The sequence below is a fragment of the Conger conger genome, chromosome 15 (assembly GCF_963514075.1).
Source record: "Conger conger chromosome 15, fConCon1.1, whole genome shotgun sequence".
Classification (NCBI taxonomy): Eukaryota; Metazoa; Chordata; class Actinopteri; order Anguilliformes; family Congridae; genus Conger; species Conger conger.
In genome coordinates, this window is record NC_083774.1 from 34,932,539 (window position 1) to 35,004,627 (window position 72,089).

Consider the following 72,089-nt stretch of genomic DNA (forward strand, 5'->3'; position numbering starts at 1 on the left):
TTAGAATGTGTTCACTTTGTTTAATGAGTTATAAAACTGTGTCTCAGAAGTCAGTAGACGGAAGTGGTTGGTATTTGAATGTTGGCCTCTTTACTGTATAAATCACAGCTCCACACACAATGACAACCACAACCAGGAGAGAGGCAGCAATGAAAACCAGGTTCATGTTCAAGCCCATGTTGGAAACTGTAAGGAAAGAAAAAGAAACAATAAAAAAGAATTAGAACATCCCTCCAACAAATATGACATACTGCAATGATATTCATCATATGTGTTTACATCACATAGCTTTAATGGGTCAGGCTTGAGGATATTAGTGTTGTGCAAATTTACACACCAATTCACTGATCTTTATACCATACAGATTTGAGTAGTAAATGGAATGAGCCGTCCACATTATTACAGCTGCACAGGATTTCGTACAACGCAATAACCTCAGACTTAACCAGGGTCATAGTACCTGTGGTTTCTGTGGCCTTCTTTAGACGCAAAGGCCCCTGGGAAATGGAGTGTCTCCCAGTCTGTGTGGCAGCATCCCTCCTGTGGTGGTGATGTAGAACAGGGGCGGGTGTGGGTGTGGGAGTGGTGCAGCCCTGAGAACATCTGGTGCCGGGCTCCCCTGCCACACACAGGATGACTGAGCAGCATATGAAGACCTAGAATTCATCAGAAGACAAGGAGAGCTCTGAATCAGAAAATGAGGTACAATTACATACAACTGGTTGGGTACAAATTACCACCATGGTCCAAATAACCATGGTCCCCAATTACCTGCTCATGTTGTCCAATGAACTGGAAAGCCTCCATTCCAAATCTGTATTCCGTGGAGTTACTTGGATAGACCACCACTGTCCCATCCAATATGCAGCTGGGGAAATAAAAGAGCTGAATTCACAGGTCTTTCCTGGGCTGAAACAATTCTAAAAACATTTTATTTTACACCATCCAGACCTAAATGTTCATATTCCCTATCCCACAGTTGGATTTAGATAGATGTTGCTATTCCTCATACATAAGGCCTCCTATTCCAATCAATGCTTGGTTACGCACATGGGCTATTTGATATTTTACCCCAGAAACACCACCATAAACAAAATGTTTGCCTTCCTTACACCAGTTGTCTTACCCATTTGAAATTATGTCATAGGAAATGTGATAGTCGGGATCATCAACGGGGGTTGCTCTGCAGGACTCCACGAAGAGCACAGTGTCGGCAACAGAGGAAGTAGCTTTGATTTGCATGTAGAGCACGTCTTTCAGTGCCACATCTACAGGGTAGTGATCTGTGTCTATTGCAGTGTTGAACAGCTCACTGTGGAAGAACTCAAACTGGTAGGTGAACTTTCCAAATGCTTTTTCTGTGAACACGTAAGGAATCTTGTGTGCCTGGAAATCCAGATACACACGGCTCTTCTTGGGGTAACAGCATACGAAGTCAATCTCCACCTGGTGTTTCCTGGTAATGACATCACCAACGTTGTCGAACGACAATTTCATTTTTGAAGATCAGGTTCTCAGCGTCATCCTACAAAGACAATCAGAGACATCAAAGGAGATTTATTTGTGGCAACATCACAGCTTTTATTGACTGTGTCGTTTGAGTGGATCAAAGGGACTGACCTCCAGTACTGTCCCACAGGAGCCGAGGGACACGGTGGCGATCACATGGGTTTGGTTGGAGGTGGGAGTGCAGGATGGATCATTGAGACGCAGGTGATCTTCATGAAGTCCAATTATTGAGGCCTTCTCCACTTCCACTGTCATTGTGGTCTCCGTACAAATCACACTGGCATTGCCTATTCATGAATTGACGGGAGGAAATCTTTGGTGAGGCAAAAATTGCATGATTAAGCACCAATGATTTAATTTTGTGTCCAGTGTGTAAAATTAATATTGATTTCTTTACCAATACTAAAGAACAATGAACTACTAATCACTTAAAGGTACAATAGGTAATTTTGGATGTCTAACGGTCAAGAGAGGAATTGCAGCAACAAACACGCTCAGACCACAACACTGTTTATCCCACCCCTTCTCTGTGAACAGACTGAAGTTGAAACGCCATTGGCTGTGGCAGTTATAACCACTTTTCAACCAATGAGCTTGAATTATGGCACAGCTATAGGATGTTTTGGCCCATCAACTGTATATTTTGAAACCCGAATTTAAAGAAACGCAGGTAGAGGGTGAGTCAACATGTCAATGCCCCCTTTTCAATGATAGAAAGGGATTTACGATGGTCTTGTAACCATGGTAATGTTGTAACGCAAAAAGCTTACCTATTCCACCTTTAACAGTATGTATTACAGAATTTCAAGCTTAGGGACAAGTCAATAACCAAACATATCGAACTGAGTACTAACCAGATTTGTGTTTAACAATGACAATGATGCATCTCATGTCAGAGTGAAAGATTCTGTACCTGAAACATTGAACATGATTATGAGACAAGTATAGGGCAAAGTCAAATGGAAAGTCATTATAGATAATATTGAAAATGACGAATATGCAGTAAATACCTTTTTGTAGCTCAGTTTCACTGATTTCATTCATTTACACTTAGTCTGTTTCTATCAGTATACTACTTGTTAGAATAAAAATGCTATTCATAGTGCTTGGTGCTGGACAATAAATTAAGCCAAGACTGGGAGTTTTATTTTGACTCAGCAAACATCATTCAAGGGCCAATAACTGCATTTTCAACCTTCCGGAATAACCCGATCAACAACTTTGAAACTTACCCTTGTTGACTCTCTGCAATGAAGCAAATGGGAACATGATCACCAAAGTCATTTTTAGTTGGTGTCCACCTGATTCGAGATTCTCCAACTGCTCCTCTGATAGTGTTGTACTTTGTGATGTTCAGAGGTCCACTGATGATGAAGTTCTTTACCCTATTGAAGGCACAGTGTGATCAATATCAGAAATTAGTGTGCTTTTTTGTTAGGTTGAGGCTGGGCGGAGAGCCAGATGCGACCGAGGATAAAACCCTCTAAAACGAACACACGAACAGGTTCGTCACTAGATCCCAGGGAACAGCGGGAATGGGATATAAACACAGAACTGAACCAAAGAAGGAAAAGAGAAAAGCCCCAAAAAACGGCTATAAGAAAACAAATCAACCCTTAAAAACAGGGCGAACCTCACCACTGGCTTAGGTGCCTCAAATGACTGTGGACCAAAATAAAATACAACCTAGCCGGGGAAAAAGGCTAGGCACGAAAATAAAAACCTTGAGACGCAGCTCGGGACCAAAACGCATACCAAAAATACATACCAGGGGACAACGTCCCCCAACCTCAGACTCACACGAGTCAAAAAGAAAACCAAAACCTTAGAGGAAGGCGCCAGCGAACACAACACAGCTGAACGCCTTCCTTACCTTTTAATCTTTTTTGTTTCTTAACAGTGAAACACATTCCGTGCATTTACCGGCTTTGTGTCAGAGCGCACAGTGAACACAAAAGCATTGGTAGACTGCTGGCACTGGCCTTAAATACTCTTTAGGAGGGGGAAAAATCCTCTGCCAATAATGACAGCCAGGTGAAGCCAATGAGCACCAGCCCTCTGGTGGACACCATAGATATTACCTCACCATGACAGGACCCCCCTACTAAGGATCGACCCCAGGCGATCCTTCAGCCCCCCGCCTGCGAAACTCGCGAATTAGTTCTGGGTCCAGAATGTCCCTCGTGGGGACCCAACAGCGTTCTTCCGGGCCGAACCCCTCCCAGTTTACCTCTGCCTACGCGGTGCTCCGCCAGGATGCGCCGCACGGTGTAGACCGGACCCCCGTCAATTAATCGTGGGGGTCGTGGAGGAACTTCCGCAGGGGCCAGTACGCTTGTCAATACGGGTTTAAGGCGGGAAACGTGGAACGTGGGGTGAATTCTCATGGAGTGGGGCAGCTGGAGACGCATCGTGACGGGGTTGATTTTTCTAATGATTTTAAACGGCCCCACGTATCGAGGGGCGAGCTTACGCGACTCCACTCGCAAGGGCAAATCACGCGTGGACAACCAGACCCGTTGCCCCACCCTATAGCAGGGCGCCGACTGACGGCGCCTGTCGGCCAGCCTCTTCTGGTTGACAGTAGCCCTCAAAAGAGCCGTACGGACCCTCCTCCAAGTGGCCCGGCATCGCCGAACAAAGGCCTCAGCAGAGGGCACTTCACCCCCTTTCTCCAGGTCCGGGAACAATGGCGGAGGATATCCAAACTGCACCTCGAACGGCGAGAGCCCCGTGGATGCATTCTGTAGTGTGTTATGGGCGTACTCCGCCCACGTGAGTTGGCGGCTCCACGAAGTGGGGTTGTCAACAGCCAGGCACCAGAGTGTGTTCTCCAGCGTTTGGTTGGTGCGTTCCGTCTGCCTGGTCTGTGGGTGGAAGCCAGATGAAAGGCTCATCGAGGCGCCCAACAGGGAACAGAACGCCCGCCAGAACCGGGACGCGAACTGAGGGGCCACGATCAGACACCACGTCCTGGGGCAGCCCGTGAATTCTGAACACGAGGTCAACCACCAACCGGTCTCCACTGCTGAGGGTAGTTTAGGTAGCGCCACAAAATGAGCCGCCTTAGAAAAACGATCCACTACCACTAAAATGACCGTTTTACCCCCTGAGGGTGGCAATCCTGTGATAAAATCCAATGCGATGTGGCTCCAGGGACGCCTAGGAATAGGTAGCGGACGTAGCTGCCCTGATGGTGGGCGGTGGGAGCCCTTGCTGCGCGCGCAGACAGGGCACGCGGCCACAAACTCACAGACATCCTCCTCCATCCCGGGCCACCAGAACCGTCGGGACAATAAATCTTTCGTACGGTGAACCCCGGGATGCCCCGCCAGCCGTGAGGCGTGTCCCCACAGTAACACTTGGGGCCGGACCCCAGTGGGCACAAAGAGGCAGTTTGGCGGACCCCCTCCTGGATCCGGCTCTCGGCGTAATGCTCTACGCACTGCTGATTCCACCTCCCAAATAATCGGCGCCACTATTCTAACCCCCGAGAGAATAGGTTCAGGATCGCGTTCCCCATCTGTCTTGTCGAAAACCCTAGAGAGGGCATCTGGTTTGGTGTTTTTGGACCCAGGGCGGTATGTCACCGTAAAAGAAAAACGTGCAAAAAACAGTGCCCAGCGGGCTTGACGTGCGTTGCGTGTCTTGGCGATCTGAATATATTCTAGGTTTTTATGATCCGTCCACACAGTGAACGGATGCTCCGCCCCCTCCAGCCAGTGCCGCCACTCCTCTAAGGCTAACTTGACTGCTAGCAGTTCCCTGTCCCCCACGTCGTAATTTCTCTCGGCCTGTGACAGTGACCGAGAGAAAAACGCACAGGGATGCACTTTTTGGTCTTGGGGCGACCGTTGTGACAGAATAGCCCCTACCCCCAGCTCGGAAGCATCAACCTCTACAATGAACGCCAGAGATGGGTTCGGAGTTATCAGAATCGGCTCAGAACAGAACCTTTTCTTTAACTCGACGAACGCCGCTTCTGCACGAGGTGTCCACACAAAGCGCGCCAGGGCATTCTTTTTCGTGAGCGCAGTGATAGGTGCGACTACCGTGCTAAAATTACGAATAAAACGACGGTAAAAATTGGCGAACCCTCGGAATCTCTGCACCTGTTTCACAGATTCCGGGGTGGGCCAATTCTTCACGGCAGAGATTTTTTTCGGGTCCATCTCCGTTTTACCTGCTGAAACGATAAAACCCAGGAAGGATACCGAATTTGCATGGAGCACGCATTTTTCAGCCTTAACAAAAAGGCGAGCCTCCAAAAGGCGCGTCAGTACCAGTTTCACGTGGCGAATGTGCTCAGAGAGGGTAGCGGAGAAAATCAAAATATCGTCTAAATAGACGAACACAAATTTCTCCAACATCTCCCTGAGCACATCGTTAACGAGTGCTTGAAATACAGCAGGGGCGTTGGTGAGGCCGAAGGGCATAACCAAATATTCATAATGGCCCGAATGCGTATTGAACGCTGTTTTCCACTCGTCTCCCTCCCGTATGCGTACCAGGTTGTATGCGTTACGGAGGTCTAATTTCGTAAACACTGACGCCGTTTGCAATCGCTCAAACGCAGAGTTCATAAGCGGCAGGGGGTATCTATTTTTTACCGTAATAGTGTTCAGCCCCCTGTAATCTATGCATGGCCTTAAACTCCCGTCTTTCTTTTTAACAAAGAAAAACCCTGCTCCTGCCGGTGATGAGGACGGTCTAATGAACCCATTAGCTAAGGCTTCACGGATGTATTCTGTCATGGCCCGGCTCTCAGGGACCGACAGAGAATAGAGTGCACCCCGGGGTGGAACTGTACCTGGGTGTATATCTATTGCACAATCGTAAGACCGATGCGGGGGTAACGTGGTCGCGCGTTGTTTGCTGAATACTTCAGCTAACTCGCAATATACTCTAGGAACATTGGTTGGCAGCGGGAACCCCATAGCCCCTACCATCCGATCCTCGCACCCACTGGCTGCGGTAGGGAACATACTCTCGGTGTCCCAGTCTGTGCCCTCACTGCCCTCACCCTCGTCAATGGGACGATTCCAATCATACAGTGAATCCCACTCCAGACTCCCCTCCTGCTCCTCCGGCCCCCGGACATTAGGACCAAGAGGCTCCCTAGCCTCCTCCTCGTCCCATTCAGACCCTATGTCAGTCTCTATGGGAGGGGCCGAGGGAATATACACACGATTGGAGTGAGTAGCACATTTTGGTCCCCACCGAGACACCGGATTGCTCCGGTTGCCCCAGTTTATTTGGGGTTGATGTTTAATTAACCAGACATGGCCTAAAACTATGGGGTACGCTGGGGACTCTACCAAATAAAAATATATACGTTCCTGGTGTCCCCCAAACGGAATTCGCATAACCACCCGCTCTGTCTTGTGGCGAACCACCCCCGACCCCAACGGGCGGCCATCAAGCGCCGTAATAGATTGCGGCTGCGGCATAGGTCGAACCGGTAGGTTTTCTTGTTTAGCCCACTGGCGGTCAATAAAGTTATCTACTGCCCCAGAGTCAATAAAGGCGTCTGTCCTCACTACGACCCCCTTCCACGTCAATTCAATGGGAATAACTGTGCGAAAGCTAATACCTTCACTAGGTCCCACTAGCGACTTTCGCTCCATTAGTGGGACTGATCTTTTACTGGAAGGTCGGGACAGTTTCTTATCCGATGCCCGGATCGTTTACAGAAGAAACAGAGCCCTTCTCTCCTAGGACGCGCCAGGGTAGTACCATATAACTGCATTGGTTCCTCCGTTCTGTGTGCCCCCTGTCTCCCCTCCTCCTCTGTACTCCTGCCTAGAGAAGGTGGAACCGGCCAATTAAACCCGCCGACTCTGCCGGCTCTTTCTCGCTCACGTTCCCGAATCCGGTTGTCTACACGAATCGCAGTAGAGATCAGCGAACCCAGATCCCCCAGTGGTTCTAATGTGGCCAGCGCGTCTCTGACCGGGTCTGACAAAGCGGCAGTAAATAATGTTATAAGCGGTTCGTCCGCCCACCCAGTCTCCCCTGCCAACGCCTGAAACACCACAGAGAACTCTGCCACGCTCTGGGTCCCCTGCCTCATCCACGTTAACCGGGCCGCCGCCTCTTTGCCCATGATGTTGTGGTCAAATACTCGGGTCATCCCCTGTATGAGAAGCTGGGAATCGTTCGTTAATGGTGATTGTGCCCGGATCAGCGGATCCGCCCAAGTCAGAGCAGTCCCGGTCAGTAATGATAAAATGAACGCCACTCGGGAATCTTCAGTCGAGAAACGTGAGGGCTGGGCTTTAAAAAAAATCAAGCACTGGGAGAGGAACCCCCTACATTTACCCGCATCTCCCCCGTACCGCAGCGGCAGCTGTAATTTGGGCTCCCTCACCCCGGGTGTAATGGACTGGAGAGCGGATCCAGGTGGGGAAGAAGGGAGTGATTGGGGGTTGTCAGGAGCTAGCGCCTGTGCCCGTGATGAGCGGAACTCGTTGGCTAGTTGCTGAAAGCTATCGGCGAGCCCCATCAGCACATCTTGCTGCCTACCTAGCCTGGCCAGGATCTCATCCTGACGATGGAAAATTACCGTCTGCTGCTCTGTCGTAGCAGCCTGCTGTTCATGCAACCTACGCAGTGCCTGCTCCTGAGTCGCTAGAGCAGCCTGCTGGGCGGCTACCACCGCTTCAAGCGGTGAACCCCCCACCTCGTTCCCTGAACTGGTCGCTGGTCTCTCCATAGTGGCTTTTGTGTTCTGTTAGGTTGAGGCTGGGCGGAGAGCCAGATGCGACCGAGGATAAAACCCTCTAAAACGAACACGCGAACGGGTTCGTCACTAGATCCCAGGGAACAGCGGGAATGGGATATAAACACAGAACTGAACCAAAGAAGGAAAAGAGAAAATCCCCAAAAAACGGCTATAAGAAAACAAATCAACCCTTAAAAACAGGGCGAACCTCACCACTGGCTTAGGTGCCTCAAATTACTGTGGACCAAAATAAAATACAACCTAGCCGGGGAAAAAGGCTAGGCACGAAAATAAAAACCTCGAGACGCAGCTCGGGACCAAAACGCAAACCAAAAAAACTTCCCCCAACCTCCGTCTCACACGAGTCAAAAAGAAAAACAAAACCTTAGAGGAAGGCGCCAGCGAACACAACACAGCTGAACGCCTTCCTTACCTTTTAATCTTTTTTGTTTCTTAACAGTGAAACACACACCAGCACAGTACCGGACTCTTGAGTCTCACAGAGTCTACCAAGTGCATTTACCGGCTTTGTGTCAGAGCGCACAGTGAACACAAAAGCATTGGTAGACTGCCGGCACTGGCCTTAAATACTCTTTAGGAGGGGGAAAAATCCTCTGCCAATAATGACAGCCAGGTGAAGCCAATGAGCACCAGCCCTCTGGTGGACACCATAGATATTACCTCACCATGACATTTTTTGCAGTTATGAAGTATTATATATGTACTAAAAAAAGAAAAATAGAAATGTTGCTCAATTATTTCATGTCTTTTTTTTTACCCATTTCGTACCCACATTATATTGACAATAATACTCTTTTAAATCAAATGGACAGGAATTAACATGTTTAAACATGAGTTTAACTTCTATCTTACCATGATTGTGTTGCTGTAGCCTTCAGCTTAATTTCCAGTTCCTGACCAACAGCAGCAATGAGTTTTTCTCCATTTTTTGGAGTTGGGAACAGAAACTTGGGCAGAATATTTCCCTCGGTACAGTCATGAACAGATGGATCAACTGAAATTCAGTGGCAGAAAAATAGCAAAATATCAGTAAGATTAACTGGATAGGAATATGTAAGTCTCTGAATAATTGACTTCTCTGGTATTTAATTTTAAAAAATACATTTGGCGTGTACCTATTTATGATGTTAAATACCTGTTTTAAACCTCATTTATGTATACATTTAGAACGGGATATCGTCAATGAAGCACATATCTTCCACCTGCCTATGAAGCAAATATCCCATCTGGGACAATGGAGGCATTGAACAGAAATTAATTGCTGCTAGGAAAGAAACATCATTTCTATTCTCCTTTAATTAGAAATAAAAATTTACACTATGTTAGAAAGCAAAGTAGCTATTCAGAACATTGCCTTACAGTACATTGCAATTTCAGTTTGACAGGTCAGACATTTGAAATAGATATTTTATGAGAAGTGCTGTTATTTATGCTAAATCAGATAAAACACTGAATGGGCTGCCTCACCCTGAACGATCCATCGTCATTCTTTCCTTTCGGAGTGAAAGTCATGACTCCGGCATAGTGGTGGGAGGCTAGAGCCCCACAACATGAGGCCAGGAGCAGCAGCAGTGTATAGGAAGCCATGGTGCTCTGAATCAAACTTGCTGAATCAATACAGCCAACCCACAGACACCATCATTTATATACTGACAGAAACATAAACCAGTTTGGTTAGTCATGATAAGGAACAATACAGATGACCACAGGAATGAGGAAATCAATTCCTTTGAAAGTTATTTTAATCTTTCATTTTCTCAAATGCATTTGATTTGCACATGAGCAAACTGCACGTAAGCAATCATTGTGGAATACCCAGCATGTCAATCAGGTCAGTTTAATGTGTCATTAAAGTTGTTAATGGCCAGTATCCTTGTGGATGCGATACACAAGGAGAACTGTACAATAATGCTCTGTGCTATGGGGCATTGTATATATTTAAACAAAGCATTGTTCATTTTTACATGTGAGCATGTTGGAAACAGCAGAGGGTTCTATAGCACTGAAGTACTACAGGAATGATTGCATGAACAAATGATGTGAAGTATAAAACAATGACAGTTGTTGATCTGCAAGAGGAGTCAAAGCCATCACAAGCCTTCTATTTTGTTAAGACTTTATGACTGCTCTTATGTCATTATAGAGACCAGAATCATCCACAATGAAATCTGAGATAATAATAATAATAATAATAATAATAATAATAATAATAATAATAATGTTGTATATTTTCTGCCGTTTTATACAGAGTGACAATAATCCCAAAATAATTAATTATACCTTCTTTGGTGGTCTTCTTATGTTCAATATATTGAGCTAGGAAGGAACCACTTCATGTCATATGTGTATACAGCTTAACTTTCTATTGCCTTGTTGGTGTTGGTGTCGTTCGAGATGTCAATGTTTTAATAAAGAACATCAAAGGCAGGTGCATGGAGATGACAGTGAATTTATGACTCATGTTTTGTCTAATTGTGTTCTGAAGGCATGTACAGTATATACTGAAATCAGGATCCCACTGGAAGGGTGGATCCAGGATGGATTCAAGGTTGATGTGCGGATATGGGGGACACATATTTAATAAATTGTTTTATCCAATGATTGCACAATACTAGGAACACAAACCCTTCCAAAACAATATCCATTCTAAATAAAATATTTTCAAGAAGAACCCCTCAAAGTGATTTCAAGGTAGCTGCAAACCTTAAAAATTATTAAGTGCCTTGAGATCTATTCTAAAATCATGACCTTATGGGTAGCTGCAAAAATTCACAGTTGTTCCTCAGATAACGCTACGCCAACATCCAGATGGACCAGTCCATTGTCAATAAGACGCCTTGTAAACCTTTATTTTAATCAATAAAAACATGATGCTGACAAAACGGCCGTGTTAGGAATTATTTTTATTTTCAGGCGAGAAATTGTTTCTGACATTAGAATGCCTTTGGCCTATGTCTTTCAGCTGAATGAAATGTTGTATGTCTAAACTCATAATGTCACACGGAATATTTTTCTTTTTTCTTTCCTCAATTCTCAACATTTTGTTCCCTTCTACCAATTGTATGTGATGACCATGTGAATATTTCTAAAAGTGTTTACTGGTAGTCAAACACACCCAGCAAAGCTATTTTGCATATGAGAAATTACGCAGATACAATACAAAAAGCAGGGCGGTGGAGCTGGCTTGGTTCGTCTGCACTGGGGCCTACACCTCAGCTATTACTTTAAAAGTACAAATACAATAATAGCAATGATAGCTGGAGGATCTGTCATGTGTTCCTATTCAGACCGATGACACACGCAGAATTTTTGTCACACTAGTGACCTATATACTATCTATTGAAGGTGTTCACCAGAATATAATTAACTAGGTGTTGGCTCATACCTGTATACTGATCAGGAGGAAAACATGCAGATTAGCTGAACGCCATTGTCTTTCACGTTTTTGTGACGCATGAGTTCGGTCATTAAACCAACTTGCAAAATTTTCCTGGAAGATTATATTTCCTTTCAATTTTGACATCTAACCATTTTTTTTATCTTGATACTAAATGATTTTTCTAATTTGGTGGGATTAAACAGTAGACATGACATACGCTCAGTGACCACTTTATTAGGTAGACCGCACTGCCTCCCCTAAGCTAGCCTCTCAGCCCCTCATCGACCCCTCTGCTGTCCAACTTTTGGACAGTGCTTTTTTTGACTGCTGTGAAGGAGGCGTCCACCTGAATGTTGGTTAAATGTTTTTTGAGGTCAGGCATGGTCAGGACGGGGGCAAATGTGAAACGGCATTTGAGGCTTCCTCAGCTGTAGGCGACCAGCAAAATGCCTCTTGAAGTAAGGGCCATAAAGTCTGTAGGGAAGTCTGTGCTGAAAATCAGATAAAACAGGACGAAGTTGTCGCATTCAAGAGCATCGAAATCCTAGAATGCAGTCCCCCATTCACACATGCAACTTTGGAGTGTTCTGTGGGAAAGTTGGAGGGCTGTCGGTCAAAGATCAGGGGGCAGTGGGACCGGAAAGACCGACAGGATCCGGCGCTCACCAGCGTAACGTTCTGGGGGTGGAAGGGAAGGTTTGGTTCGGGTTTGGGGTGTTTCAGGAACAATGACGACCGGGTGTCCAGTGGCCTGGGCTCTGGAGAGGGAGTTGCAGATGCCACAGATCCTGATGGAGAGAGCAGACCCAATCTCCTGGAGTCGGAGGGCCTCTTGGGTCCTGGACAAGGTTGCTGGTTCCATCGTTGGCTAGATTGTTCTGTCAGACACCAGGGCTGAAGAACTCGCAACCAGAGAATGCATGGAATAGAAGTCTTTGTAACCAGCAGACAGATGCAATAAATGTATTCGAAAACAGAGTCAATATCACAAGTGAAAGATCATACAAGAATAGGCAGTCCAACTAGGCAGAGGGACAAAGGGAAATGCAGAAAACAAGCACATAATCTGGCAGAGAACTGACGAAAGCATACGGGTATAAATACTCAGGTGATTGAACTGAAATGACAAACAGGGGCGGGGTGATGGCTCAGGCAGTAAGAGCAGTCGTCTGGCAGTCGGAGGGTTGCCGGTTCGATCCCACGCCCGGGCTGTGTTGAAGTGTCCCTGAGAAAGACACCCAACCCCCAAATGCTCCTGATGAGCTGGTTGGCGCCTTGCATGGCAGCCAATCGCCGTTGGCATGTGAGTGTGTGTATGGGTCAATGAGAAGCATCAATTGTACAGCGCTTTGGATAAAGACGCTATATAAATGCCAACCATTTACAAACAGGTGTGAGTGTGAAGAACAGGTAAACAAGGCACAGGTGAAAAGAATGAGCGAGTGAATGAATAACACAGCCGGACACAAAACATGGTCATGAGACACAGAACGGACCATGCAAAAACAGAACAGACACGGAGTCAGACAATACTAAGGACATGTATGTTATCTTTTTACTGACGCTGTTCCACAACGTCATGCCATGTGTGGACATCCTATATGCTGAGCTCCAGAAAAGGACTCGAGTCTCCATGGGAGCATCCAGCAGTTTACAGAGGACATAGAAAAGGTCAGGTAATTATATTGCATCCTCTCTTTCAGTTTCTATGTTCTACTATGATATATTATATAACATACTTAAATTCCATACAATGATCATTTCTGTCCATGATCAGACCAGCAAGCAAAATGTTCAATCATTAACAGTTCATAAACCTAGGAAATTTCTTTATTCTTTTTCCTTTGCAGAGATTGTCTCCCTACCCTGTGTGCGCAACACTATACTAGTGGCTCCCAACAACCGGGGAAGAAGCTTTGGTCATTGGATTCAGGGGAACATAAAAGGCTGGCTGCAGAGGTGAGGTTTCATATTGACATACCAGCTTTTATGGTTGTTATGAATGATATAGCCAAAATTGACATTTTGCCATTGTATGCACCATTCACAAATGTATTATTATTATTTTTCATAATACGTATGTGATATGAAACTGGGAAGGAAGGAAGGCTTTTCCTTCACAAAGTACCTTGTTGTTGTTACTCTGCTGCATGGAGAGATGTTCCAGCACGTAATCTGAGAGGTGCTTCTAAAACCTGGAACACTTTCTTGTGGAACAACATGACACGGGAAAAACTGAATAGTTGGGCCACACTCTCCATGATGAAGAGGATTGTGAATGACATGGTTGAAAAAGTAACTGAAAAATGTCCAGAAAGAGAGAAGAGCGAAATGTATGTTCAAGTAAGCCTAAATGTGCACATTTTGGCCAGAAGGGCCCTTTGAATACACAGGCGGCAGTGAATTAACACATTACGTTGATCATCAAAGACCCAACACATATTTCAGTATATATTTAATCTTGTAGTTTACTGGCCTCCAATGTTAACTAATGCTGATGAATTGGAGTAATATATTACTGGAGTAATTATTTTGTTCACATGTTCACCTTGCTGTTTGTCAAAAAGCTGTTCATGAACAGATAGAAGCATATCCAAAGACTGCAAATCTAGATTCTGTAATCCTGATCTTTTAATCTTTTTTAATCTTTTAATTACAATTATTTGAAAGACCGGGCTAAAACCTCAAGATCAATTTGATCGGCAATAGCAAAAAAGCGATATGAAATCCTGATCTAGATGAAAAGATAAATCATTATTTGGCCCAGAAATAAAAAAGAATGAATCCAAATTTAGTTGAGAGTGGACAACCGTGTCCTTTTCAAAACTACAGTCTCCTCCAACAGTATTGGAACAGTATGGCCAATTCCTTTATTTTTGCAATACACTAAAATTTGGGGTTGAGATAAAACGATGAACACAAAACAAGAGTTCAGTATTTCAGCTTTTATTTCCTGGTGGGTTAACGACTGGTGATATCAATCATTTCAGGAGGCCTATAAATATGCTGCAGCAACTAGGTACAATGAAATGTCTTACCTGTTGGGGTTCTTGTACTTCCATGCTTGTGTGCAGGTTCCGGTCTGGCTTCAAGGTCACCATAGACGAAGTGGTGGAGCTTGAGACTGTGCACGTGCATAGCATATTGAAGTATTTCTTTTAATCTTTATATCTTGTTAATGGTATGAGTAGGAAAGCATTTAGCTTCCGAGGTAATGACATGGTTAAAAAATTGCGTTTACAGGAACGCCACGCTGCATGTGCACTAACAAATATTTTCTGCCATTGTAGAACATAGCTGTTTTGCCGACATTTGTATTTCGCGTTTATCTCTCAGTGTCACGTTTCATGTTTGTCATGTTTTATGTTTAGCTATTGTCTTGGTTATGTTATTGTCATGTCACATATTATGTTAGTCTAGTATCACCACGTTTTTAGGTTTCATGTCATGTTATGTTTCATGTTTAGTTATTGTTACGATTGAATTGTTAGTCTTGCCATGTCATGTTATATAGTTTATTGTCATTGTTTTGCAAACTTATGTCACAATTTATGTTCCATGTTATGTTGTACTGTTCATTGATTTAGCATACACTTTTTCATGTCTTTCTGCAAACTTTGCATTCCTGCTTTCTCTCTCTCCCTTTCTGTCACTCACACCCTAATTGTTTCAATTTCCCTTGTCTATTTACTAAATCTACTAATGCTAGATCAGGATTGGGTAATACGAACATACTAACCATGTGTTCATGTTACCTTACGTTTCTTGTGCATGTCATTTACTAATTTACGAATGCTAGGGCAGGATAGGTTTATTACTAACGATTACTAATTACCTCGTTAACTTGTCAATCCTCCACACCTGATTTCCATTCTCTTGCTGCTCTCAAGCGAATTGTCTTCACCTGTCTACACCTGCATATAAGCTCAGTTTCATGTTATGTCTGTGGGAAATTGTTTGCCTCCTGTTCGTCAGTGCATTCTCTTGAGCGGTTACACCAAGCCATTGTCTACCTGTTACGATCCAAGCCTGTTTATTGACCATTGTTTATTGACTTCTGTTTCGTTGGCCATCGGCTGCCTGTACCACGACTATGCCTGCTGTTTTTGTGCTTTTGCCCCGAGGAGCATATTTCGGTCTTGACTCTTGCACCGTCATTGACCCTGAGCCTGCCTACGCCTGTACGCCTGCCCCGCTGACAGCTTTCCCGGCTACCGGACTTCCCGCATGGTGTACCGACTATGAGACTGCCTTCTCCCTCGGTACTGCGCTTTGGTTTTCTGGCTGGATATTTACGTGTATGAACATTGCTTGTTTTTGACTACGCTCCCTGGATATTCCCCAAATAAAGCCCTGACGGGACTTTACTACACTACTGTTTCTGAGTCGTGCATTTTGGGCCCAAACCCCCCACGCACCCGTCTCACAGTCTCCTTAAAGAGCTAAGGAACGTGGATCCCGGGGCTCCAGTTATATTTCTACGCCGGTAACTGCCTACATGAAGCTCCAGCCGTTTGTGTTTTAAACTGTATTAAACATATTTATTTATATTTTTAGTATTCCTACTATTGACAAACCAACTGTTGATTTAGAACTACCATCCGGTATCTCTCCTTCCTTTTCTATGCAAATCCATTGTACAAGCCACCTCCAACCAACTCTCTTCCTTCCTCTCCCCCACCAGTCCGGCTTGAGACCTGGCCACTCGACGGAGACTGCACTCCTCTCTGTCAACGAGTCCCTTCAGGCTGCACGAGCAACCTCTCTCTCCTCTGTCCTGATCCTCTTTGACCTCTCTGCAGCCGTCGACACGGTCAACCACTCCATCCTCCTATCCTCCCTGACATCTACAGGGATCTGTGGCACAGCCTTAGACTGGATTAAATCTTATCTCACTGGCCAGTCCTCCCAGGTGACCTTGGCTGGAAGTGTCAACCCCTCGCCCCCTTGTTACAGGAGTCCCCCAGGGCTCAGTCCTTGGCCCCCTCCTCTTCTCCATTTACACAAGATCCCTTGGCCGTGTTATCTCTGCTCATGGCATCTCATATCATTGTTATGCCGATGACACCCAACTCTTCCTCTCCTTCCCCCCATCGGACACAGAGGTCTCTACCCGTATCTCCGCCTGCCTGAGAGACATCCAGAGCTGGATGGGTAACCACCATCTAAAGCTCAACCCAGGTAAGACAAAACGAATCTTCCATCTCACAAGGGGATACCACAGTGACCTCATCCCCTAGTGCACAGGTGTCAAACTCCAGTCCTGGAGGGCCGTAGTGTCTGCTGGTTTTTGGGGTGTTCTGGTTCATTCAAGTCATTGATTGGTTAAAGTATCCACACGCCTTGTTCTCAAGGCCTTAATTGGCAGCTGATTGAAAGGAAACCACAAAAACCCGCAGACACTGCAGCCCCCTGGGGATTCAGTTTGACACCTCTGCCCTAGTCCAAGAAACCTTGGAGTGGTGATAGACAACAGGCTGTCCTTCTCCGAGAACATCACTACGGTGACCTGGGCATGCAGCTTCTTCCTGTACAACATTCAGAGAATCCGACCCTTCCTCACCACCTACTCCACTCACCTCCTTGTCCAAGCAATGGTCCTGTCCCGCCTGGACTATTGCAATTCTCTGCTGGCTGGCCTTCCAGCATCTGCCATCACACCCCTACAACTGATCCAGAATGCTGCAGCCTGTCTGGTATTCAATCTTCCCAGACATTCACATCTCACCCTGCTCAGCAACCTCCACTGGCTGCCTGTTATGGCTCGCTTCAAATTTAAAACTTTGGTGCTCGCATACCAGGCAGTTAAGGGATCAGCCTCTGTATATATTCAATCGCTTATCAAGACATATACACCAACAAGACCCCTCCGTTCCACCACATCGCGCCATCTGGCACCTCCCCCTCACCACACCTGCACTTCTCGCTCACGACTGCTGTCTGTCCTGGCCCCACAGTGGTAGAATGACCTCCCTGTGGATGTCAGAACGGCAGTCTCTTTCCTCTTTCAAATGCAGACTAAAGACTCATCTCTTCAGGCTGCACCTTTCCCTCCCTACCTCACCACCATGATTAGCCTTGTATATGCCAGACTATAATGGCACTTTCATCGTTATACAGTGGGAGCAATAATTATTTGATCCCTTGCTGATTTTATAGGTTTGCCCACTTTTATAGGTTTGACAGAATATCACAAAATAATCCACAATAACATCATATAAATTTTATAAATTTATTATCGTATTTTTGCATGAAATAAGTATTTGATCCCCTACCAATCAGCAATAATTCTGGCCTTCATTAGTGCCAGGGGAGCTTACCTCTTACCAAATACAGGCCTTTTTAACAAGTGTCAAAGCCAACAACCAAATACAAAACACAATGCCAGAGAGAGGAAGGAGCATTCGCAATGCAGCCATGAGCTAACGTGGACTAACTCCAGAATGGTGAAGCTGTGCTTTTAAACCCCCAGCTTCCAGCTGCGTCAAATCCAACAATCAGCGCTGGCTCAGTTCTCAGCTCTCCTTAGCTCCGCCCACCTTTCCGTTCCTGCAATCAGAACACGAGCAGAGAGAAAAACCCAGAGCGGATCGCGAACCTGGGTCGTAACACTCCCCCTGTTCCGGGAGTAGTCCCTATTGTATTTGTGTTCTCCCTTATCTTCCGCGATTTCGTGGCGAACACGTTAGCATGTTATAAGGGTTCACCCTTAGTCGCTACTGGCTCTCCGCCTATCCCCGACCTTACACTAATTTGTTCATTCTAATATGATGTAAATGCAGCAGTAGGCTTCGTTTCTATGGCTTTACATTACATTTACAGCTTTATTAGAAGATTTGAAGCATGGCCACATAATTACTTTGTTTGAGGCTTTTGACACCTCCTTCTGGCTCTCTGCAAGTACAGGGAAAACATAGCTATAGGCTATTGCTGTCACACTGGTAGGGTTCCGTATAAGGACGTCTCCTATTATTTCCCAATGCGTTCCTCCGGCCAAATGTGTACTCCTTCAGTGAAGCCTGGAAGGCAGCAGCCTGTCGAGATAGTAAACTAATCGCAACGGGTTTAGCAAACTACCTAGCTCAGTAACATAAATACAATATTGTGTCGAAGTGTCCCTGAGCAAGACACCTAACCCCCCAAATGCTCCCGACGAGCTGGTCGGTGCCTTGCATGGCAGCCAATCGCCGTCGGTGTGTGAGTGTGTGTCTGAATGGGTGAATGAGAATCAATTCAATCAATTGTACAGCGCTTTGGATAAAGGCGCTATATAAATGCCAACCATTTACCATAATCTATGGTTGGCGGAGCTGAAACGGCTGCCTTGCAGACATCACTGTGGGAAGGAAAGTGCCAAATGTGAAACCGTTTTCTTTGCATAGTGCATATTACTTGAGAAAGTGTTTACAACAGCTGGGCGGTATGGCCAGGCTTTAGTCTACCACAGCTCTGACAAGTCACTGCTTACAATCCGGAAATAAAATACACTGATCGGCCAACCACCTGCTTAAACCAGTTTTTCATGATTAAAAATGCTTTAAACTGTAGACACTTGTCTATAAACACTTAATATTTCATTATATGATATGCATATTTATATCAGAAGATAATCATAAGTGAATTGCATTTAAAAGTTTAATTTTTAAATTGAAATGGAAGTCTTGTTATTTGGCGGGGGGGAGGTTAGATAAACCGTCCACACCACGCCCCTTGGTGGTCCGAGGAAGAGCAACACGCCTTCTTCAAGACGTCTCGTCTCTCATAATCGTGGCCATGACGGCATCAGGCATCCGGGGTGTTTTTTTAAATTCAAAAACAAATATATATACATTGGTCATTTAGAGAGAGAGAGAGAGAGAGAGAGAGAGAGAAAAAACAGGATGAAGCATTTGAGGGGAAGGTAAAACAAAACAGACAGAGTCCCAAAAAATAACAATGCATGAAAAAAAAGAATAAAGTGTAGAAAGAGTGACTTGTGTACACATATGGACACGCAGACCAACGGGCAGATAGACAGGGGGATGAACAGACAAACAGACAGGTGGACAAGTGGGTGGACAGGATTGTTAATTGGAGCCTTGAATGGACAGTATGGAAAAAGGGAGAGAAGAGGGAAAAAAATGATAATAAGAAAAGTAACGATGGGGAATAAATGAAATCAAATAAAAAGAACATGACTGAATAATACATTCTTAAATTTAAAAAAATTTAAAAATTTAAAAAAGAACAGTAAAAGGAAAATATGCATGATTATCGATGGGCTGGATTGGGATATGGTATTACATGGATAGTGTTTCTGGAGTATGTGAGTATACGTTGGTTAGGGTGGGGTTGGGGGATTAGTCCACAGGCAACTTGAATGATTTTATGAAAGGACCCCAAATGTTTGCCAAGTGTGAGCTTTGGTGCTGGTGTGAGATTGGTTCCATGGATACGTGTTCTTTGAGAAGATTTAAACATTGTGTTATGTTTATTTTGTGTCTTGTTTTCCAGTTTAAGAGGATGGTTTTCTTGGCGATAGCTAGGGCAATGAGTATAGGTTTGGTATTTTGATTTGGTGGGTTGATTGTTGAGAGGTCTCCTAGTTGACAGAGGGATGGACAGAGTGGAATGCTACAGCTCTTAATGAGAGATATTTGGTCTGTGACTTGTTTCCAGAAACGATGAGTTGGTGGGCAGAGCCAGGTCGAGTGGTAATAATTATCTGGGGTATTCAAAGAGCAGTGAGTGCAAGTGTCTGAGTTCACAAATCCAATTGTATACATCTTTTGGTGGGTGATATGAGTTCTGTGAATTACCTTGTCTTGTATTAGTTGCAGGTTAGTATTGGTGGTCACCATGAAGGTGTTCCTACAGATTTGAGTCCATAAGTCTGAATTGTAGCAGAGTGATAAGTCTTTTTTCCCAGGCTTGGATGGGGAGGGATATTGTTCGTTCTGTGGTTGATATTAGTTTGTATAATTTGGAGAGAATTTTTTTGATGTTGATTATTTTATTAATTTCTTCCATTAGCGGAGGTGGTTGTAAGTAGTGGTTGTAAGTAGTTTCATTGAAAGTACTGGAGGTATTGCTCTTTCCCAATATTATACTTATGGACCAAATCCTGGAAGGTGATGAAGATGCCATCCTGAAAGATGTGTTGAAGATGTGTGATACCTTTTTGTTTCCATGAGGTGAAGGAGAGTGATGTTTTGTTAATCAAGAAGTCAGGATTGTGCCTTATTGGAATGTATTTGCATGGGGTCATTGTGCATGAAAGATTTTGTTAATTTTCCACCAGGCATTCAGAGTTGTTGAAATGACAATGTTTTTGAAGCAGTTGTGGCATTTTATAGAGGCACTGAGGAATGGTAGATCAGTTTGTCCAACGGTTTAAATCATTTTCAATTGTATTTATTAACGGAATGAAATTAAGGAGGAACAACTCTGAGACGGACCCAAAATGCACGACTCAGAAACAATAGTAATATAAAGACCCCTCAGGGCTTTATTCGGGACGAATCCCAGGAGAGTAGTCAACACAAGCAAAGTCCATACACGTAGATCCAGCCAAACAAAAAGTAAACAAACAAAAAGCACGGTGCCGAGGGAAGAGGCAAACTCGTAGTCGGTAGACGTGCAGGGAGGTCCGGTAGCGGGAGATCTGTCAGCGGGGCAGATGAACAGACGGACGGCAGGCAGAGGCGTAGTCGTGGGCGAAGCGGGAGTCGAAACCATGAAACAATCAGCGAAGCAAAAGTACAAAAACGGTAGGCGAGGACGTAGTCAAAAACAAGCGGTGGTCAACAAAACAGAAATCAATAAACGATGGTCGGTAAACAGGCTTGGATCGTAACGTGTAATCAAAACAGTAAATGCTCAAGAGTTGCGTGGAAAACAGAGGCAGACAATTTCGCAGTGAACAGTTGTGCGACTGGGCTATAAATGCAGGTGTAGACAGGTGTAGACAATTAGTTAGAGCGTAGCAAGGAAATGGAAAACAGGTGCGATGGATGACAAGTTTAACAAGGAGATTAGTAATCGTTAGTAATAAACCTATCCTGCCCTAGCATTAGTAAATTAGTAAATGACATGCACGAGAAACGTAAGGTAACAAGAACACATGATTAGTTTGTTAGTCTCTACCCAATCCTGATCTAGCGTTAGTAGTTTTAGTAAATAGACAAATAGAAACAATAGGAAGTGAATGACAGAAGGAGAGAGAGAGAAAAGGCGGAACGCAAGGTTTGCGGAAAAACATGTAAAAGTGTATGCATAAACCGTGACCAGTTAACGTAACAATAAACATAAATCAAAACATGACACAACGCGAAAACTAAGACGATAATCACTCAACATAACCAGGTAATAAAATCGTACGAAAACATAACTAGACATGACAAGAAAATAAATCGTAACGAGACATAACTAAACAACATGACGAACCTAGACAACATAATACATGACGAGACAGACCTGAAACGTGACAAACTCTGACAGCTTGGTGCAAAAATTTATACCCAGATATTTAATATTGCTATTGCTAGTGGAGGTGAGGGGTGAGTTCTGAGATGTAGCATTCCAGTCTTATTGTGCGGTGATCAGCTAACCCTGCCGAGACCCTCCCTCTGAAGCAGCGAGCCAATTATGCCTCTCCACGTGAGCTGGCCAAACTTGGCTTTTGGCGGGACCGGGAATTGAACCTCGGTCCTCGGTGTGCAACTGCAACCGCAATATGACGTCTATCTTAACAGATGCTCCAAGACATGTAGAATTTCTCATATTTAACAAGAAATAAAGACCTACCATATTTAAAAATGCATGGCATCTAATCGTAAATCACTTTCTGAAATATCCAGAGATGCTCTTCTGCATACCACTGTTGTAATGAGGGGGTATTTGCATCACTGTCAGCTTCAGCCAGTCTAGCCTTTGACCAGTCTTCATGTTTTTAGGCATGTAGTTGCTGCCACATGATTGGCTGATTAAATATTTGCATTAACAAGCTGGTGTACCTAATAAAATGCTCACTGAGTCTATATGCATAATGAATGAATACTAAATAAATAAATACATAAATAAGCTCAACATCATATAAGAAACACAGAATGATTAATAAGTTAAATAATATAGGCAAGAAACAAACCCAAACACCTGTCCAACAGATCAGAAACACTCTCAGTCAGGTGTGAAGGTGTCCATGACTACTCTCCACCGAAGACTTCATGAACAGATCTAAAGAGGCTACACTGCAAGATGCATACCACTAGTTAGCTGCAAAAACAGGATGGCCAGGTTACAGTCTGCTATGTACTTGCAGTGTTCTGGAAGAAAGGTCCTGTAAAATGGAGGGACTTTATATGAAAGGAGATGGAATTTCTACATTAATTGCCCAATATGTCTGACAGTCTGCAATTTAGCCTCATACTCATTGTTTAGTTTCAAATCCATGGAGGACAGAGCCAAAAGAACACAGGTTGTACCACTGCCCAAATGCTTACAGACTGTACTGTATATATCTCTTGATGAAAAATGTTCATGGTTAGATCTGTGGTTAGTACAAACAAATGTGGCCTTATTATAACACAGTATGTGACAGAAAACAAAAACATTTATAAATGTACGACACACTACTATTATTTACATAACTTTTATTCATGAATTACCATGAATTAGAGACAGTACAACATTACATTTCACATAAGTTTGAAAATACAATACTACACCCAGTCAATTTACAGTACAGTAATATTGTGGTATGACAAACAATAATTTTAACAAAAATTAGTCACAGGGGAATTATTCAAGGGTTGTGATGTACAAAGCTAATAAAATTTGAATATATGACGGTTTGCAAAGATTTTTAAGATTTTAGGCCATTCCTCATTCATAAAAGGTACATTTTGCATTAATGTGATTGGTTAGAATGTGTTCACTTTGTTTAATGAGTTATAAAACTGTGTCTCAGAAGTCAGTAGACGGAAGTGGTTGGTATTTGAATGTTGGCCTCTTTACTGTATAAATCACAGCTCCACACACAATGACAACCACAACCAGGAGAAAGGCAGCAATGAAAACCAGGTTCATGTTCAAGCCCATGTTGGAAACTGTAAGGAAAGAAAAAGAAACAATAAAAAAGAATTAGAACATCCCTCCAACAAATATGACATACTGCAATGATATTCATCATATGTGTTTACATCACATAGCTTTAATGGGTCAGGCTTGAGGATATTAGTGTTGTGCAAATTTACACACCAATTCACTGATCTTTATACCATACAGATTTGAGTAGTAAATGGAATGAGCCGTCCACATTATTACAGCTGCATAGGATTTCGTACAACGCAATAACCTCAGACTTAACCAGGGTCATAGTACCTGTGGTTTCTGTGGCCTTCTTTAGACGCAAAGGCCCCTGGGAAATGGAGTGTCTCCCAGTCTGTGTGGCAGCATCCCTCCTGTGGAGGTGATGTAGAACAGGGGCGGGTGTGGGTGTGGGAGTGGTGCAGCCCTGAGAACATCTGGTGCCGGGCTCCCCTGCCACACACAGGATGACTGAGCAGCATATGAAGACCTAGAATTCATCAGAAGACAAGGAGAGCTCTGAATCAGAAAATGAGGTACAATTACATACAACTGGTTGGGTACAAATTACCACCATGGTCCAAATAACCATGGTCCCCAATTACCTGCTCATGTTGTCCAATGAACTGGAAAGCCTCCATTCCAAATCTGTATTCCGTGGAGTTACTTGGATAGACCACCACTGTCCCATCCAATATGCAGCTGGGGAAATAAAAGAGCTGAATTCACAGGTCTTTCCTGGGCTGAAACAATTCTAAAAACATTTTATTTTACACCATCCAGACCTAAATGTTCATATTCCCTATCCCACAGTTGGATTTAGATAGATGTTGCCATTCCTCATACATAAGGCCTCCTATTCCAGTCAATGCTTGGTTACGCACATGGGCTATTTGATATTTTACCCCAGAAACACCACCATAAACAAAATGTTTGCCTTCCATACACCAGTTGTCTTACCCATTTGAAATTATGTCATAGGAAATGTGATAGTCGGGATCATCAACGGGGGTTGCTCTGCAGGACTCCACGAAGAGCACAGTGTTGGCAACAGAGGAAGTAGCTTTGATTTGCATGTAGAGCACGTCTTTCAGTGCCACATCTACAGGGTAGTGATCTGTGTCTATTGCAGTGTTGAACAGCTCACTGTGGAAGAACTCAAACTGGTAGGTGAACTTTCCAAATGCTTTTTCTGTGAACACGTAAGGAATCTTGTGTGCCTGGAAATCCAGATACACACGGCTCTTCTTGGGGTAACAGCATACAAAGTCAATCTCCACCTGGTGTTTCCTGGTAATGACATCACCAACGTTGTCGAACGACATAATTTCATTTTTGAAGATCAGGTTGTCAGCGTCCTCCTACAAAGACAATCAGAGACATCAAAGGAGATTTATTTGTGGCAACATCACAGCTTTTATTGACTGTGTCGTTTGAGTGGATCAAAGGGACTGACCTCCAGTACTGTCCCACAGGAGCCGAGGGACACGGTGGCGATCACATGGGTTTGGTTGGAGGTGGGAGTGCAGGATGGATCATTGAGACGCAGGTGATCTTCATGAAGTCCAATTATTGAGGCCTTCTCCACTTCCACTGTCATTGTGGTCTCCGTACAAATCACACTGGCATTGCCTATTCATGAATTAACGGGAGGAAATCTTTGGTGAGGCAAAAATTGCGTGATTAAGCACCAAGAATTTAATTTTGTGTCCAGTGTGTAAAATTAATATTGATTTCTTTACCAATAATAAAGAACAATGAACTACTAATCACTTAAAGGTACAATAGGTAATTTTGGATGTCTAACGGTCAAGAGAGGAATTGGAGCAACAAACACGCTCAGACCACAACACTGTTTATCCCACCCCTTCTCTGTGAACACACTGAAGTTGAAACGCCATTGGCTGTGGCAGTTATAACCACTTTTCAACCAATGAGCTTGAATTATGGCACAGCTATAGGATGTTTTGGCCCATCAACTGTATATTTTGAAACCCGAATTTAAAGAAACGCAGGTAGAGGGTGAGTCAACATGTCAATGCCCCCTTTTCAATGATAGAAAGGGATTTACGATGGTCTTGTAACCATGGTAATGTTGTAACGCAAAAAGCTTACCTATTCCACCTTTAACAGTATGTATTACAGAATTTCAAGCTTAGGGACAAGTCAATAACCAAACATATCGAACTGAGTACTAACCAGATTTGTGTTTAACAATGACAATGATGCATCTCATGTCAGAGTGAAAGATTCTGTACCTGAAACATTGAACATGATTATGAGACAAGTATAGGGCAAAGTCAAATGGAAAGTCATTATAGATAATATTGAAAATGACGAATATGCAGTAAATACCTTTTTGTAGCTCAGTTACACTGATTTCATTAATTTACACTTAGTCTGTTTCTATCAGTATACTACTTGTTAGAATAAAAATGCTATTCATAGTGCTTGGTGCTGGACAATAAATTAAGCCAAGACTGGGAGTTTTATTTTGACTCAGCAAACATCATTCAAGGGCCAATAACTGCATTTTCAACCTTCCGGAATAACCCGATCAACAACTTTGAAACTTACCCTTGTTGACTCTCTGCAATGAAGCAAATGGGAACATGATCACCAAAGTCATTTTTAGTTGGTGTCCACCTGATTCGAGATTCTCCAACTGCTCCTCTGATAGTGTTGTACTTTGTGATGTTCAGAGGTCCACTGATGATGAAGTTCTTTACCCTATTGAAGGCACAGTGTGATCAATATCAGAAATTAGTGTGCTTTTTTGCAGTTATGAAGTATTATATATGTACTAAAAAAAGAAAAATAGAAATGTTGCTCAATTATTTCATGTCTTTTTTTTGACCCATTTCGTACCCACATTATATTGACAATAATACTCTTTTAAATCAAATGGACAGGAATGAACATGTTTAAACATGAGTTTAACTTCTATCTTACCATGATTGTGTTGCTGTAGCCTTCAGCTTAATTTCCAGTTCCTGACCAACAGCAGCAATGAGTTTTTCTCCATTTTGTGGAGTTGGGAACAGAAACTTGGGCAGAATATTTCCCTCGGTACAGTCATGAACAGATGGATCAACTGAAATTCAGTGGCAGAAAAATAGCAAAATATCAGTAAGATTAACTAGATAGGAATATGTAAGTCTCTGAGTCCCTGACAGCTGTAGATCAGTTGAATTATCGGGTAAATTTACCTTGGATTGAAAACTGCAGAGGGATTTTACACAGACCCATCATTGGCATCATTGGAGTGGTTGTTGTAGTTGTAGTGGTTGTTGTACTTGTAGGGGGCATTGTAGTTGTAGGGGGTGCTGTAGTTGTGGCTGCTGTTGTAGTTGTAGGGGCGGCTGTTGTAGTTGTAGGGGCTGCTGTAGTTGTTGGGGCCGTTGTAGTTGTTGGGGCTGTTGTAGTTGTAGGGGGTGTTGTAGTTGTTGGGGCTGTTGTAGTTGTAGGGGGTGTTGTAGTTGTAGGGGCTGTTGTAGTTGTTGGGGCTGCTGTTGTAGTTGTAGGGGGTGGTGTAGTTGTAGGGTTGTAGTAGTGGTAGTAGTAGTGGTGGGGAGGTGCTTTAGTTGTAGTGGCTGTTGTAGTTGTAGGGGCTGTTGTAGTTGTTGGGGCTGTTGTTGTTGTTGTAGGGTTGTAGTAGTGGTAGAAGTTGTAGTGGTGAGGTGCTTTAGTCGTAGTGGCTGTTGTAGTTGGTAGTATGGGTGCAGTAGCGTAGTAGTAGTAGGAGTGGACTGCTCGCTTGTCTCTATAAGCTAGTGGGGACTTGGTGGACAATGTGCCATCGGTGTATTTCAGAGTGATTACTTGTGTGGGGTAATCCTCCAGGACAATCTCAAAGGCATTAACCTTTGTTATGAAGGCATCCCAGTAAGTCAAGGTGCAGGAATTCTGAAAAAAAGTTAATTAGCCGTATTGTCAAGAAAGAACAGGTGATATGAGGTGAAATGTTAAGCACAGTTGTTTCCTACAGCCTTCTCCGTTTAAAGGCCATTCTTGAAGACCATTCAATTTTCTAGTGGTGCATATTTATTTTTTCATTTTGTCAGCTTAATCAAAGAAAATGAGTGGAGATCCACAAATAGCAGAGTAAGATGGTGCCAGTTAATAGAAAAGTATTAACACTGATTGGAGAATACATTCTGACTGCTTTCAGGTCATTACCACAGGCATCTGAGTCTGAATGTTTCTACCAATCACCATCAGCATCGTTCTGTTGGTCGTCACCATGATTGGTATTACTCCCTTCCCATATTTTGATATTATAACATCCATGTTCTTTGTATGTATTTTAGCGTCTTACTTCATCCAAGGCGAAGCCAGAATGCTGTCTACATGTATGGCACTCATTGGAACCAAGTCTTCCATATCTGCATCTGACTTGGTCATTATCAGGGTCATGAGCCAGCAGATTAAATGTTCTTGGACAATTCCGTGGTATCCTGTGAATGCAAAAAAATATTTTCTAATATACTATACCTGATATTTGTTTTAATTCTCATTATTATTTTGTATTATGGCATGGGGATATCAATCTGTTGCCATATTTTATCATGAGAGACTGCTGTGCAGTGTCTCTCGTATCCATCTTCTTATTGTCTACGCTTGTGACTTGAAAAAATGTACATGTAATTTTAACTGGCCCTAGTAATTCAAATGAGTGATTATTTGAGGTAATTTGGCTGCTCAGGTCATGTCTTTTATTTGAATCTGAATTCTTGAATCTGGATTAAAATCTTTGAGTCTTAATTTGGCTCTACAAGATGCTTTTGAGGTAATTTGAGTGAATCTTTGCTCCAGAGCGTAAGCCTCAAAATGCATTATGCCTACTAATGCCATTTAAAAACCACATCATCAAAAATATCCAATCTAATCGCACACAAAAACTGTTTGAGCCAGGAGCAAATACCAAAAGTGGAATAATGAACAAAACCAAAGATATAACGGGCAACAGTGTGTGAGATGCTATGACTTTACCGGATGAAAGGTATAATTGTTGTGACTGGAGATCTGTTGGGTTCATTAGTGTCGGATCTGATCCCAAGGTCCACATGTGTCAATAGGCTCCATGATCCAAGGCTATCTGAAGGTATCCAGCAACACCCTGTTTTCCTACAATAGTAACAGATCACACACTTAAAACATTGCACAGATAATTGAATTACCTTCTCCACCTTCTGATCCTGAAATACTTACCACATTTCAAAAGGTGTGTTGCTTGGAATATTTCTCGTCATTAACGCTTCCGACTGACACCAGGTGTTCCCTTGAGTATTAGCTCCATTGGAATTGCTATCCACTTGACCGATTTCAAATCGATCTATGGTCCCGCAGTTTCCACTGAGACAGAACCAGGAGTTAGTTGTATAGCAGGTATGGTAAGTCTCCTTGTAGCGGAAGTCCACCTGCAATTGCAACAAAATGATTGTCGTTCATTACAAAACATGAAAGTGAACTGCACTAGTGGCTTCTTGCAAACAGTACATTTGAATTTCATATTCCAGTAATACATTTATTGAATAATTGACTTCTCTGGTATTTAATTTAAAAAATACATTTAGCGTGGACCTATTTATGATGTTAAATACTTGTTTTAAACCTCATTTATGTATACATTTAGAATGGGATATTGTCTATGAAACACATATCTTCCACCTGCCTGTGAAGTCAAATATCCCATCTGGGACAAAGGAGGCATTGAACAGAAATTAATTGCTGCTAGGAAAGAAACATCATTTCTATTCTCCTTTAATTAGAAATATAAATGTACACTATGTTAGAAAGCAAAGTAGCTATTCAGAACATTGCCTTACAGCACATTGCAATTTCAGTGTGACAGGTCAGACATTTGAAATAGATATTTTATGAGAAGTGCTGTTATTTATGCTAAATCAGATAAAAGACTGAATGGGCTGCCTCACCCTGAACGATCCATCGGCATTCTTTCCTTTCGGAGTGAAGGTCATGACTCCGGCATAGTGGTGGGAGGCCAGAGCCCCACAACATGAGGCCAGGAGCAGCAGCAGTGTATAGGAAGCCATGGTGCTCTGAATCAGACTTGCTGAATCAATACAGCCAACCCACGGACACCATCATTTATATACTGACAGAAACATAAACAAGTTTGGTTAGTCATGATAAGGAACAATACAGATGACCACAGGAATGAGGAAATCAATTCCTTTGAAAGCTGCCAAGTTATTTTAATCTTTCATTTTCTCAAATGCATTTGATTTGCACCTGAGCAAACTGCACGTAAGCAATCATTGTGGAATACCCAGCATGTCAATCAGGTCAGTTTAATGTGTCATTAAAGTTGTTAATGGCCAGTGTCCTTGTGGATGCGATACACAAGGAGAACTGTACAATAATGCTCTGTGCTATGGGGCATTGTATATATTTATACAAAGCATTGTTCATTTTTACATGTGAGCATGTTGGAAACAGCAGAGGGTTCTATAGTACTGAAGTACTACAGGAATGACTGCATGAACAAATGATGTGAAGTATAAAACAATGACAGTTGTTGATCTGCAAGAGGAGTCAAAGCCATCACAACCCTTCTATTTTGTTAAGACTTTATGACATTATGTCATTATAGAGACCAGAATCATCCACAATGAAATCTGAGATAATAATAATAATAATAATAATAATAATAATAATAATAATAATAAAATAATAATAATAATAAAAATAATAATGTTGTATATTTTCTGCCGTTTTATACAGTGACAATAATCCCAAAATAATTAATTATACCTTCTTTGGTGATCTTCTTATGTTCAATATATTGAGCTAGGAAGGAACCACTTCATGTCATATGTGTATACAGTTTAACTTTCTATTGCCTTGTTGGTGTTGGTGTCGTTCGAGATGTCAATGTTTTAATAAAGAACATCAAAGGCAGGTGCATGGAGATGACAGTGAATTTATGACTCATGTTTTGTCTAATTGTGTTCTGAAGGCATGTATAGTATATACTGAAATCAGGATCCCACTGGAAGGGTGGATCCAGGATGGATTCAAGGTTGATGTGCGGATATGGGGGACACATCTTTAATAAATTGTTTTATCCAATGATTGCACAATACTAGGAACACAAACCCTTCCAAAACAATATCCATTCTAAATAAAATATTTTCAAGAAGAACCCCTCAAAGTGATTTCAAGGTAGCTGCAAACCTTAAAAATTATTAAGTGCCTTGAGATCTATTCTAAAATCATGACCTTATGGGTAGCTGCAAGAATTCACAGTTGTTCCTCAGATAACGCTACGCCAACATCCAGATGGACCAGTCCATGGTCAATAAGACGCCTTGTAAACCTTTATTTTAATCAATAAAAACATGATGCTGACAAAACGGCCGTGTTAGGAATTATTTTTATTTTCAGGCGAGAAATTGTTTCTGACATTAGAATGCCTTTGACCTATGTCTTTCAGCTGAATGAAATGTTGTATGTCTAAACTCATACTGTCACACGGAATATTTTTCTTTTTTCTTTCCTCAATTCTCAACATTTTGTTCCCTTCTACCAATTGTATGTGATGACCATGTGAATATTTCTAAAAGTGTTGTGACTGGTAGTCAAACACACCCAGCAAACCTATTTTGCATATGAGAAATTACGCAGATACAATACAAAAACAGGGTGGTGGAGCTGGCTTGGTTCGTCTGCACTTGGGCCTACACCTCAGCTATTACTTTAAAAGTACAAATACAATAATAGCAATGATAGCTGGAGGATCTATCATGTGTTCCTATTCAGACCGATGACACGCGCAGAATTTGTGTCACACTACTGACCTATATACTATCTATTGAAGGTGTTCACCAGAGTATAATTAACTAGGTGTTGGCTCATACCTGTATACTGATCAGGAGGAAAACATGCAGATTAGCTGAACGCCATTGTCTTTCACGTTTTTGTGACGCATGAGTTCGGTCATTAAATCAACTTGCAAAATTTTCCTGGAAGATTATATTTCCTTTCAATTTTGACATCTAACCATTTTTTATCTTGATACTATATGATTTTTCTAATTTGTTAGGATTAAACAGTAGACATGACATACGCTCAGTGACCACTTTATTAGGTAGACCACACTGCCTCCCCTAAGCTAGCCTCTCAGCCCCTCATCGACCCCTCTGCTGTCCAACTTTTGGACAGTGCTTTTTTTGACTGGTGTGTCGGAGGCATCCACCTGAATGTTGGTGAAATGTTTTTTGAGGTCAGTCATAGTCAGGACGGGGGCAAATGTGAAACGGCATTTGAGGCTTCCTCAGCTGTAGGCGACCAGCAAAATGCGACTTGAAGTGAGGGCCATGAAGTCTGTAGGGAAGTCTGTGCTGAAAATCAGATAAAAACAGGACAAAGTTGTCGCATTCAAGAGCATCAAAATCCTAGAAGGCGGCCCCCCTTTCACAAGGCTGATCACACATGCGACTTTGGAGTGTTCTGTGGGAAAGTTGGAGGGCTGTAGGTCAAAAATCAGGGGGCAGTGGGACCGGAAAGACCTACAAGATCCGGCGCTCACCGGCGTAACGTTCTGGGGGTGGAAGGGAAGGTTGGGTTTGGGGTGTTTCAGGAACAATGACAACCGGTTGTCTAGTGGCCTGGGCTCTGGAGCTGGAGATGCCGGTCATCAGGGCGTGCAGATTCCACAGATCCTGATGGAGAGAGCAGACCTCAGATTCATGATGACCCAATCTCCTGGAGTCGGAGGGCCTCTTGGGTCCTGGACAAGGTTGCTGGTTCCATCGTTGGCTAGATTGTTCTGTCAGACACCAGGGCTGAAGAACTCGCAACCAGAGAATGCATGGAATAGAAGTCTTTGTAACCAGCAGACAGATGCAATAAATGTATTCGAAAACAGAGTCAATATCACAAGTGAAAGATCATACAAGAATAGGCAGTCCAACTAGGCAGAGGGACAAAGGGAAATGCAGAAAACAAGCACATAATCTGGCAGAGAACTGACGAAAGCATACGGGTATAAATACTCAGGTGATTGAACTGAAATGACAAACAGGGGCGGGGTGACGGCTCAGGCAGTAAGAGCAGTCGTCTGGCAGTCGGAGGGTTGCCGGTTCGATCCCACGCCCGGGCTGTGTTGAAGTGTCCCTGAGAAAGACACCCAACCCCCAAATGCTCCTGATGAGCTGGTTGGCGCCTTGCATGGCAGCCAATCGCCGTTGGCATGTGAGTGTGTGTATGGGTCAATGAGAAGCATCAATTGTACAGCGCTTTGGATAAAGACGCTATATAAATGCCAACCATTTACAAACAGGTGTGAGTGTGAAGAACAGGTAAACAAGGCACAGGTGAAAAGAATGAGCGAGTGAATGAATAACACAGCCGGACACAAAAACATGGTCATGAGACACAGAACGGACCATGCAAAATCGCGTGTTTATTGACCATTGTTTATTGACTTCTGTTTCGTTGACCATCGGCTGCCTGTACCACGACTATGCCTGCTGTTTTTGTGCTTTTGCCCCGAGGAGCATATTTCGGTCTTGACTCTTGCACCGTCATTGACCCTGAGCCTGCCTACGCCTGTACGCCTGCCCCGCTGACAGCTTTCCCGGCTACCGGACTTCCCGCATGGTGTACCGACTATGAGACTGCCTTCTCCCTCGGTACTGCGCTTTGGTTTTCTGGCTGGATATTTACGTGTATGAACATTGCTTGTTTTTGACTACGCTCCCTGGATATTCCCCAAATAAAGCCCTGACGGGACTTTACTACACTACTGTTTCTGAGTCGTGCATTTTGGGCCCAAACCCCCCACGCACCCGTCTCACAGTCTCCTTAAAGAGCTAAGGAACGTGGATCCCGGGGCTCCAGTTATATTTCTACGCCGGTAACTGCCTACATGAAGCTCCAGCCGTTTGTGTTTTAAACTGTATTAAACATATTTATTTATATTTTTAGTATTCCTACTATTGACAAACCAACTGTTGATTTAGAACTACCATCCGGTATCTCTCCTTCCTTTTCTATGCAAATCCATTGTACAAGCCACCTCCAACCAACTCTCTTCCTTCCTCTCCCCCACCAGTCCGGCTTGAGACCTGGCCACTCGACGGAGACTGCACTCCTCTCTGTCAACGAGTCCCTTCAGGCTGCACGAGCAACCTCTCTCTCCTCTGTCCTGATCCTCTTTGACCTCTCTGCAGCCGTCGACACGGTCAACCACTCCATCCTCCTATCCTCCCTGACATCTACAGGGATCTGTGGCACAGCCTTAGACTGGATTAAATCTTATCTCACTGGCCAGTCCTCCCAGGTGACCTTGGCTGGAAGTGTCAACCCCTCGCCCCCTTGTTACAGGAGTCCCCCAGGGCTCAGTCCTTGGCCCCCTCCTCTTCTCCATTTACACAAGATCCCTTGGCCGTGTTATCTCTGCTCATGGCATCTCATATCATTGTTATGCCGATGACACCCAACTCTTCCTCTCCTTCCCCCCATCGGACACAGAGGTCTCTACCCGTATCTCCGCCTGCCTGAGAGACATCCAGAGCTGGATGGGTAACCACCATCTAAAGCTCAACCCAGGTAAGACAAAACGAATCTTCCATCTCACAAGGGGATACCACAGTGACCTCATCCCCTAGTGCACAGGTGTCAAACTCCAGTCCTGGAGGGCCGTAGTGTCTGCTGGTTTTTGGGGTGTTCTGGTTCATTCAAGTCATTGATTGGTTAAAGTATCCACACGCCTTGTTCTCAAGGCCTTAATTGGCAGCTGATTGAAAGGAAACCACAAAAACCCGCAGACACTGCAGCCCCCTGGGGATTCAGTTTGACACCTCTGCCCTAGTCCAAGAAACCTTGGAGTGGTGATAGACAACAGGCTGTCCTTCTCCGAGAACATCACTACGGTGACCTGGGCATGCAGCTTCTTCCTGTACAACATTCAGAGAATCCGACCCTTCCTCACCACCTACTCCACTCACCTCCTTGTCCAAGCAATGGTCCTGTCCCGCCTGGACTATTGCAATTCTCTGCTGGCTGGCCTTCCAGCATCTGCCATCACACCCCTACAACTGATCCAGAATGCTGCAGCCTGTCTGGTATTCAATCTTCCCAGACATTCACATCTCACCCTGCTCAGCAACCTCCACTGGCTGCCTGTTATGGCTCGCTTCAAATTTAAAACTTTGGTGCTCGCATACCAGGCAGTTAAGGGATCAGCCTCTGTATATATTCAATCGCTTATCAAGACATATACACCAACAAGACCCCTCCGTTCCACCACATCGCGCCATCTGGCACCTCCCCCTCACCACACCTGCACTTCTCGCTCACGACTGCTGTCTGTCCTGGCCCCACAGTGGTAGAATGACCTCCCTGTGGATGTCAGAACGGCAGTCTCTTTCCTCTTTCAAATGCAGACTAAAGACTCATCTCTTCAGGCTGCACCTTTCCCTCCCTACCTCACCACCATGATTAGCCTTGTATATGCCAGACTATAATGGCACTTTCATCGTTATACAGTGGGAGCAATAATTATTTGATCCCTTGCTGATTTTATAGGTTTGCCCACTTTTATAGGTTTGACAGAATATCACAAAATAATCCACAATAACATCATATAAATTTTATAAATTTATTATCGTATTTTTGCATGAAATAAGTATTTGATCCCCTACCAATCAGCAATAATTCTGGCCTTCATTAGTGCCAGGGGAGCTTACCTCTTACCAAATACAGGCCTTTTTAACAAGTGTCAAAGCCAACAACCAAATACAAAACACAATGCCAGAGAGAGGAAGGAGCATTCGCAATGCAGCCATGAGCTAACGTGGACTAACTCCAGAATGGTGAAGCTGTGCTTTTAAACCCCCAGCTTCCAGCTGCGTCAAATCCAACAATCAGCGCTGGCTCAGTTCTCAGCTCTCCTTAGCTCCGCCCACCTTTCCGTTCCTGCAATCAGAACACGAGCAGAGAGAAAAACCCAGAGCGGATCGCGAACCTGGGTCGTAACACTCCCCCTGTTCCGGGAGTAGTCCCTATTGTATTTGTGTTCTCCCTTATCTTCCGCGATTTCGTGGCGAACACGTTAGCATGTTATAAGGGTTCACCCTTAGTCGCTACTGGCTCTCCGCCTATCCCCGACCTTACACTAATTTGTTCATTCTAATATGATGTAAATGCAGCAGTAGGCTTCGTTTCTATGGCTTTACATTACATTTACAGCTTTATTAGAAGATTTGAAGCATGGCCACATAATTACTTTGTTTGAGGCTTTTGACACCTCCTTCTGGCTCTCTGCAAGTACAGGGAAAACATAGCTATAGGCTATTGCTGTCACACTGGTAGGGTTCCGTATAAGGACGTCTCCTATTATTTCCCAATGCGTTCCTCCGGCCAAATGTGTACTCCTTCAGTGAAGCCTGGAAGGCAGCAGCCTGTCGAGATAGTAAACTAATCGCAACGGGTTTAGCAAACTACCTAGCTCAGTAACATAAATACAATATTGTGTCGAAGTGTCCCTGAGCAAGACACCTAACCCCCCAAATGCTCCCGACGAGCTGGTCGGTGCCTTGCATGGCAGCCAATCGCCGTCGGTGTGTGAGTGTGTGTCTGAATGGGTGAATGAGAATCAATTCAATCAATTGTACAGCGCTTTGGATAAAGGCGCTATATAAATGCCAACCATTTACCATAATCTATGGTTGGCGGAGCTGAAACGGCTGCCTTGCAGACATCACTGTGGGAAGGAAAGTGCCAAATGTGAAACCGTTTTCTTTGCATAGTGCATATTACTTGAGAAAGTGTTTACAACAGCTGGGCGGTATGGCCAGGCTTTAGTCTACCACAGCTCTGACAAGTCACTGCTTACAATCCGGAAATAAAATACACTGATCGGCCAACCACCTGCTTAAACCAGTTTTTCATGATTAAAAATGCTTTAAACTGTAGACACTTGTCTATAAACACTTAATATTTCATTATATGATATGCATATTTATATCAGAAGATAATCATAAGTGAATTGCATTTAAAAGTTTAATTTTTAAATTGAAATGGAAGTCTTGTTATTTGGCGGGGGGGAGGTTAGATAAACCGTCCACACCACGCCCCTTGGTGGTCCGAGGAAGAGCAACACGCCTTCTTCAAGACGTCTCGTCTCTCATAATCGTGGCCATGACGGCATCAGGCATCCGGGGTGTTTTTTTAAATTCAAAAACAAATATATATACATTGGTCATTTAGAGAGAGAGAGAGAGAGAGAGAGAGAGAGAGAGAAAAAACAGGATGAAGCATTTGAGGGGAAGGTAAAACAAAACAGACAGAGTCCCAAAAAATAACAATGCATGAAAAAAAAGAATAAAGTGTAGAAAGAGTGACTTGTGTACACATATGGACACGCAGACCAACGGGCAGATAGACAGGGGGATGAACAGACAAACAGACAGGTGGACAAGTGGGTGGACAGGATTGTTAATTGGAGCCTTGAATGGACAGTATGGAAAAAGGGAGAGAAGAGGGAAAAAAATGATAATAAGAAAAGTAACGATGGGGAATAAATGAAATCAAATAAAAAGAACATGACTGAATAATACATTCTTAAATTTAAAAAAATTTAAAAATTTAAAAAAGAACAGTAAAAGGAAAATATGCATGATTATCGATGGGCTGGATTGGGATATGGTATTACATGGATAGTGTTTCTGGAGTATGTGAGTATACGTTGGTTAGGGTGGGGTTGGGGGATTAGTCCACAGGCAACTTGAATGATTTTATGAAAGGACCCCAAATGTTTGCCAAGTGTGAGCTTTGGTGCTGGTGTGAGATTGGTTCCATGGATACGTGTTCTTTGAGAAGATTTAAACATTGTGTTATGTTTATTTTGTGTCTTGTTTTCCAGTTTAAGAGGATGGTTTTCTTGGCGATAGCTAGGGCAATGAGTATAGGTTTGGTATTTTGATTTGGTGGGTTGATTGTTGAGAGGTCTCCTAGTTGACAGAGGGATGGACAGAGTGGAATGCTACAGCTCTTAATGAGAGATATTTGGTCTGTGACTTGTTTCCAGAAACGATGAGTTGGTGGGCAGAGCCAGGTCGAGTGGTAATAATTATCTGGGGTATTCAAAGAGCAGTGAGTGCAAGTGTCTGAGTTCACAAATCCAATTGTATACATCTTTTGGTGGGTGATATGAGTTCTGTGAATTACCTTGTCTTGTATTAGTTGCAGGTTAGTATTGGTGGTCACCATGAAGGTGTTCCTACAGATTTGAGTCCATAAGTCTGAATTGTAGCAGAGTGATAAGTCTTTTTTCCCAGGCTTGGATGGGGAGGGATATTGTTCGTTCTGTGGTTGATATTAGTTTGTATAATTTGGAGAGAATTTTTTTGATGTTGATTATTTTATTAATTTCTTCCATTAGCGGAGGTGGTTGTAAGTAGTGGTTGTAAGTAGTTTCATTGAAAGTACTGGAGGTATTGCTCTTTCCCAATATTATACTTATGGACCAAATCCTGGAAGGTGATGAAGATGCCATCCTGAAAGATGTGTTGAAGATGTGTGATACCTTTTTGTTTCCATGAGGTGAAGGAGAGTGATGTTTTGTTAATCAAGAAGTCAGGATTGTGCCTTATTGGAATGTATTTGCATGGGGTCATTGTGCATGAAAGATTTTGTTAATTTTCCACCAGGCATTCAGAGTTGTTGAAATGACAATGTTTTTGAAGCAGTTGTGGCATTTTATAGAGGCACTGAGGAATGGTAGATCAGTTTGTCCAACGGTTTAAATCATTTTCAATTGTATTTATTAACGGAATGAAATTAAGGAGGAACAACTCTGAGACGGGTGCGTGGGGGTTGGACCCAAAATGCACGACTCAGAAACAATAGTAATATAAAGACCCCTCAGGGCTTTATTCGGGACGAATCCCAGGAGAGTAGTCAACACAAGCAAAGTCCATACACGTAGATCCAGCCAAACAAAAAGTAAACAAACAAAAAGCACGGTGCCGAGGGAAGAGGCAAACTCGTAGTCGGTAGACGTGCAGGGAGGTCCGGTAGCGGGAGAGCTGTCAGCGGGGCAGATGAACAGACGGACGGCAGGCAGAGGCGTAGTCGTGGGCGAAGCGGGAGTCGAAACCATGAAACAATCAGCGAAGCAAAAGTACAAAAACGGTAGGCGAGGACGTAGTCAAAAACAAGCGGTGGTCAACAAAACAGAAATCAATAAACGATGGTCGGTAAACAGGCTTGGATCGTAACGTGTAATCAAAACAGTAAATGCTCAAGAGTTGCGTGGAAAACAGAGGCAGACAATTTTGCAGTGAACAGTTGTGCGACTGGGCTATAAATGCAGGTGTAGACAGGTGTAGACAATTAGTTAGAGCGTAGCAAGGAAATGGAAAACAGGTGCGATGGATGACAAGTTTAACAAGGAGATTAGTAATCGTTAGTAATAAACCTATCCTGCCCTAGCATTAGTAAATTAGTAAATGACATGCACGAGAAACGTAAGGTAACAAGAACACATGATTAGTTTGTTAGTCTCTGCCCAATCCTGATCTAGCGTTAGTAGTTTTAGTAAATAGACAAATAGAAACAATAGGAAGTGAATGACAGAAGGAGAGAGAGAGAAAAGGCGGAACGCAAGGTTTGCGGAAAAACATGTAAAAGTGTATGCATAAACCGTGACCAGTTAACGTAACAATAAACATAAATCAAAACATGACACAACGCGAAAACTAAGACGATAATCACTCAACATAACCAGGTAATAAAATCGTACGAAAACATAACTAGACATGACAAGAAAATAAATCGTAACGAGACATAACTAAACAACATGACGAACCTAGACAACATAATACATGACGAGACAGACCTGAAACGTGACAAACTCTGACAGCTTGGTGGAAATATTTATACCCAGATATTTAATATTGCTATTGCTAGTGGAGGTGAGGGGTGAGTTCTGAGATGTAGCATTCCAGTCTTATTGTGCGGTGATCAGCTAACCCTGCCAAGACCCTCCCTCTGGAGCAGCGAGCCAATTATGCCTCTCCACGTGAGCTGGCCAAACTTGGCTTTTGGCGGGACCGGGAATTGAACCTCGGTCCTCGGTGTGCAACTGCAACCGCAATATGACGTCTATCTTAACAGATGCTCCAAGACATGTAGAATTTCTCATATTTAACAAGAAATAAAGACCTACCATATTTAAAAATGCATGGCATCTAATCGTAAATCACTTTCTGAAATATCCAGAGATGCTCTTCTGCATACCACTGTTGTAATGAGGGGGTATTTGCATCACTGTCAGCTTCAGCCAGTCTAGCCTTTGACCAGTCTTCATGTTTTTAGGCATGTAGTTGCTGCCACATGATTGGCTGATTAAATATTTGCATTAACAAGGTGGTGTACCTAATAAAATGCTCACTGAGTCTATATGCATAATGAATGAATACTAAATAAATAAATACATAAATAAGCTCAACATCATATAAGAAACACAGAATGATTAATAAGTTAAATAATATAGGCAAGAAACAAACCCAAACACCTGTCCAACAGATCAGAAACACTCTCAGTCAGGTGTGAAGGTGTCCATGACTGCTCTCCACCGAAGACTTCATGAACAGATCTAAAGAGGCTACACTGCAAGATGCATACCACTAGTTAGCTGCAAAAACAGGATGGCCAGGTTACAGTCTGCTATGTACTTGCAGTGTTCTGGAAGAAAGGTCCTGTAAAATGGAGGGACTTTATATGAAAGGAGATGGAATTTCTACATTAATTGCCCAATATGTCTGACAGTCTGCAATTTAGCCTCATACTCATTGTTTAGTTTCAAATCCATGGAGGACAGAGCCAAAAGAACACAGGTTGTACCACTGCCCAAATGCTTACAGACTGTACTGTATATATCTCTTGATGAAAAATGTTCATGGTTAGATCTGTGGTTAGTACAAACAAATGTGGCCTTATTATAACACAGTATGTGACAGAAAACAAAAACATTTATAAATGTACGACACACTACTATTATTTACATAACTTTTATTTATGAATTACCATGAATTAGAGACAGTACAACATTACATTTCACATAAGTTTGAAAATACAATACTACACCCAGTCAATTTACAGTACAGTAATATTGTGGTATGACAAACAATAATTTTAACAAAAATTAGTCACAGGGGAATTATTCAAGGGTTGTGATGTACAAAGCTAATAAAATTTGAATATATGACGGTTTGCAAAGATTTTTAAGATTTTAGGCCATTCCTCATTCATAAAAGGTACATTTTGCATTAATGTGATTGGTTAGAATGTGTTCACTTTGTTTAATGAGTTATAAAACTGTGTCTCAGAAGTCAGTAGACGGAAGTGGTTGGTATTTGAATGTTGGCCTCTTTACTGTATAAATCACAGCTCCACACACAATGACAACCACAACCAGGAGAAAGGCAGCAATGAAAACCAGGTTCATGTTCAAGCCCATGTTGGAAACTGTAAGGAAAGAAAAAGAAACAATAAAAAAGAATTAGAACATCCCTCCAACAAATATGACATACTGCAATGATATTCATCATATGTGTTTACATCACATAGCTTTAATGGGTCAGGCTTGAGGATATTAGTGTTGTGCAAATTTACACACCAATTCACTGATCTTTATACCATACAGATTTGAGTAGTAAATGGAATGAGCCGTCCACATTATTACAGCTGCATAGGATTTCGTACAACGCAATAACCTCAGACTTAACCAGGGTCATAGTACCTGTGGTTTCTGTGGCCTTCTTTAGACGCAAAGGCCCCTGGGAAATGGAGTGTCTCCCAGTCTGTGTGGCAGCATCCCTCCTGTGGAGGTGATGTAGAACAGGGGCGGGTGTGGGTGTGGGAGTGGTGCAGCCCTGAGAACATCTGGTGCCGGGCTCCCCTGCCACACACAGGATGACTGAGCAGCATATGAAGACCTAGAATTCATCAGAAGACAAGGAGAGCTCTGAATCAGAAAATGAGGTACAATTACATACAACTGGTTGGGTACAAATTACCACCATGGTCCAAATAACCATGGTCCCCAATTACCTGCTCATGTTGTCCAATGAACTGGAAAGCCTCCATTCCAAATCTGTATTCCGTGGAGTTACTTGGATAGACCACCACTGTCCCATCCAATATGCAGCTGGGGAAATAAAAGAGCTGAATTCACAGGTCTTTCCTGGGCTGAAACAATTCTAAAAACATTTTATTTTACACCATCCAGACCTAAATGTTCATATTCCCTATCCCACAGTTGGATTTAGATAGATGTTGCCATTCCTCATACATAAGGCCTCCTATTCCAGTCAATGCTTGGTTACGCACATGGGCTATTTGATATTTTACCCCAGAAACACCACCATAAACAAAATGTTTGCCTTCCTTACACCAGTTGTCTTACCCATTTGAAATTATGTCATAGGAAATGTGATAGTCGGGATCATCAACGGGGGTTGCTCTGCAGGACTCCACGAAGAGCACAGTGTTGGCAACAGAGGAAGTAGCTTTGATTTGCATGTAGAGCACGTCTTTCAGTGCCACATCTACAGGGTAGTGATCTGTGTCTATTGCAGTGTTGAACAGCTCACTGTGGAAGAACTCAAACTGGTAGGTGAACTTTCCAAATGCTTTTTCTGTGAACACGTAAGGAATCTTGTGTGCCTGGAAATCCAGATACACACGGCTCTTCTTGGGGTAACAGCATACAAAGTCAATCTCCACCTGGTGTTTCCTGGTAATGACATCACCAACGTTGTCGAACGACATAATTTCATTTTTGAAGATCAGGTTGTCAGCGTCCTCCTACAAAGACAATCAGAGACATCAAAGGAGATTTATTTGTGGCAACATCACAGCTTTTATTGACTGTGTCGTTTGAGTGGATCAAAGGGACTGACCTCCAGTACTGTTCCACAGGAGCCGAGGGACACGGTGGCGATCACATGGGTTTGGTTGGAGGTGGGAGTGCAGGATGGATCATTGAGACGCAGGTGATCTTCATGAAGTCCAATTATTGAGGCCTTCTCCACTTCCACTGTCATTGTGGTCTCCGTACAAATCACACTGGCATTGCCTATTCATGAATTAACGGGAGGAAATCTTTGGTGAGGCAAAAATTGCGTGATTAAGCACCAAGAATTTAATTTTGTGTCCAGTGTGTAAAATTAATATTGATTTCTTTACCAATAATAAAGAACAATGAACTACTAATCACTTAAAGGTACAATAGGTAATTTTGGATGTCTAACGGTCAAGAGAGGAATTGCAGCAACAAACACGCTCAGACCACAACACTGTTTATCCCACCCCTTCTCTGTGAACACACTGAAGTTGAAACGCCATTGGCTGTGGCAGTTATAACCACTTTTCAACCAATGAGCTTGAATTATGGCACAGCTATAGGATGTTTTGGCCCATCAACTGTATATTTTGAAACCCGAATTTAAAGAAACGCAGGTAGAGGGTGAGTCAACATGTCAATGCCCCCTTTTCAATGATAGAAAGGGATTTACGATGGTCTTGTAACCATGGTAATGTTGTAACGCAAAAAGCTTACCTATTCCACCTTTAACAGTATGTATTACAGAATTTCAAGCTTAGGGACAAGTCAATAACCAAACATATCGAACTGAGTACTAACCAGATTTGTGTTTAACAATGACAATGATGCATCTCATGTCAGAGTGAAAGATTCTGTACCTGAAACATTGAACATGATTATGAGACAAGTATAGGGCAAAGTCAAATGGAAAGTCATTATAGATAATATTGAAAATGACGAATATGCAGTAAATACCTTTTTGTAGCTCAGTTTCACTGATTTCATTAATTTACACTTAGTCTGTTTCTATCAGTATACTACTTGTTAGAATAAAAATGCTATTCATAGTGCTTGGTGCTGGACAATAAATTAAGCCAAGACTGGGAGTTTTATTTTGACTCAGCAAACATCATTCAAGGGCCAATAACTGCATTTTCAACCTTCCGGAATAACCCGATCAACAACTTTGAAACTTACCCTTGTTGACTCTCTGCAATGAAGCAAATGGGAACATGATCACCAAAGTCATTTTTAGTTGGTGTCCACCTGATTCGAGATTCTCCAACTGCTCCTCTGATAGTGTTGTACTTTGTGATGTTCAGAGGTCCACTGATGATGAAGTTCTTTACCCTATTGAAGGCACAGTGTGATCAATATCAGAAATTAGTGTGCTTTTTTGCAGTTATGAAGTATTATATATGTACTAAAAAAAGAAAAATAGAAATGTTGCTCAATTATTTCATGTCTTTTTTTTGACCCATTTCGTACCCACATTATATTGACAATAATACTCTTTTAAATCAAATGGACAGGAATGAACATGTTTAAACATGAGTTTAACTTCTATCTTACCATGATTGTGTTGCTGTAGCCTTCAGCTTAATTTCCAGTTCCTGACCAACAGCAGCAATGAGTTTTTCTCCATTTTGTGGAGTTGGGAACAGAAACTTGGGCAGAATATTTCCCTCGGTACAGTCATGAACAGATGGATCAACTGAAATTCAATGGCAGAAAAATAGCAAAATATCAGTAAGATTAACTAGATAGGAATATGTAAGTCTCTGAGTCCCTGACAGCTGTAGATCAGTTGAATTATCGGGTAAATTTACCTTGGATTGAAAACTGCAGAGGGATTTTACACAGACCCATCATTGGCATCATTGGAGTGGTTGTTGTAGTTGTAGTGGTTGTTGTACTTGTAGGGGGCATTGTAGTTGTAGGGGGTGCTGTAGTTGTGGCTGCTGTTGTAGTTGTAGGGGCGGCTGTTGTAGTTGTAGGGGCTGCTGTAGTTGTTGGGGCCGTTGTAGTTGTTGGGGCTGTTGTAGTTGTAGGGGGTGTTGTAGTTGTTGGGGCTGTTGTAGTTGTAGGGGGTGTTGTAGTTGTAGGGGGTGTTGTAGTTGTTGGGGCTGTTGTAGTTGTAGGGGGTGTTGTAGTTGTAGGGGCTGTTGTAGTTGTTGGGGCTGCTGTTGTAGTTGTAGGGGCGGCTGTTGTAGTTGTTGGGGCTGCTGTAGTTGTTGGGGCCGTTGTAGTTGTTGGGGCCGTTGTAGTTGTTGGGGCCGTTGTAGTTGTAGGGGGTGTTGTAGTTGTAGGGGGTGTTGTAGTTGTTGGGGCTGTTGTAGTTGTAGGGGGTGTTGTAGTTGTAGGGGCTGTTGTAGTTGTTGGGGCTGCTGTTGTAGTTGTAGGGGGTGGTGTAGTTGTAGGGTTGTAGTAGTGGTAGTAGTAGTGGTGGGGAGGTGCTTTAGTTGTAGTGGCTGTTGTAGTTGTAGGGGCGGCTGTTGTAGTTGTTGGGGCTGTTGTTGTAGGGTTGTAGTAGTGGTAGTAGTAGTGGTGGGGAGGTGCTTTAGTTGTAGTGGCTGTTGTAGTTGTAGGGGCTGTTGTAGTTGTTGGGGCTGTTGTTGTTGTTGTAGGGTTGTAGTAGTGGTAGAAGTTGTAGTGGTGAGGTGCTTTAGTCGTAGTGGCTGTTGTAGTTGGTAGTATGGGTGCAGTAGCGTAGTAGTAGTAGGAGTGGACTGCTCGCTTGTCTCTATAAGCTAGTGGGGACTTGGTGGACAATGTGCCATCGGTGTATTTCAGAGTGATTACTTGTGTGGGGTAATCCTCCAGGACAATCTCAAAGGCATTAACCTTTGTTATGAAGGCATCCCAGTAAGTCAAGGTGCAGGAATTCTGAAAAAAAGTAAATTAGCCGTATTGTCAAGAAAGAACAGGTGATATGAGGTGAAATGTTAAGCACAGTTGTTTCCTACAGCCTTCTCCGTTTAAAGGCCATGCTTGAAGACCATTCAATTTTCTAGTGGTGCATATTTATTTTTTCATTTTGTCAGCTTAATCAAAGAAAATGAGTGGAGATCCACAAATAGCAGAGTAAGATGGTGCCAGTTAATAGAAAAGTGTTAACACTGATTGGAGAATACATTCTGACTGCTTTCAGGTCATTACCACAGGCATCTGAGTCTGAATGTTTCTACCAATCACCATCAGCATCGTTCTGTTGGTCGTCACCATGATTGGTATTACTCCCTTCCCATATTTTTATATTATAACATCCATGTTCTTTGTATGTATTTTAGCGTCTTACTTCATCCAAGGCGAAGCCAGAATGCTGTCTACATGTATGGCACTCATTGGAACCAAGTCTTCCATATCTGCATCTGACTTGGTCATTATCAGGGTCATGAGCCAGCAGATTAAATGTTCTTGGACAATTCCGTGGTATCCTGTGAATGCAAAAAAATATTTTCTAATATACTATACCTGATATTTGTTTTAATTCTCATTATTATTTTGTATTATGGCATGGGGATATCAATCTGTTGCCATATTTTATCATGAGAGACTGCAGTGCAGTGTCTCTCGTATCCATCTTCTTATTGTCTATGCTTGTGACTTGAAAAAATGTACATGTAATTTTAACTGGCCCTAGTAATTCAAATGAGTGATTTGGCTGCTCAGGTCATGTCTTATATTTGAATCTGAATTCTTGAATCTGGATTAAAATCTTTGAGTCTTAATTTGGCTCTAAAAGCTGCTTTTGAGATAATTTGAGTGAATCTTTGCTCCAGAGCGCAAGCCTCAAAATGCATTATGCCTACTAACGCCATTTAAAAACCACATCATCAAAAATATCCAATCAATCACACACAAAAACTGTTTGAGCCAGGAGCAAATACCAAAAGTGGAATAATGAACAAAACCAAAGATATAACGGGCAACAGTTTGTGAGATGCTATGACTTTACCGGATGAAAGGTATAATTGTTGTGACTGGAGATCTGTTGGGTTCATTAGTGTCGGATCTGATCCCAAGGTCCACATGTGTCAATAGGCTCCATGATCCAAGGCTATCTGAAGGTATCCAGCAACACCCTGTTTCCCTACAATAGTAACAGATCACACACTTAAAACATTGCACAGATAATTGAATTACCTTCTCCACCTTCTGATCCTGAAATACTTACCACATTTCAAAAGGTGTGTTGCTTGGAATATTTCTCGTCATTAACGCTTCCGACTGACACCAGGTGTTCCCTCGAGTATTAGCTCCATTGGAATTGCTATCCACTTGACCGATTTCAAATCGATCTATGGTCCCGCAGTTTCCACTGCGACAGAACCAGGAGTTAGTTGTATAGCAGGTATGGTAAGTCTCCTTGTAGCGGAAGTCCACCTGCAATTGCAACAAAATGATTGTTGTTCATTAAAAAACATGAAAGTGAACTGCACTAGTGGCTTCTTGCAATCAATACACTTGAATTTCATATTCTAGTAATACATTTATTGAATAATTGACTTCTCTGGTATTTAATTTTAAAAAATACATTTGGCGTGTACCTATTTATGATGTTAAATACCTGTTTTAAACCTCATTTATGTATACATTTAGAACGGGATATCGTCAATGAAGCACATATCTTCCACCTGCCTATGAAGCAAATATCCCATCTGGGACAATGGAGGCATTGAACAGAAATTAATTGCTGCTAGGAAAGAAACATAATTTCTATTCTCCTGTAATTATAAATATAAATTTACACTATATAAGTTACAAAGCAAAGTAGCTATTCAGAACATTGCCTTACAGTACATTGTAATTTCAGTGTGACAGGTCAGACATTTGAAATAGATATTTTATGAGAAGTGCTGTTATTTATGCTAAATCAGATAAAACACTGAATGGGCTGCCTCACCCTGAACGATCCATCGGCATTCTTTCCTTTCGGAGTGAAGGTCATGACTCCGGCATAGTAGTGGGAGGCCAGAGCCCCACAACATGAGGCCAGGAGCAGCAGCAGTGTATAGGAAGCCATGGTGCTCTGAATCAGACTTGCTGAATCAATACAGCCAACCCATGGACACCATCATTTATATACTGACAGAAACATAAACAAGTTTGGTTAGTCATGATAAGGAACAATACAGATGACCACAGGAATGAGGAAATCAATTCCTTTGAAAGCTGCCAAGTTATTTTAATCTTTCATTTTCTCAAATGCATTTGATTTGCACCTGAGCAAACTGCACATAAGCAATCATTGTGGAATACCCAGCATGTCAATCAGGTCAGTTTAATGTGTCATTAAAGTTGTTAATGGCCAGTGTCCTTGTGGATGCGATACACAAGGAGAACTGTACAATAATGCTCTGTACTATGGGGCATTGTATATATTTATACAAAGCATTGTTCATTTTTACATGTGAGCATGTTGGAAACAGCAGAGGGTTCTATAGTACTGAAGTACTACAGGAATGATTGCATGAACAAATGATGTGAAGTATAAAACAATGACAGTTGTTGATCTGCAAGAGGAGTCAAAGCCATCACAACCCTTCTATTTTGTTAAGACTTTATGACTGCTCTTATGTCATTATAGAGACCAGAATCATCCACAATGAAATCTGAGATAATAATAATAATAATAATAATAATAATAATAATAATAATAATAATAATGTTGTATATTTTCTGCCGTTTTATACAGAGTGACAATAATCCCAAAATAATTAATTATACCTTCTTTGGTGGTCTTCTTATGTTCAATATATTGAGCTAGGAAGGAACCACTTCATGTGTATACAGTTTAACTTTCTATTGCCTTGTTGGTGTTGGTGTCGTTCGAGATGTCAATGTTTTAATAAAGAACATCAAAGGCAGGTGCATAGGGATGACAGTGAATTTATGACTCATGTTTTGTCTAATTGTGCTCTGAAGGCATGTACAGTATATACTGAAATCAGGATCCCACTGGAAGGTTGGATCCAGGATGGATTCAAGGTTGATGTGCAGATATGGGGGACACATCTTTAATAAATTGTTCTATCCAATGATTGCACAATAATAGGAACACAAACCCTTCCAAAACAATATCCATTCTAAATAAAATATTTTCAAGAAGAACCCATCCATCCATCCATCCATTATCTGAACCCGCTTATCCTGATCAGGGTCGCAGGGGGGCTGGAGCCTATCCCAGCATACATTGGGCGAAAGGCAGGAATACACCCTGGACAGGTCGCCAGTCTATCGCAGGGCACACACACCATTCACTCACACACTCATACCTACGGGCAATTTAGACTCTCCAATCAGCCTAACGTGCATGTCTTTGGACTGTGGGAGGAAACCGGAGTACCCGGAGGAAACCCACGCAGACACGGGGAGAACATGCAAACTCCGCACAGAGAGGCCCCGGCCGACGGGGATTCGAACCCAGGACCTCCTTGCTGTGAGGCTGTAGAACCTGCACAGTTAGACCAATGAGGGAATAGCTGGAGGTGAAGGGACGACGTGTTCTTTCCTGGCTGTTTAGAAGTGAATGGAAAAATTTTAATTATCAAACTCCGCACACGAACAGAGCACAATTATGTTTAGGAATATACTGGGTCTGTTGCCACGGGTCGGATATGGATTGACCTGCCCCATATCCCGCTTACAACTGGCCTGAAACAGATCAGTAATATTCCTAATATTCTACGTTCGTAAATGGGGCCGTTTTGAAAGCTTAGTGGTTACTCTCGTTCCACTCGTTTATCTGACTCCATTTAAGATATATAATTTAGAAATTTGGGTTTGGAATTTACGCGAACCTCGGGAGTGATTACACTCGACTCGTACCTGCGCCACTATTACTCAATATATGTTCTCGCGATTTAACATTATTGCTGAATATCTCAGTTCGGTGTAGAGCTCAGAGGCTGAGGGTCCAGTCAACACAATACATGCAACACTGTCATGATAGTTGCGAGCCCAGGTCGGCGCAGCATTAACTGGGCTCCTTAGAGATAATTTGACAGGAACCGGCGCTGTAACGCCCAGGGGTTCCCTTCGCGTCAAATCACAAGAGCCGTGCCTAACCGACCCTTTAAGTTGGCAGAAACTTGCTGGCCTCACAGCTTAGAACTATCACATGGGTACCAAGCTCTCAGTTCGGTGTAGAACTCAGAGGCTGAGGGTCCAGTCAACACAATACATGCAACACAGTCATGATAGTTGTGAGCCCAGGTCGGCGTAGCATTAACTGGGCTCCTTAGAGATAATTTGACAGGAACCTGCGCAGTAACGCCCAGGGGTTCCCTTCACGTCAAACCACAAGAGCCGTGCATAGCCGACCCTTTACGTTGGCAGAAACTTGCTGGCCTCACAGCTTAGAACTATCACCTGTACCACGGGACTGCCGATCGGTCAGTCCTTGGTCCCCATTGTCCCCCTCAATATTCAGTTGTAATTTAGGCTGAAAAGGTACAAGATGAATTAGAGTCATGGAGATCACGCAAGTTACAAACAAAATAATTTATTTCCAGACGGGTAGGCAGTTAGCGTAGAATAAAACAGTCAATTACAGTCAATAGACAAATTAAAGATAAATAGAATAGAGTGAAATCTTACCCAGCCTGCTTTCGCTACACACATATACAAAGTATACACAGTGTGGGAAATCGAGTGCGATCTTCCCGATACTTACATACACGTACAATATGCTGTGTGGGAAGTCGAATACGATCTTCCCAGATTGGTCTGTCTCCCTTGCTTTTATGCCAAATCATACGTTTGAAACCAGGCGGCAGTGCCATAAATCAACCTGGAGGGGTGGTCAAATCTGGAATTTAGACCCCCACCGTTGGGGGTTGTTGAGTAGGGAAAATGAGATGATTACCAGGAGAGGACGTGTAGGTTTTCCCTTGAAATGTATCTCATCTGATTCCTTGACTTTACTGGATCACATCCATACCAAACAGATTATCCTAATGTTTTGTTATGGTGCAGTTATCATGAAACCTCCCTCCTGTGTATCCATTTTACATGTAATTCATGTTATTACTACAATGGGCATATTGCAATACAACAAGGATCACATGGGCAATGTTTACAATATTGTACCGGGTCTATTGACCATCTAAACAACAGTTTTGAGGTTTTCATCCAAGAGAGTAGTCCCTGGGGTAATGACAGCAGTGCCCAAAGGAGGGCACTGTGGTACTGCCCAGAGTCTTTCCCCCTGGAAGTGACCAGGTGTGGGGTCATAAGATGTTAGGCACATTCTTTTCCCGGGAGTTTTAATGGCCCACATGGCCTAATTGCCCGGGAACCGCTCATCCACCCACCATATATCTCTCCTTTATCTTCTTGGCGTCACTGGTCTGGAACTCCTCAAAAGGTACTACAAACAGTATTGTCCTTTGTCCCTTTTGACACACACCAGAACCCCCACCTCACAAATGGCAGAGTCAACCCCCAGCTCACAGGCTCCTCACAGATGGCAGCCCTTCCTGACCTTAACCACTATGCTACAGGCCGCCCCATCATATCTATGAATGCTGTAGTTGGGAGTTTTCATGATAACTGCATTATGCTGTAAATATGTCTTTGTGCCTCTCATGGTAATATACCTTTTGGATAAACCTGATTTGGGTGAATGAAAGGAAAGGAGACATCCCAGACTGTTTGGTTTCTTCTCCTTATCTCCGAAATCCAGGCCTTAGTTCTTGACCCTAAAAGTGAGTCACCCATCTATAATTTACAGCCAGGCCCACCAGGCAGGGGGCTAAAACACATGGCTTCTACAGAGATAGCTTTTGCCCAGTTTCCCCTCGGCTCCTGAATGGTTGTGATATCAAAGGTAGACTGTTACAAAAACTAGACCATTACACCAGTCGCACTGAACCAATCAGAATAACACCAAACATCACTATATTCTGACCTGGGATTATCATGAAACATCTTTATGCCATCTCCAGTACTCCTGTACTCAAATCCTGTAGGAATGTGAGAAAAGGGGGGCCCCCAGGGCCTAAGAAGGTGCCTCTAAGAATCCTTCTCTAGCTCTCCCCCACAGGCATGTGTGCCAACGGTGGGGGCTAACAATGTATGCTCCAGGAGGGGGAAGTCAGCAAGCTGACCAGCACATGAGACCAAATGTTACTTATGACTGGCTTACAAGGCGGCAGTGCTTCAAGAAGAACCCCTCAAAGTGATTTCAAGGTAGCTGCAAACCTTAAAAATTATTAAGTGCCTTGAGATCTATTCTAAAATCATGACCTTATGGGTAGCTGCAAAAACAATAATTTCACAGTTGTTCCTCCGATAACGCTATGCCAATATCCAGATGGACCAGTCCATGGTCAATAAGACACCTTGTAAACCTTTATTTTAATCAATAAAATCATGATGCTGACAAAACAGCTGTGTTTGGAATTTTTTTTTTTTCAGGCAAGAAATTGCTTTCTGACATTAGAATGACTTTGGCCTATATGTCTTTCAACTGAATGAAATGTTGTTTGTCTAAACACATACTGTCATACGGAATACTTTTATTTTTTCTTTCCTCATTCTCAACATTTTGTTCCCTTCTACCAATTGTATGTGACGACCATGTGAATACTTCTTAAAGTGTTTACTGGTAGTCAAACCTATTTTGAATATGAGAAATTACGCAGATACAATACAAAAAGCAGGGTGGTGGAGCTGGCTTGGTTAGAGATCTGAGATGAATTAGAGGGGGGCAGAATATTTGTGGTTTTAACACAGGTGTTAGAGTTCATTGTTTTGGCTTCTGCATTAAACATTCCTGTTCTGTTACCCCACTCCTGACTCGGCCCGGTTCCTTTGCACTTGGGCCTACACCTCAGCTCTCACTTTAAAAGTACAAATACTATAAAATAGCAATGATAGCTGGAGGATCTATGATGTGTTCCTCTTCAGACCAATGACACGTGCAGAATTTTTGTCACACTACTGACCTATATACTATCTATTGAAGGTGTTCACCAGAGTACAATTAACTAGGTGTTGGCTCATACCTGTATACTGATCAGGAGGAAAACATGCAGATTAGCTGAACGCCATTGTCTTTCACGTTTTTGTGACGCATGAGTTCGGTCATTAAACCAACTTGCAAAATTTTCCTGGAAGATTATATTTCCTTTCAATTTTGACATCTAACCATTTTTTTAATCTTGATACTATATGATTTTTCTAATTTGGTGGGATTAAACAGTAGACATGACATACGCTCAGTGACCACTTTATTAGGTAGACCGCACTGCCTCCCCTAAGCTAGCCTCTCAGCCCCTCATTGGCCCCTCTGCTGTCCAACTTTTGGACAGTCCTTTTTTTGACTGCTGTGAAGGAGGCGTCCACCTGAATGTTGGTTAAATGTTTTTTGAGGTCAGGCATGGTCAGGACGGGGGCAAATGTGAAACGGCATTTGAGGCTTCCTCAGCTGTAGGCGACCAGCAAAATGCCTCTTGAAGTAAGGGCCATGAAGTCTGTAGGGAAGTCTGTGCTGAAAATCAGATAAAACAGGACGAAGTTGTCGCATTCAAGAGCATCGAAATCCTAGAATGCAGTCCCCCATTCACACATGCAACTTTGTAGTGTTCGGTGGGAAAGTTGGAGGGCTGTCGGTCAAAAATCAGGGGGCAGTGGGACCGGAAAGACCGACAGGATCCGGCGCTCACCAGCGTAACGTTCTGGGGGTGGAAGGGAAGGTTTGGGTCGGGTTTGGGGTGTTTCAGGAACAATGACGACCGGGTGTCCAGTGGCCTGGGCTCTGGAGAGGGAGTTGCAGATGCCACAGATCCTGATGGAGAGAGCAGACCTCAGATTCATGATGACCCAATCTCCTGGAGTCGGAGGGCCTCTTGGGTGCTGGACAAGGTTGCGGGTTCCATCGTTGGCTAGATTGTTCTGTCAGACACCAGGGCTGAAGAACTTGCAACCAGAGAATGTATGGAATAGAAGTCAGCAGACAGATGCAATAAATGTATTCCAAAACAGAGTCAATATTACAAGTGAAAGATCATACATGAATAGGCCAACTTGGCAGAGGGACAAAGGGAAATGAAGAAAACAAGCACATAACAATCTGGCAGAGAACTGACGAAAACATACGGGTATAAATACTCAGGTGATTGAACTGAAATGACAAACAGGGGTGGGGTGACATGGCTCAGGCAGTAAGAGCAGTTGTCTGGCAGTCGGAGGGTTGCCGGTTTGATCCCATGCCCGGACTGTGTTGAAGTGTCCCTGAGCAAGACACCCAACCCCCAAATGCTCCTGATGAGCTGGTTGGCGCCTTGCATGGCAGAAGCAATTGAGGCTGCCTTAATCCGCAGAAGATAGAAGGCTAGTTCTCCAAGATGTTTGTAACAACCTACCTGCTGAGTTCTTTGCGACTTGTCCAGGGTGTATTCCTGCCTCCCAATGTATTCCCAATGAATGCTGGGATAGGCTCCAGCCCCCCTGTGACCCTAACCGGATTAAGATAATGGATGGATGGATGGAAAAACGCAACAGGATTCAACATTAAAATGGGTGATGTTTCATTCCGGTAATTAATGCTTAAGTAGAGTTGAATATACAGTAAACTCCATATAACACATATGGGGCATTGTGTAGCCTACTACGCCTACTAAACCACGATCTATAATGGTGAGTTCAAGTTACACCTTCAAACATCATGGTAAGCTATCGAAGTGGCATGACATGTGACTGATTTGTTTCCGAGTTTAGTTTTTTGCCTCGCATTTAATGTCAGAGGTTGACGTGAACTGTTTTTCCCAGTCGGAAGGTGCTAATTCGTTCATTCTAATATGACGTGAATCAGTGGAGGCTGGTGACTTCCAGAATTGAGGAGGCCATTTTTTTCCGCTTGCTCACTTCACTCGCGATGGAATGTTCCCTGTTCTCTTATCTGTCTTTGTGCTGGCCAAAGGCATACTATTTGGAGTGTAAGCTACAGTCAGAAAGTTCTGGCTGATGAAATTCATTGTGCAGAGCTTAGCCTTGTGCCTTCCTGAAGAAATGACATTGCTGTAAGTCTATGAGCCTGCCTGATAATTAAGCTGAGAAATGACATTTGGATGTAATATAAATGCCAAGTGAACATGTGTAAAAGGCAGGAATTTTAATTATGTAGTTAAAAACAATTTTGTTTAGCTTACATTTTTCATTCTTCTACAGCTTCAACATGTAATCACCAATTTAATCAAGTTTAGCATATAAAAAAGATAAGATAACACTTTCTTTATCATATGTAGTTTTATTCAATATATTTAATATAAAATATGTAAAAATATGGTTCCAGTTGGCTTTATCTAACGTTAACGTTATCCACTAGAGGGCAGCACTCTATTCGTATTTAGAGTGAATTTCCTCACAGAGCAACAATTCGGTAATTTGATATGGAAGATTATTAAATTGACTTGTAATAAAACGAAATGGACTACATTAAAAATAAAACTGTTCAATAAATCCCAAATGGTGTCTAACATGACCTATTGAATGTCATTCTCACTCCCTAGTATCTGGAATCTGCATATCTCCAGCCCAAGATCTCAAATTGCGCTAGAATCTCGCCGACTTGCGAGGTAGTTTTAAGGAAAAAGCGTTTGGCCAAATGAGCTATAAACTCCAGGGATGATAGCCAGGGGTGTTCTCTAAATTTTCTGAAAAGCACAAGTTGATAGGACACTCGTAGCCACTATGGCGAGTGTTTGTTTGACTGAAGTGACTAGCGAATTCTCAAAATGGCTTCTGTGTTGAATAGGAAAGGAAAGGATAGTTGATTCCAAATGAACCAGTAGCATGTGATTGGACGAACAAAATGTCAATCTTTCAGCCCTGGACACAATGCATGGTGAGGCCAGGCCTCCGTTGCCCACCCATTTTCAGTGATCTGGCCAATCACATATTGGCATGAAAAAAAATGCATTACATTGACTTCTATGAGAATCTCATTTCCTAGGGGAGGCCTGGCCTCCCTTAATACAAACTGATAGGGAAATCTGGCCTGTTGCTTTACAATTGCAATATTGGGTTTTAGCCATGGGAAAATTTAGATTTATGAACAAAACTAAAATAATATGAATATAAAAAATAAAAAATATGTTTTTTGTTAAAATAAATAAATAAAATAAATATATTTAGTTTAGTATTATTTATTCTTGTAATTTATTATTTTTCATATTTCATGTCTGGTTCTGTTTATATTTGTTTGTCTTTGCACTCGTCTTCCCCTGTGATGTCTGAGTCTGAATGTTTTCTAGTCCAGTCACTCCCTTGTCTGCGTGCCCCACTATTCGGGTGTTTACGGTAGTTCCGGGGTTCAGTCTTCCTTCCAATCTTACATTACTTACTTCCTGCTTTCTCTCCATTTCATGTTTGTACATAGCAACATGGCTCAGGCAGTAAGAGCAGTCATCTGGCAGTCGGGGGGTTGCTGGTTCAATCGCCTTCGGTCTGTGAGTGTGTGTGTATGAATGGAGAAGCATCAAAAGGCGCTATGTACATGCCTGCCATTTACCATTTACACCCAGGTCAAGCAGTTTGGTCATCATTCCGCTGGGGATGATTTTGTTGAACGCAGAGCTAAAATCTACAAGCAACATCCTCACATATGTCCCTGGGTGTTCTAGGTGGGTCCGTGCAGTATGGAGAGCTGTGTTGATGGCATCTTCTGTGGACCTGCTGGCTCTGTAAGCAAATGGATGCTGGTCCAGAGTGGGTGGAAGAGAGGATCTGATGTGTCTTAGGCCTCTCAAAACACTACAGAGGTGAAAGCCACAGGTCTGTACTTGTTAAGGTTGCTGATAGCTGTTTTTCTGGGGACAGGCACAATGGTGGCAGATTTAAAACAGGTGGGGACAGTGCATGTAGACAGGGAGAGTTGAAGATGTTACTAAACACCTCTGCCAGCTGATCCGCACAGTCTCTGAGCGCCCTTCCTGGAATACCGTCTGGTCTGGCAGCTTTCCTGGGGTTGGCGTTGCGGCACACTCTTCTGACCTCATCTGTGCTAACCGTAAATGCCAGGCAGTTAGTGGATGCTAGCAGTGCGGTCTCAGCCTCTGCCTCATACACCTCAAAGCAGGCAAATAAATTATTAAGTTCTTCAGCTAGCGAGTCGCTGCTGCTGCTGCTGCTGGTTGTTCTTTGCTGCCTTTATAGTTGTCAAACCCTCACTGAAGTGACCTTCAATCCTCTGCCCATTGGCTGCTTTAGCCTCCCTGATGGCTCGCTTCGGGTTTGATCTGGCAACACTATGTTGTTCATTATTGCCGGACCTGAAGGCTGCGTTTCGCTCCCTCAGCAGGAGCTTCACATCCGTCGTCATCCATGGTTTGCTATTTGGAAAGCACATGACCTGCTTATCAACAGTGTCATTATCAATGCAGTCCTGTATATAGAACAATACAGTACACCCTATTTATAGCAAACTTTTAGACTTGTAGGCTACGCTTATAGCAAACTTTTTATGTGTTTTATGGAATTTATATTCAACACCACTCAAGCATTAATTATCCAGGATTACCGGAATGAAACATCACCCATTTTAAAGTTGAATCCTGTTGTGTTTTTAAATGATATGAATAATTATCATTTTCAATTGGCTTATTCAAATAATTTTGCCAAAATAAATTATAAATGAATGGAATAATAAACGCACGAAGCACACTTTACAACCATGCACTTCTCATTAATGAAATGTTGATGTTTGTCTTAACCTCCTAAGACCCGCACTCTTTTTTGGTATGCATTTTTAATTTCTCTTTGCTATTTGGGCTTAATGGGACCTGATAAGTATAAAAACTAAGCATCATCTTTTGACATGATGTAGTTTTTGAGAAAAATGATGTCCACATATGTGGACTCTCGGTCTTAAGAATGAAGTATTATGGTTGTACAGCCCAAAATGTGGAGTCCACGCAAGTGTACGCCAGGTCTTAGGAGGTTAATGCTGTTCATCAACAGATCCTAAAACTGCAAATCTAGATTCTGTAATCCTGATCTTGTGGTATCTTGATCAGTATGAAAATTATTTGAAAAACCGGGCAACAAATTCAGTCTTTCACTGAAAAACTAATTAATTAACCCCCCAAAACGAACTCTAAGAGCCTTTCACCTTGTGTAGTTTTCTTATGGTGAAAGAGCTCATTGTTTGACCCAGATTGTGAATCCAATGAGGACAATAGATCTTTTCCACCTAACCACAGAATAGTTTTTGAATGTCATACACATCCTCATACTCAACATTTTGTTACCTTCTACCAATTGTATGTGATGACCATGTGATTTTTTCTGTATGTATTGGGAGCCAAACACACCCAGCAAACATTTTTACAGATACAATAAAATAGCAATGATAACTGGAGGATCTATGATGTGTTCCTATTCAGACCAATGACAGATGCTGAATTTTCACCCCTCGCTTGGCTCCGCCTACATGCCTATCACGCTACTAACCTATATACTATCTATTGAAGGTGTTGACTCGTGTTTCTCTAACAATCAGCTTGATGAGCTCTCTAGATTGTTTCGGGGAAATGAATTAACCTTTAGGAACTAGGTCTTGGCTCATACCTGCATACTGATCAGTAAGAAAACATCTAGAGTAGCTGAAGGCCATTGTCTATCACGCTGTACAGCTTATAAAAAGTTTAGAATTACCAAACTCGTGCTTCACAAAAAATGTCATAGACAATGGCCTTCAGCTACTCTAGATGTTTTCTTCCTGATCAGTATGCAGGTATGAGCCAACACCTAGTTCCTAAAGGTTAATTCATTTCCCCGAAACAATCTAGAGAGCTCATCAATAAAGATGTTCTTGTGAAATTGTATGCTCCAAGAAGAACATTTAGAATGTAAGCTCACATAAATGGTATGTCGAAGGTGATAATATAGTAATCTGATAACTAATGTGTGGGTTAATCTCCACTCTGAGAGAATTCAATGGATCCAGCAACACTCTATTTAACGGCCTGCGACATAGTACTATAACAAAAAATACATCTAATAAATACCTAATTAAGTGTTCACTGAGTATATGTTTTGTTTGTTTATTATTTGTCCACTCCTGAAGTTATATGCAATAAATTCCCAATAATTCCTAATCACAGAGTTTTGTTCTTGCCCCTTCTTTCTTCTGTTATGGGCTGACCGTTGACTGGGTCATAACATGCTCCTCACTCCATCACCCACAGGTACTTCACTGAAAGCAAAACAAAGCCAAGGACTGGATCCCGAACAGGCTGGTTGATTGCAGCCGTGTCCACTTTTGATATAGTCTGTATGGTCACATTCTAATGCATTTATAGTTTTACACTGCTTCCACTGCATCCCTGGGATACAAATTAAGTACTTCACCCTGCGGAGGCTTCATTGTTTTCTGTATTAGTCTATCATTGTACACTCAGTGAGCTCTTTATTAGGTACTTATAAGACTTATCTTTTAGACTTTTAGTTGTGTGGTTATTTTTCATTACTGTCACTTTCCTGTCACGCTATTATCAGTCTGGCCATTCTCTGCAGATATCTCTCATTAACAAGGCCTTTCTGCCCGCAGAACTGCTGCTCACTGGATGTGTAATTCTCTGCAAACTCTAGAGACTGGTGTGTGTGAAGATCCCAGGAGATCAGCAGTTTCTGAGATATTCTGACACCAACTATCATTCCACAGTCAAAGTTACTTATATCACATTGAAAGTGAAAATTATCTGAAGCTCTTGACCCATATCTACAAGATTGTATGCATTGCAATGCTGCCACAAAATTGGCTGATTAGATAATTGCATGAATAAGCAGGTGTACAGTTGTTCATAAAACAGTTCTCAGTGAGTTTAGATCTTTTAATTAGGACAAATCTAGTAATATATCAAAAACACTGCAATTTTGAAAATGGAAAGAAAAAAAATGATGTGTGGCTTTCAAGGCAAACAGATTTAAAAACCCTGATTTGCACGTTTTCAATTGCCAAGAAACCTGTAGCAATAATGGCACTAATGACTCTAGCCCACAAAATGACATCTTTAACAATAGCTTCTGCAATCGAATATTCAAAGTGAAACTTTTTGATCCTGACGAGCAAGCTTGTGCTATTGTACTTTTCATGGCCAAAAGGACCACAATGTAGTTCAGTGGTTCCTTTCTGTTATTCAATAAGATACAACAGGGGAGTGATACCTCAGGCCACTAAGCTCATTCGAGTCCAATTCAGATTATTTTGCCAAAGTACCTTCACTGGCCTTTAGTTAACAATAAATGTAATCACAATAAAATAGCAATGATAGCTATGTTGATGTACGATGCATCCCTATTCAGAATGGTGATAGATGCAGGATTTCCCCCCCATGTGTTGGCTCATATCTCTGTAATGACCAGTCTACACACCCTGATTGTTCACTTGAGGCCAAATATACAGTGCACTTGTTGGCTCATACCTGCATAATGACCTGGCAGAAAACGTGCAGTTTCTGAAAGGAAATTGTACACCTGAAATGCTACAACTGCGCCCCCACAGTGACATCTAGTTCCAGGAAACCAATACTGTAACACTGGGAAAACACTGAATGCCATAACAGGATAAAACTCAGGACAGCCCATTTGTTCAGCCCCTGCTTGGCCCTGTTCTTGGCCTCGTGCTCCAGACACTCCAGGCCAACAGCTAGCCAGCTAGATGGCTACTGAAATATCATATCCATAAAGTAAACCTCTACTTGATTACCAAGTTGCAAAATGCCATTATGTTCCCTAAAAATATGAAATAAGAAAATATGTTTTAACGTTAGTTAGTTACTGTGATTACACCTGCTGGGAGTAGGTCTAGGCTATTGGACTGTTAGCTTGTTACATTGCTAGATTATTTCCATTGTGTCACCCTGTCTTAGTACGTTTTACAGTTATAGCTATGTTTTAACTGAAGTACAGCTGGTGGTACAGCTGGAGGCATGCAGAGGGCACACAGAGGGCATGCAGAGGGCTACAGCTGTGAAGTCCCCCCTCCCCCTAGTTTTCTTCTGTTACAGGTCAAGCATCCAACTGTTATGTTACTGTGTTCTGTGTGTTAGTGTATCATTGTTTAGCATTATTTATTCTTGTAATTTATTATTTTTCATATTTCATGTCTGGTTCTGTTTATATTTGTTTGTCTTTGCACTCGTCTTCCCCTGTGATGTCTGAGTCTGAATGTTTTCTAGTCCAGTCACTCCCTTGTCTGCGTGCCCCACTATTCGGGTGTTTACGGTAGTTCCGGGGTTCAGTCTTCCTTCCAATCTTACATTACTTACTTCCTGCTTTCTCTCCATTTCATGTTTGTACATAGCAACATGGCTCAGGCAGTAAGAGCAGTCATCTGGCAGTCGGGGGGTTGCTGGTTCAATCGCCTTCGGTGTGTGAGTGTGTGTGTATGAATGGAGAAGCATCAAAAGGCGCTATATACATGCCTGCCATTTACCATTTACACCCAGGTCAAGCAGTTTGGTCATCATTCCGCTGGGGATGATTTTGTTGAACGCAGAGCTAAAATCTACAAGCAACATCCTCACATATGTCCCTGGGTGTTCTAGGTGGGTCCGTGCAGTATGGAGAGCTGTGTTGATGGCATCTTCTGTGGACCTGCTGGCTCTGTAAGCAAATGGATGCTGGTCCAGAGTGGGTGGAAGAGAGGATCTGATGTGTCTTAGGCCTCTCAAAACACTACAGAGGTGAAAGCCACAGGTCTGTACTTGTTAAGGTTGCTGATAGCTGTTTTTCTGGGGACAGGCACAATGGTGGCAGATTTAAAACAGGTGGGGACAGTGCATGTAGACAGGGAGAGTTGAAGATGTTACTAAACACCTCTGCCAGCTGATCCGCACAGTCTCTGAGCGCCCTTCCTGGAATACCGTCTGGTCTGGCAGCTTTCCTGGGGTTGGCGTTGCGGCACACTCTTCTGACCTCATCTGTGCTAACCGTAAATGCCAGGCAGTTAGTGGATGCTAGCAGTGCGGTCTCAGCCTCTGCCTCATACACCTCAAAGCAGGCAAATAAATTATTAAGTTCTTCAGCTAGCGAGTCGCTGCTGCTGCTGCTGCTGGTTGTTCTTTGCTGCCTTTATAGTTGTCAAACCCTCACTGAAGTGACCTTCAATCCTCTGCCCATTGGCTGCTTTAGCCTGCCTGATGGCTCGCTTCGGGTTTGATCTGGCAACACTATGTTGTTCATTATTGCCGGACCTGAAGGCTGCGTTTCGCTCCCTCAGCAGGAGCTTCACATCCGTCGTCATCCATGGTTTGCTATTTGGAAAGCACATGATCTGCTTATCAACAGTGACATTATCAATGCAGTCCTGTATATAGAACAATACAGTGCACCCTATTCATAGCAAACTTTTAGACTTGTAGGCTACGCTTATAGCAAACTTTTTATGTGTTTTATGGAATTTATATTCAACACCACTCAAGCATTAATTATCCAGGATTACCGGAATGAAACATCACCCATTTTAAAGTTGAATCCTGTTGTGTTTTTAAATGATATGAATAATTATCATTTTCAATTGGCTTATTCAAATAATTTTGCCAAAATAAATTATAAATGAATGGAATAATAAACGCACGAAGCACACTTTACAACCATGCACTTCTCATAAATGAGGCCCATTCTGTTTACATCTTAATGAAATGTTGATGTTTGTCTTAACCTCCTAAGACCCGCACTCTTTTTTGGTATGCATTTTTAATTTCTCTTTGCTATTTGGGCTTAATGGGACCTGATAAGTATAAAAACTAAGCATCATCTTTTGACATGATGTAGTTTTTGAGAAAAATGATGTCCACATATGTGGACTCTCGGTCTTAAGAATGAAGTATTATGGTTGTACAGCCCAAAATGTGGAGTCCACGCAAGTGTACGCCAGGTCTTAGGAGGTTAATGCTGTTCATCAACAGATCCTAAAACTGCAAATCTAGATTCTGTAATCCTGATCTTGTGGTATCTTGATCAGTATGAAAATTATTTGAAAAACCGGGCAACAAATTCAGTCTTTCACTGAAAAACTAATTAATTAACCCCCCAAAATGAACTCTAAGAGCCTTTCACCTTGTGTAGTTTTCTTATGGTGAAAGAGCTCATTGTTTGACCCAGATTGTGAATCCAATGAGGACAATAGATCTTTTCCACCTAACCACAGAATAGTTTTTGAATGTCATACACATCCTCATACTCAACATTTTGTTACCTTCTACCAATTGTATGTGATGACCATGTGATTTTTCTGTATGTATTGGGAGCCAAACACACCCAGCAAACATTTTTACAGATACAATAAAATAGCAATGATAGCTGGAGGATCTATGATGTGTTCCTATTCAGACCAATGACAGATGCTGAATTTTCACCCCTCGCTTGGCTCCACCTACATGCCTATCACGCTACTAACCTATATACTATCTATTGAAGGTGTTGACTCGTGTTTTTCTAACAATCAGCCAGCATACACCAGGTCACCGGAGTGTAATTAACCTTTAGGAACTAGGTGTTGGCTCATACCTGCATACTGATCAGTAAGAAAACATCTAGAGTAGCTGAAGGCCATTGTCTATCACGCTGCACAGTTTATAAAAAGTTTAGAATTACCAAACTCGTGCTTCACAAAAAATGTCATAGACAATGGCCTTCAGCTACTCTAGATGTTTTCTTCCTGATCAGTATGCAGGTATGAGCCAACACCTAGTTCCTAAAGGTTAATTCATTTCCCCGAAACAATCTAGAGAGCTCATCAATAAAGATGTTCTTGTGAAATTGTATGCTCCAAGAAGAACCTTTAGAATGTAAGCTCACATAAATGGTATGCCGAAGGTGATAATATAGTAATCTGATAACTAATGTGTGGGTTAATCTCCACTCTGAGAGAATTCAATGGATCCAGCAACACTCTATTTAACGGCCGGCGACATAGTACTATAACAAAAAATACATCTAATAAATACCTAATTAAGTGTTCACTGAGTATATGTTTTGTTTGTTTATTATTTGTCCACTCCTGAAGTTATATGCAATAAATTCCCAATAATTCCTTTTTTTTTTTTTTTTTGTTCTTGCCCTTTCTTTCTTCTGTTATGGGCTGACCGTTGACTGGGTCATAACATGCTCCTCACTCCATCACCCACAGGCTGGTTGATTGCAGCCGTGTCCACTTTTGATATAGTCTGTATGGTCACATTCTAATGCATTTATAGTTTTACACTGCTTCCACTGCATCCCTGGGATACAAATTAAGTACTTCACCCTGCGGAGGCTTCATTGTTTTCTGTATTAGTCTATCATTGTACACTCAGTGAGCTCTTTATTAGGTACTTATAAGACTTATCTTTTAGACTTTTAGTTGTGTGGTTATTTTTCATTACTGTCACTTTCCTGTCACGCTATTATCAGTCTGGCCATTCTCTGCAGATATCTCTCATTAACAAGGCCTTTCTGCCCGCAGAACTGCTGCTCACTGGATGTTTTTTGTTTTTTGTTTTTTGTCAAGCATCCAACTGTTATGTTACTGTGTTCTGTGTGTTAGTGTATCATTGTTTAGTATTATTTATTCTTGTAATTTATTATTTTTCATATTTCATGTCTGGTTCTGTTTATATTTGTTTGTCTTTGCACTCGTCTTCCCCTGTGATGTCTGAGTCTGAATGTTTTCTAGTCCAGTCACTCCCTTGTCTGCGTGCCCCACTATTCGGGTGTTTACGGTAGTTCCGGGGTTCAGTCTTCCTTCCAATCTTACATTACTTACTTCCTGCTTTCTCTCCATTTCATGTTTGTACATAGCAACATGGCTCAGGCAGTAAGAGCAGTCATCTGGCAGTCGGGGGGTTGCTGGTTCAATCGCCTTCGGTGTGTGAGTGTGTGTGTATGAATGGAGAAGCATCAAAAGGCGCTATATACATGCCTGCCATTTACCATTTACACCCAGGTCAAGCAGTTTGGTCATCATTCTGCTGGGGATGATTTTGTTGAACGCAGAGCTAAAATCTACAAGCAACATCCTCACATATGTCCCTGGGTGTTCTAGGTGGGTCCGTGCAGTATGGAGAGCTGTGTTGATGGCATCTTCTGTGGACCTGCTGGCTCTGTAAGCAAATGGATGCTGGTCCAGAGTGGGTGGAAGAGAGGATCTGATGTGTCTTAGGCCTCTCAAAACACTACAGAGGTGAAAGCCACAGGTCTGTACTTGTTAAGTCCTGTATATAGAACAATACAGTGCACCCTATTCATAGCAAACTTTTAGACTTGTAGGCTACGCTTATAGCAAACTTTTTATGTGTTTTATGGAATTTATATTCAACACCACTCAAGCATTAATTATCCAGGATTACCGGAATGAAACATCACCCATTTTAAAGTTGAATCCTGTTGTGTTTTTAAATGATATGAATAATTATCATTTTCAATTGGCTTATTCAAATAATTTTGCCAAAATAAATTATAAATGAATGGAATAATAAACGCACAAAGCACACTTTACAACCATGCACTTCTCATAAATGAGGCCCATTCTGTTTACATCTTAATGAAATGTTGATGTTTGTCTTAACCTCCTAAGACCCGCACTCTTTTTTGGTATGCATTTTTAATTTCTCTTTGCTATTTGGGCTTAATGGGACCCGATAAGTATAAAAACTAAGCATCATCTTTTGACATGATGTAGTTTTTGAGAAAAATGATGTCCACATATGTGGACTCTCGGTCTTAAGAATGAAGTATTATGGTTGTATAGCCCAAAATGTGGAGTCCACGCAAGTGTACGCCAGGTCTTAGGAGGTTAATGCTGTTCATCAACAGATCCTAAAACTGCAAATCTAGATTCTGTAATCCTGATCTTGTGGTATCTTGATCAGTATGAAAATTATTTGAAAAACCGGGCAACAAATTCAGTCTTTCACTGAAAAACTAATTAATTAACCCCCCAAAATGAACTCTAAGAGCCTTTCACCTTGTGTAGTTTTCTTATGGTGAAAGAGCTCATTGTTTGACCCAGATTGTGAATCCAATGAGGACAATAGATCTTTTCCACCTAATCACAGAATAGTTTTTGAATGTCATACACATCCTCATACTCAACATTTTGTTACCTTCTACCAATTGTATGTGATGACCATGTGATTTTTTCTGTATGTATTGGGAGCCAAACACACCCAGCAAACATTTTTACAGATACAATAAAATAGCAATGATAGCTGGAGGATCTATGATGTGTTCCTATTCAGACCAATGACAGATGCTGAATTTTCACCCCTCGCTTGGCTCCGCCTACATGCCTATCACGCTACTAACCTATATACTATCTATTGAAGGTGTTGACTCGTGTTTTTCTAACAATCAGCCAGCATACACCAGGTCACCGGAGTGTAATTAACCTTTAGGAACTAGGTGTTGGCTCATACCTGCATACTGATCAGTAAGAAAACATCTAGAGTAGCTGAAGGCCATTGTCTATCACGCTGCACAGTTTATAAAAAGTTTAGAATTACCAAACTCGTGCTTCACAAAAAATGTCATAGACAATGGCCTTCAGCTACTCTAGATGTTTTCTTCCTGATCAGTATGCAGGTATGAGCCAACACCTAGTTCCTAAAGGTTAATTCATTTCCCCGAAACAATCTAGAGAGCTCATCAATAAAGATGTTCTTGTGAAATTGTATGCTCCAAGAAGAACCTTTAGAATGTAAGCTCACATAAATGGTATGCCGAAGGTGATAATATAGTAATCTGATAACTAATGTGTGGGTTAATCTCCACTCTGAGAGAATTCAATGGATCCAGCAACACTCTATTTAACGGCCGGCGACATAGTACTATAACAAAAAATACATCTAATAAATACCTAATTAAGTGTTCACTGAGTATATGTTTAGTTTGTTTATTATTTGTCCACTCCTGAAGTTATATGCAATAAATTCCCAATAATTCCTTTTTTTTTTTTTTTTGTTCTTGCCCCTTCTTTCTTCTGTTATGGGCTGACCGTTGACTGGGTCATAACATGCTCCTCACTCCATCACCCACAGGCTGGTTGATTGCAGCCGTGTCCACTTTTGATATAGTCTGTATGGTCACATTCTAATGCATTTATAGTTTTACACTGCTTCCACTGCATCCCTGGGATACAAATTAAGTACTTCACCCTGCGGAGGCTTCATTGTTTTCTGTATTAGTCTATCATTGTACACTCAGTGAGCTCTTTATTAGGTACTTATAAGACTTATCTTTTAGACTTTTAGTTGTGTGGTTATTTTTCATTACTGTCACTTTCCTGTCACGCTATTATCAGTCTGGCCATTCTCTGCAGATATCTCTCATTAACAAGGCCTTTCTGCCCGCAGAACTGCTGCTCACTGGATGTGTAATTCTCTGCAAACTCTAGAGACTGGTGTGTGTGAAGATCCCAGGAGATCAGCAGTTTCTGAGATATTCTGACACCAACTATCATTCCACAGTCATCACATTGAAAGTGAAAATTATCTGAAGCTCTTGACCCATATCTACAAGATTGTATGCATTGCAATGCTGCCACAAAATTGACTGATTAGATAATTGCATGAATAAGCAGGTGTACAGTTGTTCATAAAACAGTTCTCAGTGAGTTTAGATCTTTTAATTAGGACAAATCTAGTAATATATCAAAAACACTGCAATTTTGAAAATGGAAAGAAAAAAAATGATGTGTGGCTTTCAAGGCAAACAGATTTAAAAACCCTGATTTGCACGTTTTCAATTGCCAAGAAACCTGTAGCAATAATGGCACTAATGACTCTAGCCCACAAAATGACATCTTTAACAATAGCTTCTGCAATCGAATATTCAAAGTGAAACTTTTTGATCCTGACGAGCAAGCTTGTGCTATTGTACTTTTCATGGCCAAAAGGACCACAATGTAGTTCAGTGGTTCCTTTCTGTTATTCAATAAGATACAACAGGGGAGTGATACCTCAGGCCACTAAGCTCATTCGAGTCCAATTCAGATTATTTTGCCAAAGTACCTTCACTGGCCTCTAGTTAACAATGATTAAATGTAATCACAATAAAATAGCAATGATAGCTATGTTGATGTACGATGCATCCCTATTCAGAATGGTGATAGATGCAGGATTTCCCCCCCATGTGTTGGCTCATATCTCTGTAATGACCAGTCTACACACCCTGATTGTTCACTTGAGGCCAAATATACAGTGCACTTGTTGGCTCATACCTGCATAATGACCTGGCAGAAAACGTGCAGTTTCTGAAAGGAAATTGTACACCTGAAATGCTACAACTGCGCCCCCACAGTGACATCTAGTTCCAGGAAACCAATACTGTAACACTGGGAAAACACTGAATGCCATAACAGGATAAAACTCAGGACAGCCCATTTGTTCAGCCCCTGCTTGGCCCTGTTCTTGGCCTCTTGCTCCAGACACTCCAGGCCAACAGCTAGCCAGCTAGATGGCTACTGAAATATCATATCCATAAAGTAAACCTCTACTTGATTGCCAAGTTGCAAAATGCCATTATGTTCCCTAAAAATATGAAATAAGAAAATACGTTTTAACTTTAGTTAGTTACTGTGATTACACCTGCTGGGAGTAGGTCTAGGCTATTGGACTGTTAGCTTGTTACATTGCTAGATTATTTCCATTGTGTCACCCTGTCTTAGTACGTTTTACAGTTATAGCTATGTTTTAACTGAAGTACAGCTGGTGGTACAGCTGGAGGCATGCAGAGGGCACACAGAGGGCATGCAGAGGGCTACAGCAGTGAAGTCCCCCCTCCCCCTAGTTTTCTTCTGTTACAGGTCAAGCATCCAACTGTTATGTTCCTGTGTTCTGTGTGTTAGTGTATCATTGTTTAGTATTATTTATTCTTGTAATTTATTATTTTTCATATTTCATGTCTGGTTCTGTTTATATTTGTTTGTCTTTGCACTCGTCTTCCCCTGTGATGTCTGAGTCTGAATGTTTTCTAGTCCAGTCACTCCCTTGTCTGCGTGCCCCACTATTCGGGTGTTTACGGTAGTTCCGGGGTTCAGTCTTCCTTCCAATCTTACATTACTTACTTCCTGCTTTCTCTCCATTTCATGTTTGTACATAGCACTAATATACTAATCCCAACTAACATAGAATGTGTACAGTACTAATTATACTAACACACTAATATGTTTGTCAAACTAACATTCACTAGTTTTGGGTATTTGTAATTTAAAGCACTTAACTAACTTACTAATGCATCTCCAGTTTCAATTCTGTTCTGTAACTCCACCTCCCTATTCTATCACTGATTACTTGCTTAGTTTTCAGCGAAGTATTCGCACCTGTCTCTCTGTATCTCTGCATCTCCTGATTCTCTGCAAATTGTCTACTCCCTAGTCCGGAGCCGTTTGTATTACATGTGTGTCTTTGTGATTCCAGTCCACGTTTTTGTTTCCCCCTCGTGATTGTCCCTTTCATGTGTCTCACCTGATGTTTATTTGTTAGACCGCCCTCACTCTCATGCCCCGCCTAGTTTGTCTCATTCCCCTGTGTATTTATACCTGTCCTTTTCAGTTGCACGCGGCTAGTTCGTCTTGTCCTGCTTCTGTTCCCGAGCCCTTGATTCCTTCCCCAAGTTCTAGCCTCCTTGTTTCCTTGCCCCTGCCCTTGTTCTCCAGTCCTTGCCCTTGCCCTTGTTTATCTGGTTTTCCTGTTTTGACCCCTGCCTTCTTCCCTGGACTATTCTTTTGTTTTGTGGATTTCTGTACCTCTGCCTGTTTGGACTGACCCCCTGGATTTTGACCTTGGCTTGTTTTGTGACTAAGCTCTGTCTGCCCCATCACCTGTGAGTAAACTTGCCATTTTCCACACTCCTGTGTCTGCTTCTGGTTCCTCTGTCCGCCCTGCCGTAACACCAACCTTCATATGAAAACTGATATTGACTGGGCACCATCATATCTTTTAACGGATGCCATGTCATCAAGGCCTAGTTTAACCCCTGAGTTTTACTGCAAAAAGAAATGGGTTGCTATGGGTTGCCATTGTCCTTCAACATGTCATCGTCAAGGAAATTGTCACATGATTAACAATGATCCATAGAGATTCTCTGTGTGTTGTGTAGTTTTATAATGATATCCTGAAGCTAAGGATAACAAACAAGAAATAGCCTCTGTCATTTGGGAAAACTATGAAACTATTTGTGAGTGATTACACAATATTACCACTACATGAATCAAAAAATATATTTCAGGCTTTGCATGTAGCTAAAAATTTTTTTAAATCAATTTATCCCAAAGCAAGCTAATTTAACATAGAAAAGGGGCTAGTTGCTGCAACCTTTTTTAAAGATAAAAATATATGAAATGGACACTAAATAAGTTAGCTATCAATGTAAGTAGATTAAATTATACTCAGTGACCGCTTTATTAGGTAGATCTGTACACCAGCTTATTTAATTTAAAATATTTACTCAGCCAACAAAATGCATAAAAGCATAGTCAAAATGCTCAGCTATTTTTCGAACCAAATGTCAGAATGGGTATTGAGTATCTCAGACATTGCTGATCTCAGATCTTCATGCAAACAGTCTCTAGGGCTTGCAGAGAATGGTGCAAAGAACATGCAGTAAGCAGCAGTTCTGCGAGAAGAAATGCATTGTTAATGAGAGAGGTCAGAGGAGAAGGGCCAAGCTGACAAGAAAGTCAAATAACCAGGCGTTACAACAGCGATATGCAGAAGAGCACACAGCATGTCAAACATCTAAGTGGATAGGAGCAGCAGATCAATCTAGATTAAAATCTGTAATGCAACTAACAGGGATCCAAGTGTGTTTAGAAGGTTTATTACAACCTTTATTACAACACGGTAACAGTTTGTAGTCAAGGACAGGTACAGGTTGGCAGAAGAAGGTAAGCAAGACCAATACAGAAATCCAGAGGCAAGGTCAGGTAAAAACATGGAAAATCAAGGAAGGCAAACAAATCCAAAGCTGGAATCCAAGGAACAAAGTAACAAACGGGCAAAGATCAGAAAACTAGCACTGGTCAGTAGCACACGCTCAGTACGACTTACAAGGCTCAGTAATGCTTATAGAAACAATGCCTCACCAGGAGGAAACAGAGTCTGGGTAATAAGATAACACACTGCAGGTGTGTTCAATAATCAGGTGAGGCCCATAGTTGCCTGAGCTACCGAGTCATATCAAGGCTGTATGTACTGCTTTGGAGACCATGTTACATTACAACTGCTTGTTCTCAAAACACATAGTAAAAAGCTAATTTTCATGAGGTTATCAAGCACAGGTTCTAGGTTATTAACCGTTTCTCTTATGTTGGTCCATGGATATGCCATTAATTCTGCAGACCTGCAGAGGCGCGGCTGCTGGCATTGGCCCATGGCTACCCCAGTTATTTGGAGTGTGTGCTGCAGGAATGGGGGAAGGGTAAAATACTGGTGGCCTTCCTACTGAGCAGGGTGGTGGGGCTGGCATGGTTAGAGATCTGAGATGCATTGGAAAGGGGAAGTTTACGTCACAGAATATTTGGGTTTTTAACACAGGTGTCAATATAGAAGGATAGGGGGTGCTTTTGGATTAGGCAGATTTTTTTCTTTACCTGTGCTAGAGTCATCCAGTTCTCACCTGTGTCCACTGGGTCTCTGTTGGGAGGAGAAATGGGGTCATTTGTTACCATTGAGCTCAGACTCATTGGTATATTTCCTACTCAGTTACAGTAGAAAGTTTACCAGGGACAAAGCATATGCTGAATCTAGGCTACAGGAACTACTAGATCCTAGACTAAAGGGCACGCCCACCAAACACATCATAAACTTTCTAGGCCCAAACCCCAGGGAGGAGTTTCCATAGGAAATCAATGAAATGGTCAGTAATAGGCCTTTCAAGTTTGACAAAACTTGATTTTTTAAATCATTGTAATTTTTAAAATAGGAAAAAAAACAGATTTAAAAAAACAGATACTCTTTCACTTATACTTATACTTAAAACTATAACAGCCAGCCAGTTGTCTAATGTGATCTACTTCCTGTTCTGTTACTCTGCCTGGTTCCTCTGCACTTGGGTCCATACCTCAGCCCGCACCCTTACAAGTGCAAATACAATTACTTGTCGATGATAGCTAGGAGGATTTATGATGTGTTCCAATTGGTATGCCTGTCAAGCGACTGCCCTATATACTATGAAGGTGTTGACTTGTGTCTGTATAATTATTACTCAACGCATTATAATAGTTCCCCAAATAGACTGTAATTAACTTAATTGATGTAATTAAGTTAATTACAGGCTGTGACTCATACCTGCATAATGATCACGAAGAATGCATTTGGTTTTGCTGAAGACCATTGTCTTTCATGTTTTCGCACAAATCTCAACACGCTAACCACAAGCGAGGGTTTAAGTAGCCTGGTCAGAAAGATAACAAATGTCACGAGTAAACATTCCCAGGAAGGAATATACACTGCACCCAGACTTCCCGGGGACCCCCACTGCCAGTGTGTGTAAAGACGGGGAAGGGTGGAACTAAGGACAATACCTTATGAGCGGGC

General features: G+C 42.2%; 2 protein-coding genes, 1 long non-coding RNA gene and 1 pseudogene across 3 annotated transcripts in view; all 4 read right to left on the minus strand.

Moving 5' to 3' along the window:
* The window catches only part of LOC133111969 (ZP domain-containing protein-like), a 10,086-nt pseudogene extending 239 nt beyond the window's left edge, over window positions 1-9,847 (minus strand).
* Window positions 9,848-23,246: 13,399 nt separating this feature from the next.
* LOC133111904 (uncharacterized) lies at window positions 23,247-29,770 on the minus strand. The gene is made up of 13 exons (XM_061222542.1): window positions 29,636-29,770; window positions 28,911-29,119; window positions 28,692-28,826; window positions 28,018-28,156; window positions 26,909-27,605; window positions 26,652-26,793; window positions 26,277-26,429; window positions 25,899-25,957; window positions 25,156-25,331; window positions 24,660-25,060; window positions 24,305-24,401; window positions 23,994-24,189; window positions 23,247-23,719 (listed from the first exon to the last, which is right to left on the minus strand). Exons 1-13 carry the CDS (start codon window positions 29,753-29,755, stop codon window positions 23,577-23,579), a joined length of 2,667 nt encoding a protein of 888 aa, XP_061078526.1. The 5' UTR covers window positions 29,756-29,770; the 3' UTR covers window positions 23,247-23,576.
* A 10,995-nt stretch (window positions 29,771-40,765) lies between these two features.
* LOC133111842 (uncharacterized) lies at window positions 40,766-47,598 on the minus strand. The gene is made up of 13 exons (XM_061222463.1): window positions 47,468-47,598; window positions 46,739-46,947; window positions 46,520-46,654; window positions 45,860-45,998; window positions 44,391-45,447; window positions 44,134-44,275; window positions 43,759-43,911; window positions 43,381-43,439; window positions 42,638-42,813; window positions 42,142-42,542; window positions 41,787-41,883; window positions 41,476-41,671; window positions 40,766-41,201 (listed from the first exon to the last, which is right to left on the minus strand). The coding sequence occupies exons 1-13, from the start codon at window positions 47,585-47,587 to the stop codon at window positions 41,059-41,061; spliced, it is 3,027 nt and encodes a 1,008-aa protein (XP_061078447.1). The 5' UTR covers window positions 47,588-47,598; the 3' UTR covers window positions 40,766-41,058.
* Window positions 47,599-59,848: 12,250 nt separating this feature from the next.
* Window positions 59,849-72,089, minus strand: part of LOC133112009 (uncharacterized) — a 12,267-nt gene continuing 26 nt past the window's right edge. The window contains exons 1-3 of the long non-coding RNA XR_009705029.1: window positions 72,077-72,089; window positions 71,144-71,186; window positions 59,849-61,826 (exon numbers count right to left, since the gene is read on the minus strand). The exon at window positions 72,077-72,089 is cut by the window's right edge and continues 26 nt beyond it. This is a non-coding gene — a long non-coding RNA (uncharacterized LOC133112009). The remainder of the gene's footprint in view (window positions 61,827-71,143; window positions 71,187-72,076) is intronic.

What these genes read in the sequence shown, in the direction of transcription:
- LOC133111842 (XM_061222463.1), bottom strand. Translation starts at nt 47,587, where the DNA reads ATGGCTTCCTATACACTGCTGCTGCTCCTGGCCTCATGTTGTGGGGCT. An exon ending in ATGCCGATGGATCGTTCAGG is followed by an intron (nt 46,948 to 47,467) that starts GTGAGGCAGCCC and finishes TTGCAATTGCAG; the next exon opens with GTGGACTTCCGCTACAAGGA. An exon ending in TCATTGGACAACATGAGCAG is followed by an intron (nt 41,672 to 41,786) that starts GTAATTGGGGAC and finishes GATGAATTCTAG; the next exon opens with GTCTTCATATGCTGCTCAGT.
- LOC133111904 (XM_061222542.1), bottom strand. Translation starts at nt 29,755, where the DNA reads ATGGCTTCCTATACACTGCTGCTGCTCCTGGCCTCATGTTGTGGGGCT. An exon ending in ATTGCAGAGAGTCAACAAGG is followed by an intron (nt 25,958 to 26,276) that starts GTAAGTTTCAAA and finishes TCAATGTTTCAG; the next exon opens with GTACAGAATCTTTCACTCTG. An exon ending in CATTGTTAAACACAAATCTG is followed by an intron (nt 25,332 to 25,898) that starts GTTAGTACTCAG and finishes ATTCATGAATAG; the next exon opens with GCAATGCCAGTGTGATTTGT.